At 44.6% G+C, this 70,942-nt stretch overlaps 4 protein-coding genes across 6 annotated transcripts; 2 read left to right on the top strand and 2 right to left on the bottom strand.

Moving 5' to 3' along the window:
- The first annotated feature begins 21,981 nt into the window (after positions 1 to 21,981).
- On the top strand, positions 21,982 to 22,876 carry LOC100280474 (SAUR25 - auxin-responsive SAUR family member). Its single transcript, NM_001153394.2, has one exon. It carries the CDS (start codon positions 22,187 to 22,189, stop codon positions 22,589 to 22,591), a length of 405 nt encoding a protein of 134 aa, NP_001146866.1. The 5' UTR covers positions 21,982 to 22,186; the 3' UTR covers positions 22,592 to 22,876.
- A 16,950-nt stretch (positions 22,877 to 39,826) lies between these two features.
- On the top strand, positions 39,827 to 42,908 carry LOC109940178 (zinc finger BED domain-containing protein RICESLEEPER 1-like). Of its 3 annotated transcripts, XM_020539333.2 has the most exons (6): positions 39,935 to 40,222; positions 40,390 to 40,576; positions 40,660 to 41,165; positions 42,273 to 42,403; positions 42,480 to 42,544; positions 42,640 to 42,901. In XM_020539333.2, coding segments are annotated over exons 3-6 (675 nt in total). In that variant the 5' UTR covers positions 39,935 to 40,222; positions 40,390 to 40,576; positions 40,660 to 40,687; the 3' UTR covers positions 42,641 to 42,901. The 3 variants fall into 3 exon arrangements, with proteins under 3 accessions (XP_020394921.1, XP_020394920.1, XP_020394922.1); XM_020539332.2 differs by having other exon boundaries at positions 39,827 to 40,217; positions 40,660 to 42,403; positions 42,640 to 42,908; XM_020539331.2 differs by having other exon boundaries at positions 39,925 to 40,222; positions 40,660 to 42,403; positions 42,640 to 42,908.
- Positions 42,909 to 45,758: 2,850 nt separating this feature from the next.
- On the bottom strand, positions 45,759 to 52,183 carry LOC100279933 (Potassium transporter 1). The gene is made up of 9 exons (NM_001152883.1): positions 52,014 to 52,183; positions 48,708 to 48,939; positions 48,341 to 48,592; positions 48,161 to 48,211; positions 47,721 to 47,981; positions 47,580 to 47,632; positions 47,335 to 47,449; positions 46,985 to 47,239; positions 45,759 to 46,895 (listed from the first exon to the last, which is right to left on the bottom strand). The coding sequence occupies exons 1-9, from the start codon at positions 52,092 to 52,094 to the stop codon at positions 45,898 to 45,900; spliced, it is 2,298 nt and encodes a 765-aa protein (NP_001146355.1). The 5' UTR covers positions 52,095 to 52,183; the 3' UTR covers positions 45,759 to 45,897.
- Positions 52,184 to 54,437: 2,254 nt separating this feature from the next.
- On the bottom strand, positions 54,438 to 62,033 carry LOC100216940 (peptidyl-prolyl cis-trans isomerase CYP59). Its single transcript, XM_008649233.2, has 14 exons — positions 61,591 to 62,033; positions 60,873 to 60,977; positions 60,515 to 60,632; positions 60,358 to 60,408; positions 60,169 to 60,260; positions 59,772 to 59,871; positions 57,615 to 57,734; positions 57,443 to 57,520; positions 57,198 to 57,244; positions 57,063 to 57,118; positions 56,400 to 56,440; positions 55,560 to 55,665; positions 55,321 to 55,453; positions 54,438 to 55,236 (listed from the first exon to the last, which is right to left on the bottom strand). The coding sequence occupies exons 1-14, from the start codon at positions 61,686 to 61,688 to the stop codon at positions 54,714 to 54,716; spliced, it is 1,668 nt and encodes a 555-aa protein (XP_008647455.1). The 5' UTR covers positions 61,689 to 62,033; the 3' UTR covers positions 54,438 to 54,713.
- Positions 62,034 to 70,942: the final 8,909 nt, after the last annotated feature.

Below are 70,942 nucleotides of genomic sequence, written 5' to 3'. Positions count from 1 at the left end.
GCACCGGACAGTCCGGTGCACACCGGACAGTCCGGTGCCCCTGCCACGTCATCACTGCCGTTGGATTCTAGCCGTTGGAGCTTCTGACTTGTGGGCCCGCCTGGGTGTCCGGTGCACACCGGACATGTACTGTTTAATGTCCGGTGCACCGATATGGGCGATTCTGACTTCTGCGCGCGCTGCGCGCGCATTTAATGCACCGCAGGGAGCCGTTGGCGCCGCAGGGAGCCGTTGGCGCCGCAGGGAGCCGTTGCTCCGCTGGCACACCGGACAGTCCGGTGCACACCGGACAGTCCGGTGAATTTTAGCGGAGCGGCTGCCGCGCGAGCCCGAGACTGGCGAGTTCCGGGGGCTGAGCTTCCTTGGAGCACCGGACATGTCCGGTGCACACCGGACAGTCCGGTGAATTATAGCGCGCCGGCTTCCGAGAAATCCCGAGGGTGAAGGGTTTGAGTCTGAGTCCCCTGGTGCACCGGACAGGTACTGTGCACTGTCCGGTGGCACACCGGACAGTCCGGTGCGCCAGACCAGGGGTGCCCTCGGTTGCCCCTTTGCTCCTTTATTGAATCCAACACTTGGTCTTTTTATTGGCTGAGTGTGAACCTTTTACACCTGTATAATCTATACACTTGGGCAAACTAGTTAGTCCAAAGATTTGTGTTGGGCAATTCAACCACCAAAATTATATAGGAACTAGGTGTAAGCCTAATTCCCTTTCAATCTCCCCCTTTTTGGTGATTGATGCCAACACAAACCAAAGCAAATATAGAAGTGCATAATTGAACTAGTTTGCATAATGTAAGTGTAAAGGTTGCTTGGAATTGAGCCAATAAAACTACTTACAAGATATGCATGGAATGTTTCTTTCTTATTTAACATTTTGGACCACGTTTGCACCACTTGTTTTGTTTTTGCAAAACCTTTTGTAAATCCTTTTCATAGATCTTTTGCAAATAGTCAAAGGTAAATAAATAAGAGTTTGCAAAAGCATTTTCAAGATTTGAAATTTCCTCCCCCTGTTTCAAATGCTTTTCCTTTGACTAAACAAAACTCCCCCTAAAAGAGATCCACCTCTTAGTGTTCAAGAGGGTTTTGATATACCATTTTTGAAATACTACTTTCTCCCCCTTTTGAACACAATAGGATACCAAATGATAAAGACTTTTGGAAAGTACTAAGTTTTTGAATTTGGTGGTGGTGCGGTCCTTTTGCTTTGGGCTCATTTCTCCCCCTTTTTGGCATGAATCGCCAAAAACGGAATCATTAGAGCCCTTGAAGTGCAATCTTCCCCTTTGGTCATAAATAAGTGAGTTAAGATTATACCAAAGACGAAGTCCTTTTGCGTTTGAGCTTTTACTTTCTCCCCCAAGGATGAAGTCCTTTTCCTTGATGCTCATTTCTCCCCCAAAGACGAGAGAGTTGCTCGGAGTGATGGCGAAGTATGAGTTACGGAGTGGAAGCCTTTGTCTTCGCCGAAGACTCCAATTCCCTTTCAATATACCTATGACTTGGTTTGAAATAAACTTGAAAACACATTAGTCATAGCATATAAAAGAGATATGATCAAAGGTATTTAAAAGAGCTATGTGTGCAAGCTTAGCAAAAGAAATTTCTAGAATCAAGAATATTGAGCTCATGCCTAAGTTTGGTAAAAGTTTGTTCATCAAGAGGCTTGGTAAAGATATCGGCTAATTGATCTTTAGTATTAATGTAAGAAATCTCGATATCCCCCTTTTGTTGGTGATCCCTAAGAAAATGATACCGAATGGCTATGTGCTTAGTGCGGCTATGCTCGACGGGATTGTCGGCCATTTTGATTGCACTCTCATTATCACATAGCAAAGGGACTTTGGTTAATTTGTAACCGTAGTCCCGCAGGGTTTGCCTCATCCAAAGCAATTGCGCGCAACAATGTCCTGCGGCAATGTACTCGGCTTCGGCGGTGGAAAGAGCGACCGAATTTTGCTTCTTTGAAGCCCAAGACACCAAGGATCTTCCCAAGAACTGGCAAGTCCCCGATGTGCTCTTCCTATTGATTTTGCACCCTGCCCAATCGGCATCCGAATAACCAATTAAATCAAATGTGGATCCCCTAGGGTACCAAAGCCCAAACTTAGGAGTATAAGCCAAATATCTCAAGATTCGTTTTACGGCCGTAAGGTGGGATTCCTTAGGGTCGGATTGGAATCTTGCACACATGCAAACGGAAAGCATAATGTCCGGTCGAGATGCACATAAATAAAGCAATGAACCAATCATTGACCGGTATACCTTTTGATCCACGGACTTACCTCCCATGTCGAGGTCGAGATGCCCATTAGTTCCCATGGGTGTCTTGATGGGTTTGGCATCCTTCATCCCAAACTTAGCAAGAATGTCTTGAGTGTACTTCGTTTGGCTAATGAAGGTGCCCTCTTGGAGTTGCTTGACTTGGAATCCTAGAAAATACTTCAACTCCCCCATCATCGACATCTCGAATTTCTGTGTCATGATCCTACTAAACTCTTCACATGTAGACTCGTTAGTAGACCCAAATATAATATCATCAACATAAATTTGGCATACAAACAAGTCATTCTCAAGAGTTTTAGTAAAGAGTGTAGGATCGGCCTTGCCGACTTTGAAGCCATTAGCAATAAGGAAATCTCTAAGGCATTCATACCATGCTCTTGGGGCTTGCTTGAGCCCATAAAGCGCCTTAGAGAGCCTATAGACATGATTAGGATACTCACTGTCTTCAAAGCCGGGAGGTTGCTCAACATAGACTTCTTCCTTGATCGGTCCATTGAGGAAGGCACTTTTCACGTCCATTTGATAGAGCTTAAAGCCATGGTAAGTAGCATAGGCCAATAATATGCGAATTGACTCAAGCCTAGCTACGGGTGCATAGGTTTCACCAAAATCCAAACCTTCGACTTGTGAATACCCTTTGGCCACGAGTCGAGCTTTGTTCCTTGTCACCACACCATGCTCATCCTGCTTGTTGCGGAAGACCCATTTGGTTCCTACAACATTTTGGTTAGGACGTGGAACTAAATGCCATACCTCGTTCCTCGTGAAATTGTTGAGCTCCTCTTGCATCGCCACCACCCAATCCGAATCTTGGAGAGCTTCCTCTATCCTGTGTGGCTCAATAGAGGAAACAAAAGAGTAATGTTCACAAAAATGAGCAACCCGAGATCGTGTAGTTACCCCCTTATGAATGTCGCCGAGGATGGTGTCGACGGGGTGATCTCGTTGGATTGCTTGGTGGACTCTTGGGTGTGGCGGTCTTGGTTCTTCCTCATCCTCCTTTTCTTGATCATTTGTATCTCCCCCTTGATCATTGCTATCATCTTGAGGTGGCTCGTCTTCTTGATTTTGCTCTTCATCATTTTGAGCCTCATCCTCATTTTGAGTTGGTGGAGATGCTTGCATGGAGGAGGATGGTTGATCTTGTGTACTTGGAGGCTCTTCGGATTCCTTAGGACACACATCCCCGATGGACATGTTCCTTAGCGCGATACATGGAGCCTGTTCTTCACCTATCTCATCAAGATCAACTTGCTCCACTTGAGAGCCGTTAGTTTCATCAAACACAACGTCACAGGAGACTTCAACTAGTCCAGTGGACTTGTTAAAGACCCTATATGCCCTTGTGTTTGAGTCATAACCAAGTAAAAAGCCTTCTACAGTTTTAGGAGCAAATTTAGATTTTCTACCTCTTTTAATAAGAATGAAGCATTTGCTACCAAAAACTCTAAAATATGAAATGTTGGGCTTTTTACCGGTTAGGAGTTCATATGATGTCTTCTTGAGGATTCGGTGAAGATATAACCGGTTGATGGCGTAGCAGGCGGTGTTGACCGCTTCGGCCCAAAACCGGTCCGGTGTCTTGTATTCATCAAGCATGGTTCTTGCCATGTCCAATAGAGTTCGGTTCTTCCTCTCCACTACACCGTTTTGTTGTGGCGTGTAGGGAGAAGAGAACTCATGCTTGATGCCCTCCTCCTCAAGGAAGCTTTCAATTTGAGAGTTCTTGAACTCCGTTCCATTGTCGCTTCTTATTTTCTTGATCCTTAAGCCGAACTCATTTTGAGCTCGTCTCAAGAATCCCTTTAAGGTCTCTTGGGTTTGAGATTTTTCCTGTAAAAAGAGTACCCAAGTGAAGCGAGAATAATCATCCACAATAACTAGACAGTACTTACTCCCGCCGATGCTTATGTAAGCGATCGGGCCGAATAGATCCATGTGCAGGAGCTCCAGTGGCCTGTCAGTCGTCATTATGTTCTTGTGTGGATGATGAGTGCCAACTTGCTTCCCTGCTTGGCATGCGCTACAAATCCTGTCTTTCTCAAAATGAACATTGGTTAGTCCTAAAATGTGCTCTCCCTTTAGAAGCTTATGAAGATTCTTCATCCCAACATGGGCTAGTCGGCGGTGCCAGAGCCAACCCATGTTAGTCTTAGCAATTAAACATGTGTCGAGCTCAGCTCTATCAAAATCTACTAAGTATAGCTGACCCTCTAACACACCCTTAAATGCTATTGAATCATCACTTCTTCTAAAGACAGTGACACCTATATCAGTAAAAAGACAGTTGTAGCCCATTTGACACAATTGGGAAACAGAAAGCAAGTTGTAATCTAATGAATCAACAAGAAAAACATTGGAAATGGAATGGTCAGGTGAAATAGCAATTTTACCCAAACCTTTGACCAACCCTTGATTTCCATCCCCAAATGTGATAGCTCGTTGGGGATCTTTGTTTTTCTCATATGAGGAGAACATCCTTTTCTCCCCGGTCATGTGGTTTGTGCGCCCGCTGTCGAGTATCCAACTTGAGCCCCCGGATGCATAAACCTACAAAACAAATTTAGTTCTTGACTTTAGGTACCCAAACTGTTTTGGGTCCTTTGGCATTAGATACAAGAACTTTGGGTACCCAAACACAAGTCTTGGAGCCCTTGTGTTTGCCCCCAACAAATTTGGCAACTACTTTGCCGGATTTGCTAGTAAGCACATAAGATGCATCAAAAGTTTTAAATGAAATGGCATGATCATTTGATGCATTAGGAATTTTCTTCTTAGGCAACTTGGCACGGGTTGGTTGCCTAGAACTAGATGTCTCACCCTTATACATGAAAGCATAGTTAGGGCCAGAGTGAGACTTCCTAGAATGAATCTTCCTAATTTTGCTCTCAGGATAGCCTGCAGGGTATAAAATGTAACCCTCGTTATCCTGAGGCATGGGAGCTTTGCCCTTAACAAAGTTAGACAAATTTTTAGGAGGGGCATTAAGTTTGACATTGTCTCCCCTTTGGAAGCCAATGCCATCCTTGATGCCAGGGCGTCTCCCATTATAAAGCATGCTTCTAGCCAATTTAAATTTTTCATCTTCTAAGTCATGCTCTCTAATCTTAGCATTTAGTTGAGCTATGTGATCATTTTGTTTTTTAATTAAGGCTAGGTGATCATGGATAGCATCAACATTAATATCTCTACATCTAGTACAAATGGAAATATGCTCAACATTAGATGTAGAGGGTTTGCAAGATTTTAGTTCAACAACCTTAGCGTGCAACATATCATTTTTAGTTCTAAGGTCGGAAATAGTAGCATTGCAAACATCAAAATCCTTAGCCTTAGCAATCAGTTTCTCATTCTCATTTCTAAGGCTAGCAATGGAAACATTTAACTCATCAATCCTAGCAAGTAAATCAGCATTATCATTTCTAGGATCAATGCAAACATGAGAATCTACCTTAGCAATTAATTTAGCATTTTCACTTCTAAGGTTGGCAATAGTTTCATGGCACATGCTTAGCTCACTAGATAATTTGTTACATTTTTCTACTTCTAGAGCATAAGCATTTTTAACCTTAACATGTTTCTTGTTTTTCTTGATTAGGAAGTCCTCTTGGGAGTCCAAGAGATCATCCTTTTCATGGATAGCACTAATTAGCTCATTTAATTTTTCTTTTTGTTCCATGTTAAGGTTGGCAAAAAGAATACGCAAGTTATCCTCCTCATTTTTATCATCCTCATCACTAGATGTTTCATATTTAGTGGAGGACTTTGATTTTACCTTCTTTTTGCCGTCCTTGGCCATGAGGCACTTGTGGCCGACGTTGGGGAAGAGGAGGCCTTTGGTGACGGCGATGTTGGCGGCGTCCTCGTCGTCGGAGGAGTCGCTTGAGCTTTCGTCGGAGTCCCACTCCCGACAAACATGGGCATCGCCGCCCTTCTTCTTGTAGTACTTCTTCTTCTCCTTCCTCTTGCCCTTCTTGTCGTTGTCCCTGTCACTATCACTTGATAATGGACATTTAGCAATAAAGTGACCGGGCTTACCACACTTGTAGCAAACCTTCTTGGAACGGGATTTGTAGTCCTTCCCCTTCCGTTGCTTGAGGATTTGCCGAAAGCTTTTGATGATTAGGGCCATCTCCTCGTTGTCGAGCTTGGAGGCGTCAATTGGTTGTCTACTTGGTGTAGACTCCTCCTTCTTCTCCTCCGTTGCCTTGAAGGCCACGGGTTGCGCCTCAGATGTGGAAGGCTCATCAAGCTCGTTGATCTTCTTGGAGCCCTTAATCATGCATTCAAAACTAACAAAATTCCCGATGACTTCCTCGGGGGTCATTTGTGTATATCTAGGATTGCCACGAATTAATTGTACTTGAGTAGGGTTAAGGAAAATAAGGGCTCTCAGAATAACCTTAACCACTTCGTGGTCATCCCATTTTGTGCTCCCGAGGTTGCGCACTTGGTTCACCAAGGTCTTGAGCCGGTTGTACATGTCTTGTGGCTCCTCCCCTTGGCGAAGACGGAAGCGACCGAGCTCCCCCTCGATCGTTTCCCGCTTGGTGATCTTGGTGAGTTCATCACCCTCATGCGCCGTCTTGAGTAGGTCCCAAATCTCCTTGGCGTTCTTCAACCCTTGTACTTTGTTGTATTCCTCCTTGCTTAAAGAGGCAAGGAGAATGGTTGTGGCTTGAGAGTTGAAGTGCTCGATTTGGGCCACTTCGTCCGTGTCGTAGTCCTCATCCCCTACGGATGGTACCTGTACACCATACTCAACAACATCCCATAATCTTTTGTGGAGAGAGGCTAGATGAAATTGCATCAAATTACTCCACATAGCATAATCTTCACCATTAAAAGTTGGTGGTTTGCCTAATGGGACGGAAAGTAAAGGTGTATGTTTAGGAACGCGAGGGTAGCGTAGGGGGATCTTACTATACTTCTTACGCTCTTGGCGTTTAGAAGTGACGGACGCCGCGTCGGAGCCGGAGGTGGAGGTTGATGAAGTGTCGGTCTCGTAGAAGACCACCTTCCTCATCCTTTTGTGCTTGTCCCCACTCCGATGCGGCTTGTGAGAAGATTTTTCCTTCTTCTCCTTATGGTGAGAAGAGGAAGATCTTTTCTCCTTCCGCTTGGAGGATTTCTTCTTCTTCTCTCTTCTCTTGGTGCGGGACTCTTCCGATGAAGATGAAGTGCTCCCTTTGCTTGTAGTGGGCTTGTCGTCGCCGGTCTCCATCTCCTTCTTGGCGTGATCTCCCGACATCACTTCGAGCGGTTAGGCTCTAATGAAGCACCGGGCTCTGATACCAATTGATAGTCGCCTAGAGGGGGGGTGAATAGGGCGAAACTGAAATTTACAAAAATAATCACAACTACAAGCCGGGGTTAGCGTTAGTAATAACAAATGAGTCCGCAAGAGAGGGCGCAAAACAAATCGCAAGCAAATAAGGAGAGTGACACGTGGATTTGTTTTACCGAGGTTCGGTTCTTGCAAACCTACTCCCCGTTGAGGAGGCCACAAAGGCCGGGTCTCTTTCAACCCTTCCCTCTCTCAAACGGTCCCTCGGACCGAGTGAGCTTTCCTTCTTCTCAATCAACCGGGAACAAAACTTCCCCGCAAGGGCCACCACACAATCGGTGCCTCTTGCCTTGGTTACAATTGAGTGTTGATCACAAGAGCAAAAGAGAAAGAAAGAATGCGATCCAAGCGCAAGAGCTCAAATGAACACGGCAAATCACTCTCTCTAGTCACTAGGGTTTTGTGTGGAATTGGAGAGGATTTGATCTCTTTGAATGTGTCTAGAATTGAATGCCTAGCTCTTGTAAGTGGTTGAGAAGTGGAAAACTTGGATGGCTATGAATGTGGGGTGGTTGGGGTATTTATAGCCCCAACCACCAAACTTGACCGTTGGCTGGAGGCTTCTGTTCGATGGCGCACCGGACAGTCCGGTGCACACCGGACAGTCCGGTGCCCCTGCCACGTCATCACTGCCGTTGGATTCTAGCCGTTGGAGCTTCTGACTTGTGGGCCCGCCTGGGTGTCCGGTGCACACCGGACATGTACTGTTTAATGTCCGGTGCACCGATATGGGCGATTCTGACTTCTGCGCGCGCTGCGCGCGCATTTAATGCACCGCAGGGAGCCGTTGGCGCCGCAGGGAGCCGTTGCTCCGCTGGCACACCGGACAGTCCGGTGCACACCGGACAGTCCGGTGAATTTTAGCGGAGCGGCTGCCGCGCGAGCCCGAGACTGGCGAGTTCCGGGGGCTGAGCTTCCTTGGAGCACCGGACATGTCCGGTGCACACCGGACAGTCCGGTGAATTATAGCGCGCCGGCTTCCGAGAAATCCCGAGGGTGAAGGGTTTGAGTCTGAGTCCCCTGGTGCACCGGACAGGTACTGTGCACTGTCCGGTGGCACACCGGACAGTCCGGTGCGCCAGACCAGGGGTGCCCTCGGTTGCCCCTTTGCTCCTTTATTGAATCCAACACTTGGTCTTTTTATTGGCTGAGTGTGAACCTTTTACACCTGTATAATCTATACACTTGGGCAAACTAGTTAGTCCAAAGATTTGTGTTGGGCAATTCAACCACCAAAATTATATAGGAACTAGGTGTAAGCCTAATTCCCTTTCAGTCCTGCTTCCGTAAGAGAGCTGGGGGCCGCCGTCGTCATAGAGCTTATGGAGCGCCATCATTGCCCCTCTGGCGGAGCTGGCCGGACGAGACGCCGGTCTTGTTCTCCGTGACCCGAGTCAATTCGGGGTAGGATGATGATGGCGCCTCCTGTTGACGTGGCGGTCTGTGCTCTAGGCAGGGCGACGTGGGGTTTCCTCCGAAGCCGAGGTTGAGTCTGCCTTCTGCTGCCGTGGCCGAGCCCGAGCCAGGGGGTCGGGCGAGGCGGAAGTCGTCCGGCCGAGGCCAGGGCGGAGTCCGAGCCCTGGGGTCGGGCGAGGCGGAGTTTCGTCGTCTTCCGGGTCTTAGCCTGAGTCCGAGCCCTGGGGTCGGGCGGAGCGGAGTTCGCCGTCTTCCGGGTCTTAGCCCGAGTCCGAGCCCTGGGGTCGGGCGGAGTGGAGTTCGCCATCTTCCGGGTCTTAGCCCGAGTCCGAGCCCTGGGGTCGGGCGGAGCGGAGTTCGCCGTCTTCCGGGTCTTAGCCCGAGTCCGAGCCCTGGGGTCGGGCGGAGCGGAGTTCGCCGTCTTCCGGGTCTTAGCCCGAGTCCGAGCCCTGAGGTCGGGCGGAGCGGAGTTCGCCGTCTTCCGTGTCTTAGCCCGAGTCCGAGCCCTGGGGTCGGGCGGAGTGGAGTTCGCCGTCTTCCGGGTCTTAGCCCGAGTCCGAGCCCTGGGGTCGGGCGGAGCGGAGTTCGCCGTGGCGCCTTCGGCAAGGCCTAATTGCCTGTCAGACTCACTCTGTCGAGTGGCACTGCAGTCGGAGTGGCGCAGGCGGCGCTGTCCTTCTGTCAGACTGGCCAGTGGAGTGGTGGAGTGACGGCGGTCACCTCGGCTCTGCCGGGGGCGCGTGTCAGGATAGAGGTGTCAGGCCACCTTTGCGTTAAATGCCCCTGCAATTTTGTCAGTCGGTGCGGTGATTTAGTCAAGGTTGCTTCTGAGCGAAGCCAAGGCCTTGGGCGAGCCGGTGATGTGTCCGCCATAAAAAGGGGGGCCTCGGGCGAGACGGAAGTCTCTTGAGGTCGGCTGCCTTTGGCCGAGGTTAGGCTCGGGTGAAGCGTGATCGAGTCACTCGTGTGGACTGATCCCTGACTTAATCGTGCCCATCAGGCCTTTGCAGCTTTATGCTGATGGGGGTTACCAGCTGAGAATTAGGCGTCTTGAGGGTACCCCTAATTATGGTCCCCGACAGTAACGGTTGCGGATAGCCTAAAACAGCAATGGTGTGTAGAGGAAGGGTGTCAAGAGTCTTAGGCTACCCGCGGCGCATGACTCTTCCCTTCCCCCTCCCTGCTTGTAGAGGCTACAGGAGCCCTCCATATGCTGCAGCGGAGCCCTCTATATAGCTCCCTATGCGCTACAGTACAAGAGTTGTCAATAGGAATCCGCTAGATTAGAAGTGAGCAAACTGGCCCCCTTTCGTCCCCTTGTCTTGAATGTCGTGCACATGCATTATTTGTTAGTTGATAAAAAATGATGTTGGATGATGAATAGGTCTGGAGAATAATATTTTATAGTTTTAGTGGCTTTAAGGGGGAGAATTTAGGGGCAAACGCTACGGGAAGGAAAAATATAGGGGATGAAATCTAAGTGACGTGGCTGCATAGTATGGTATAGAGGGGAAATTTTAGAGGAGTACCTGTTGACACCTTTTTCGGGCGCCAAACACTCAACAAGAACCGGCGGCGGTGCTCTCTGCATAGGCGCGGACGGTCCGCGACCAGGGACCGGACGGTCCGCGACCTGGAGCAGGGGCAAAGGTTCCCTGCCTGACGGCCGGACGGTCCACGCCTACAGGCCGTACGGTCCACGCGTGCGCAGGGGGTGGCGAAGGTCGCCGGCGGCGCCTGGATCTCGCTCCCGGGAGGGACCCCGTCGGGGAGGAGAGATCCTAGGTGTTGTCTAGGCTCGGCAGGCCGACCTAGACTCCTCTAATCGACGTAGAGTCGAAGAGAGGCGAAGAATTTGGAGATTGAGAGGCTAAACTAGAACTAGACTAGAACTATTCCTAATGCGTAAGGTAAAAACGAGAAATAGACTTGATTTGTTCGATTGTTGGGGGTTCAATCGGCCGTAGCCCTTCATCTATATAAAGGGGGAGGTCTGGATCCGCTTCCAACTGATTTCCGAGTTAATCCCGCGGTTTTAGGTAACAAATCCTACGAGAAACTAGGAACCCTAACTGACTCTGCGCACGCGCGGACCGTCCGCGCCATCACCGCGGACTGTCCGCGCTGCTCTTTTTGGTCTCCAACATATGCCCCCCTGCCTTTTGGTGAAGGTTGACGAACCAAAATCATATGAACTAAACCTGATGTAAGTCACCGGCTTTTCAATATGGAGATCATTCAATAAAGCACAAATATAAAGGCCGTTTCGGATTTTATCTTTCTCGGCCATGACCGTTTGATCAATGGATCAAAAGGAATAGAATGGAGGTGCCCCCCAGCCTGGATAGACAAAGGGACTATACATATACCATGGATTCATCATCGTACCATTCCATGTGTGAACAGGATAATATACCGACGATGAGTAAACGGGTGGAAAGTACCTTGGTCTCATAGGATGAATAGGCGATGCTTGTTGTGTCGCCTTTCGAGCCGTTTTGTTTACCTGTTTTGTTTTAGCAGGTGACCGAGGTTTCTTCGTTGACCGATCACGTAGAACGGTCTTCTTGCTAGTATTCTTGGAGAGCAACTGATCAAAAGTAGAGCCAGTTTTGATCAACCGACCATATGTGCTTTGTCGTTGCGTCTCTTTCCCTTTTAAGGCTTTGTGTGGAGGCTGACTTGGCCATAGGCGGATTGTCCGGCAGAGTTAGCCGAACCGTCTGTCTGAGCACCGGACCGTCCGCACGTAGGTGTCATACCGTCTGTGATGCTCAGGCCAGGCTGTCGTGCTTGGCTCATTAATTGTGCCTGCCCCCCGGTGCCTCCGGACCTTTTAGCCTTATCGTCCGGAGCCTTTCGAGCAATCTCCTTTTGCGATATATTTGACGTGTGAGGATCGTCAATGATGATGTCTTTGCTTTTGCCTTTATCGACCATTTCGGGCCGAACTAAGATCTTTTCGCATGCGACAACTATTGTATTAACAGGAAATGGTTGTGTGTCCACTTGCATTTCCTGAAAAGCCAACCGGCCCTCATTTATGGCCGATTGTACCTGTCGACGAAAAACATTACAGTCATTGATGGCATGAGAGAAAGAATTATGCCACTTACAATAAGCACGCCTCTTTAATTCATCTATAGGAGGGATATTATGAGTTAATTTAATGTTGCCATTTTTAAGTAGCTCATCAAATATCTTATCGCATTTGGCAACATTAAAGGTGAATTTAATCTCTTCTTGCCGATTCTTTTGAACCGGCTGTAAGGAAGAACATGCTGAAGATTTGGCCTTTGTTGGCCAAATAAACTCAGCGGTATATACATCTGCGGATTCATCATCTGAACTATCACGCTCTATTAGATGTATAGTACGGGCGGCCGATTTTGATGTCTCTTTAAATCGGCTTTCACAGGCTAAAGCCCGCTGATGTAGCTGGGCTATCGAAAAGAACTAGGTTCCATCTAATTTGTCTCTTAAGTAGGATAGCAACCCATTAAAAGCTAGCCCTACTAGCTCTTTGTCTGCAACATGGATCCGAAAGCATCGGTTTCTAGTGTCCCGGAACCTCTGGATATAATCATTAACCGATTCTTCGCGTCCTTGTCGGACTGAAGCTAAGTCGGCTAATCCTAATTCATATTCCCCGGCAAAGAAATGTTCATGAAATTTATTTTCTAACTCATTCCAGGAATTAATGGAATTAGGAGGCAGGGCGGTGTACCATGCAAAAGCAGTACCAGTAAGCGATAAAGAAAATAACCGAACACGAAATGCTTCTCCATCAGCCAATTCGCCTAGGTGTGCTAGGAACTGGCCTATGTGTTCGTATGTGCTTCTCCCATTCTCACCAGAAAACTTAGAAAATTCCGGTATCCTTGCCCCTTGTGGATATGGGACAGTGTCAAACCGGTGATTATATGGCTTTTGGTATGATTGCCCTACTCTGGCTACATTAACTCCGAACTTATCTCGAAATAGTTCAGTCATCTCTTCCCAAATTTTTTCCATTGCACCCGGTGGTAGACCACCGGATCCTGGGCTGTGGGGCTCATTTGGTCGGGTTATAGTATACCGACCTTCTTGCCGTGACCGATCGATAGTGTTGATCGGTCTGTGATTATATGGTGCATTATGGTTTAAATATGTAGAAGGCGAAATATACTGCTGTTGTGGTATGTAATAATTTGGTGCATGGTGTGCAACAGCAGGTTCCGCATATGTGTATCCGGTTTGTACGGTGGTACATCCGAACTGGCCGGTCGTGTTCACCATTATTGGGGCGCCACGCGGTAGTCCCGGTACGGCCCCGGACTGTCCGTCATAGAAAGCCGGACGGTCCGCGTAAGGGTCGGACGGTCCGGGTAGCATCTCAGACGGTCCGACCGCGTCTAGGGTCGCCGATCTGCCAAACAGGGACGGCAGCGGTCCTAGGGCGGCCCCGGACTGTCCGGCAGAGCAAGCCGGACGGTCTGCGTATGGGCCGGATGGTCCGGGCAGAAGCTCGGACGGTCCGACCGTATTCAGGGGCGCCGATCTACCAAGCAGGGATGGCGGTGGTGGTACTTGCCCTGGATATGAGTTCATCGGCATACCATATAATGGTTGGGTCTGCAAATCCCCATTTGTTGCCGATGTATTAGACATAGATATCCTGTTACTAGTCTCATATGATGGAAAACTAGGAGCAACAGACTTCTCCAACGTATGTGTTAATTTTCTAATTGACTCTTCTAACCCTCCAATCTGTTGTTTCATTTGATTCTGCTGATGATCTACATACTGTTTAATAAATTGGATGTCGTCGGGTTTACTTACGTTGGGGACTTGAAGCGAAGATAGAAGAGATGCGATGTCGGTCTCTCCATGTTTGACAACTTTCTGGTGGCGATCCACCGTATATTGTGATAAGAATTTCTCCCTCGCTTGACGCATGTAGTCCTCGTATTGCTGTTGCTCATCGGCCGTCAGACTTTCAACAGCCGGCTTCAGGATATTGTCCGGGGAGATATCGGTGTGATCTTTAGAACCGGCCATTTGAGGGCCTGATTTTTAGTAGATCTAAACACCTTCCCCAGCGGAGTCGCCAAAAGTATGTTGACACCTTTTTCGGGCGCCAAACACTCAACAAGAACCGGCGGCGGTGCTCTCTGCACAGGCGCGGACGGTCCGTGACCAGGGACCGGACGGTCCGCGACCTGGAGCTGGGGCAAAGGTTCCCTGCCTGACGGCCGGACGGTCCGCGCCTACAGGCCGGACGGTCCGCGCCTACAGGCCGGACGGTCCGCGCGTGCAGAAAGAATTTATGATTGTAGTAGGGTATAAGGAAAAAATTTAGCGGAAATTACTGCAGATAGAAGAAAAATAGGGGTGAAATATAAGTGAGGTGGATGCATAGTATGTTATATAGGAAGAAAAATTTAGTTAACAGTGTTGCGGACAGTCTTAGGGTGGACCAAGCACCATGCTGGTGGCATACTAGTCTATACTACTCCTTAAGAGGGCAAGGAGGGCGTCCACACCTTCACGGCTCCGCCCTCCCCACCCCGCTAATGTCGCTGCCACCGCGCACGCCTCTGTCTTCGTCTCCCCCGCGCTAATCTCGCCGCGGCAGTGCGTCCTCCGCCCCACACCTTCCCGAAAATGCCATCGCCCCAATCACCGCGTGGGCCGACCCCCATCACCGCACGATGATTGTGCCCCCATCTCACGTCTCCCTCCCTCCCTCCCATTCCGCGCAAACCAAGCGACGACATGGCCCGATGCCCTCTTCCCGGCCGCCTTCTTCCCGGGGTGGTGCCTGATGCCCTCGCCCTCTTCCCGATCGCCTTCTTCCCTTGCTCCGCCCTCCACTATTCCTGAGCCCGCCGCCGGTCGCTCGAGCCCATCCCGACCATGGCCTTGTGCCCCCCTCCGCCTCTTCCACGGGTCGCTGGAGCCCAGCCCGCCCACGGCCTGGTGTCCCCCCCCCCCCGCCTCCACCAGGCACCACCATGGCAGGAAGACAAAGACCCCAACGTCGCCGCCTGCCTGTTTGCAAAGGGGCAAAACCCATATGACTTCGATTCGATTTGCCTGCGGTGCTCGCGACGAAGGGAATGGCAAACTCCTCCTTCCCACTGATGAAGCCGGCAGAAATCGTGGAGGCACTGCACAGCTACGGCATCGGCCCCAGCTCCAGCCTCACCGAGGTCCTCACCCTCTTCCTTGCTAGCATCGTCGGGTATGCCTTCGTTGATCCCCTTCCCTAGCTGTCCTGTCTCACCAAGATTTGGCCCCATCCCTGGTTTGCTTCATGGGGGCATTTTGCCCGTTGCAGCGACAATCAACATCTCGCGGGGATCACCTCTACCCTCACCAGCTATGGCCACTCCCCGACATTTAGCATCTGGCATCCTAAACAAACTCAACGCTGGATGTAGTCTTGAAACATGTTAAACACCATAAATGCAAGTTTGGTCTGTGTTTATGTTTCTGCTTCTGGTGTTTTTTTCCTTAAAAAATAATTGTCTTTACTGTGTGGCCAGGGAAGGTGCGATATTGCCTCAATATAAGTGAAGATGAGTACAGGAAGACCATTAAAGTAAATGTGATAAGACCTTGGTTCCTAATGAAGGTGATTGCAAAATAATCTATTGTGTTCTTGACCTAGATTATTGGTGCTGAGAGAGGATTATATCCAGGTGCTACAACATATGGTAACAGCTTGGGAGCCACCAAACCTGTATACACTTAGGTCAGCAGGCAGAAGCTCTTGAAATGTTTGTTGAGAATGAATTCAAGGCAACCTTCCTTGCTCATGTCTTGTTTGTTTCATTCCTCCGTATCATTTGGCTGCTTATTTTAAATATATATGTCTTCCATCCATTCTTACAAAAAATGAATTATATGTTCAGGTTAAAATCATTAATAAGTTGCTTGGGGACAAGACCATTACAGTATACAGGTGTGGTCCTTGAGTTGACCTATGTCGTGGCTGATGGTAATGATTCTTCGATTGTGCACTATTCTTCTGGTTCTCTTTTTAGTGGAACTGACTGTTTCATATGTATACACACATGTAAATATTCATGCTTCATCACCATATTTGAGAGGAAAAGTAGATCTTGAAATCCTATAGAGAATATATGGATTTTCTGTCCCTGATTGTCGACGTCTCACAGTATAGAATGTATTTTTTTCTTATGATGCTATCACCGATGGCACACATACAATTGCAAATTGTTTACTAATATATAAACCCTACCGAACATGTCTGTTATATTTGCACTTTAGATACTAGCATAATTATTTTTTCATGATTCATGTGTTGCACACATAGAAGCTGGAGATATGCAAACAGATGTGATTTTTCCATTAAAGCAAAAAATGCCATCCTCACTGAATATTAGAGGATTAGATCCTCTGCACATCGTGATGTGTTTGCCAAATCATTCATACTCCTATCCTTATTTGGTGTAACTGGATGCTTTTGATAGTTTTTATTTGCATTACCATTCCATTTTGTGTTTAAAAATGTGCAATAGATATTGCAATGCAGCTAAACAAGCCCTTATGTAGCTTAAGTGATTTCAATCATTTAGACGTATGCCTACTTTCTTACGTGTGCGGGTTTCAGCCAGTTATTATTTGATATTTTTTTGTGCAGATTTGCAGCATCCTGATATTCATTCCTTGGAGACCTTGGAATGATTCCCACGGTGGTAATCAAAACAGGATTGTTGTTTTCCGGTGACCTTGGAGTGATTTCAATCCCACCACCATTCTTCAAGCTATAGGTTTCGGATTGTTGTTTTCTGGTGACCGGTTGGTGGATTCGAAACAGGACCTATTTGTAGCCTTCGATTTATTGCTCGTAAATTGGCCTGGTTTTCTACCTAACAATGATACATATTGATTTTGACTTCTCTTATGTATATTTGTTCTATTGAAACCAAAAGATGATAATCTATGGCTTCGCCGTCCTGACACACCGTTTCAGATTGACAGTGATATACCTATGTGACAAATTGAGATCTTATTCTATTTTTGTGCCACCGTAATAACTATTTTCTTCAGTATGGTATGCACAAATCTTACTGCTAGCTGTTTATGTTTGTGTTTGCCTTCATAATAGGTATACAAAATCTCCTCTCTTATCTAAAATAATTCATGCCCAGAAGTAGTTTCTCTCTCTTTTATGCACGTTTGAGATCTAACGTTTGTACATGATGGTCTGAAACTATAAAATGCTATTTTAGTTTTCATGAATTTATTCTTTCATGACTTAGCATTCATATTTTTTTATTTCCAAGTTTTGACCATGTGAGGAAATCTGAATGAATATTCAGGTTCTTTCTTTCTTTAAGAAATTCCCTTTATATACTTAATGGTGAGATATTGTTCTTGTAATCCATTCATGTATACATTACCAGAATGGATCTTGTTCCACCGGAGAAGTAATTTTGGCTGTATTGGTTTGCATTTCAGGCTGACCGCCCTAGATTAAACTTCAAAGACCGGTACCCTCAGCCATACAGAGATTCTCATCCGACTGCCCCTGTTGTTGTGCTATGGATGTCAGGTATCATTACTCCATGAGCTGTCTGCCCACAGGATTTCAATTTGGAGTTTCTTTTTTTTCACTGGTACAAGATGAGCAGTGCTCTTTTACGAATTTGGTCTGTAGTGTTCAACTGGAATATATATTGTTCTGTGCTATAAGACATAATCTGCTCTCATGGTCAAAACTCATCAAAACTTTCTTATAGCACAAGATTTCGATTTTGGTTTGGAGTTTCTTTTTTTTCACTGGTACAAGATGAGCAGTGCTCTTTTACGAATTTGGTCTGTAGTGTTCTCTGTAGTGTTCAACTGGAATATGTATTGTTCTGTGCTATAAGACATAATCTGCTCTCATGGTCAAAACTCATCAAAACTTTCTTATAAGACATTACTGCATGAGCTAGGATTTCGATTTGGAGTTTCTTTTTTTCACTGGTACAAGATGAGCAGTGCTCTTTTACTAATTTGGTCTGTAGTGTTCAACTGGAATATATATTGTTCTGTGCTATAAGACATAATCTGCTCTCATGAAAGCTTAATTGTGAGTAAGCACTATTTAAACATATTTGGATTTTGAGCAGAAGTCGTGAACTGCAACTTTTTTGAAGTGGGGTTATTTTGGCCTTGTTTTGTTGTTAAATGTTGCCAATGCCGAAATTGTGGTCTCGTTTTAATAAACAAATCTATCGGTCCCATTGGTCAGTTGCTATTTTGCCAATTGCAAATCAATTTACTTTTTGGCTCAGTGGGCAGAGGCTTCTAGCCTGGTAGTAAAAAAAATCGCTGCCAGCCTGCCAGGGCCTACGTTGCCAGTTTATTCTGCGACATGGCCAATGCCAGTTTATTCTGTTATGTTCCCAGTGCAGGAACGTTGTGATCTCGTGTTAAAAATTTCAGTCGGCAGCAAAAAATTTTCATGCTATTACTCAACGGTTCTTCGTGCCGTCAGGCCTTTGGTGTGCGAGAAGCAGGGATTGCATGGATTTCTTAAATGGGTTATTGCTTTCTGACTTAATAATGATAACTTCTCAAGCTTGTAACTACTTTGTTCATTTCATTGGCATGCATGTAATACATGAACCCTAGCACAGTTTAGCAACTTCCTCTTTCAGGTGTGGCTCAATATTATCCAACATTTACTTTGTTCATTTCATTGGCATTGCAATGATTTTGAAGCCTGCTTTCTAACTAGATGTCAATGTATACTAGCTTGTTGTTTCTCCACATTCTTCCGATGTAGTAGTTGTTCCCTTGCCTGTAGACATGCAATTGTAAAATTGTCTTTATATGTTTACGATGATCAGATCAGTATTTAACATTTGGATGAGGAACTGGGTCTGCACTTTCATGTGTCTATTCTGTTACTTTCATGTATCTACTATGTTACAATTTTTGTCCATTCAGTTGTTCTTTCAGATGGTGTCTTCTCAAATATATGGTCAGCTGGTTCTTTCACAGAGGAATTTACTGTGGTTTACTCCAATAGGCCATCGACGTCGACTCCTAATCAAATGATCGCTACAACGACGACGCGCGTAGCAGCAGCTGCTGGTACTTTGTGGATTGTAGTGTAGAACTTCTGTGATAATTCGTGGATTTTCAGTTTCGGCATTGCTCCTTTTGAGTTTTTGGGAGATGGGTATGTTAGTGTCACCCAATGTTGTTACTGTTATATACATCACTCGAGGAAAGTTGCCACTACAGTACTACGAATTTAAATATATTATCTTCGGAGAAATACCGAACAGCTTAACTGCTTAAGTTTCGTAGTTCACATCGAACTTGTGTCTATGATTTTCCCCTGACAGTCCTTTTTGTAAGAAGTCAAGGTGGCTAAAATTATGTCTGAGAAACGAGAACTTCATTAAACTTGTAATTTCCCTGTTTCCAAATAGATGTTTTTTTCCTGTTTTCAAATGGATGGTAACATAGAGTGCCTGTAATCAAACATTTTAAACCGGTTGTCATATGCACAATGCACTAAAGTATTTAGATCATGTCAATTTAGCCGACATACTACTAAGGAAGATATTGGTCCAGGCTGCATATTGGAATCCATGCTAATAATATACCTTGCCATTTTTGGAAATTTGAAATTAAGTAGGAGTCTGGTTAATATAATTACCAAAATGTTTGATTACTCATTACTCATGCTCTTAAATTTCAATATGGTGATGGTCGAGATACAATTTTTCTATCCCAAGCACTCCAGATTTATAAGTTCAAATGCATCAGACTTAGACATTCATGTTGGTTCCTTGTGAAACACCATGTCAATATGAAACATTTGACAGTAGTGACAAACTAACCACATAACAATAAAAGTGTGCTTATTATTCTGCTATCTGATTGGATCCTTGTGGTTCATATACGCATACCTTTCATGAACCCAGACCTCCCCTGCTGTAAGAGGAATTAGAGGCTTCTGAAGCTCTCGCAATAGTTCCTTGTGATACATTGCCAACTGACGTTCATTGTTGAGAGCTTCACATGTCCTAACCCAGTCCTTTGACTCCAACCTTTTAGCTAAGGTACTGAGAGCTGCATCGACATCTGGGAGATTTAGTAGATTTTCAGAATCAATATACTCTGCATCTGCTGACTGAGAAACATTGAGGTGGTGTTTGTTTCATTCAAGGGAGCGCCAACGATGCTGCAATCAGCTCCCGGTGGTTTTTCACTATTAACTTATCCCAATCTCAAATTTTGTTTTACAATATATAAAGATTAAAGGACTCCAAAGACAAATTGATATGATATCTCAACGTAAGGAGTTAAAAGACCACATGTGGCCAGACCTCCAAGTTGCTTCTTAGCCGCTCAGAGAAATAGACATGGGATATGCAAAGCAGACATATAGGTTCGCCCTAAAATCTTTTTTACCTATTTCTTCATTCATACTAATCTTTATGTTGAGATTTATTCGGTTACGTTGCAACGCACGGGCACTCACCTAGTAGTGTCATTAAAGTAGTTCTGTACCAGTACAGTTTTAGTTTTGGAAAGTGGACCGTGTCAACCGCTACCAGCTTGTCTGTACTATAAAAAAAACCCCACCGCCGCTCAACGCACCGCGCGTACGGACGCGCACTCTCCTCTGCTCACTGCTGACCTGTGTGATGAGTGAGGGAAGAAACAAACAAACAGGAGAGTGAGAGGCACAAGCGCGCGCGGGTCACCCCGGCCCACACGCTTCTCTGATGCTCCCTTTGTCTCTCTCCTCCATGTGCCAGGTCAGTGGGCGGGCCCTGCGACAGCGACGCCGCGCATTCCAATCCAAAGCCCTCGTCACCTGGCCGGCGCTGGGACGCGCGGCGGACGGGACGGGACGGAACCGTACGAGCGGACTACGGAAGCTGGCCGGCCTGGCCACCGGTCGCGGTCCGTGCCCACAAAGCCATCGGACGGACCGGAAAGGATCTGCTTGCAACTGGCAAACGGGGATAAAAATAATCACAGAATGAAAAAAAGGTACCTTGTTGGCAAGCAACCCAATAACTTCCGTCTGCTGCTCCACCGGTCCGGATACGCATAAAAACGGATTAGAATGTCACTATTTACCATGTTTTAATCTAAATATGGATACGAATACGAATACTATCGGATACGAATACAAAACGGATAGTTCGAATTCGGATTACATTCGGATACTTACTTGATTTAGAACATAGCATCATAACAAGTATTAATTTGTTTTATCGATGAATTTATAGTTGATAAAAATCACATTACAAGTAAATTATGAACAATAGTACATATACATTATTTAGTTGAAACTTAGTTGAATATCATATTTTTAAATAAAATATTTATACATGTTATATTTATATTTTGGACTCTAATTATAATCTTTTTGTATATTAAGTATATTTGTATTTTGGACTCAAACTCCAATAACCTAATGTATTCAAAATTAGACTTTTTAATATTATTAAAATTTATCATTGTATATCACTGGTACTGTACGATTAACACAGTCATTTGTTTTTGATATAAATATTTTTAACATTTTAAATGGTGTACTTCAGTTTTTAGTATACTATTTAATGTTTAAAATCACTTGTAATTAGTAATAAAAGTAAGTTTAAATTGATTTTATTGAGTACTTTTTTCTTTCGGATACGAATAGTATCGGATATTTCACGGTTTTGTCGAATATTGTCGAATACGAATTTTAAATCGGATAGAGAAGAAACGAATCCAAATATGTTTATTTAACATACATATTAAAATCGAATACGAATACGAATATCTATATTAGCGCTTTATCCGAATACGAATACGAATATTTCGGATCCCCAAACATCCGAATCCATCCCTACGACCCGGCCGCCCGCCCCTCATATAAAGCAGACAAGGAGGAGGCACATGGCCACTCCCCCAGCCCACAGGACAACTACAAACGCAAACGCACTGTGTGCTGCTGCCTGCTGCTCCGTGCTGTGCCGTGGTGTCCTCCTCTCACCTGCTCCAACCAAGCACCGCCGTCCCAGCGTCCCTCACCGGCCATCCAGCCAGCCGCCGCACGGCCCGTCGACCCCACCGCAGGGCTCCCTCCCGCGCTGTCCTCTCCAGTCTCCAGCGATGAAGCGCCTGCTGCGGCGCCTCTCCCGCGTGGCCGCGGCCGACGCCTGCGCCTGCGCCGCCGCCGCGGCGTACCAGCCGCTCCGGCCGGGCGCCAAGGCGGCCGCGCTCTCCGGCGCGCGGCGGCTGGGCGGCGGCGCGCGCGCGCCGGGTGGCCACGTGCCCGTCTGCGTCGGCGAGGAGGGCGGGCCCCTGGAGCGGTACGCCGTGCGCGCCGAGCTCCTCGCCCGCCCCGCCTTCGCCGCGCTGCTCCGCCGCGCCGCGCAGGAGTACGGCTACGCCCGCCCCGGCGCGCTCCGCATCCCCTGCCCCGTCGCCGACTTCCGCGACCTCCTCGTCCAGCTCTCCTCCACCTCCGCGGACCAGCCCGACGACGACGCGGCGCTCTGCTGCCACTACTGCTAGGCGATTCTCTGGCGCCACCGCTCTCATTCCACCCATCCAATCCGGCGGAAAGGACAAAAAAAAAAGAAAGAAAGAAAGAAACATTCGCCGCAGTTGCCGCGGAGGGCGTAATTGCGATTTGCCCTTGCCCCCTCGGTGACTGCAGCGCCAAGTGCTGCTTTGCTTGTACATACGGGAGGGTTAGTTAAGTTAACTGTGCCGTGGATCCTTGGATGGATGTGGGCACGGCAGGGATTTTCTCCTGCAGCTCAACAACAGTTTTTTGCGCCTGCTGTCTGTCTGATAGGACTTTTTTTTTTGCTCCTCCCGTGTTTTTGAGTCTTCGTCTCGATCTAGCTATGGCAGTCTTGCTCTTGCTCAAGCTCCAGCTCCAGTGGTTGTTGTAATGGAGTAGTAGTGACTGAACACTTCGTTCGCCTAGGGGTTTTGAGATCTTAACAATACTCCGATGTACTTACTAAGGGGGTGTTTGGTTTCCCATGCTAAAATTTAGCCCCTATTATATCGAATGTTTCAACCTCCGTTCGGTGTATTAAATGTAGTCGGATTATAAAACTAATTTCTCAGTCGAAGATTAAAAAGTGAGACGAATCTAGTACAGTTGGTTGGGTCTATATTTCATACTCCTACTTGAAAGTCAAACGCTTGATGTGACCCGTGTTGAGTAATTAGACAAATTCCAAATTAAATTCCGAATATAAATCATGACCAAATTAGAAGAACTAAAATAAAAGCCAAATCAGATGATGCGTACTGATTAGACTTACTGATTGTTGGCGCGCGCCAGGATCAGCTCGGTCGACGATGTCAGAAGATCACGAGCAGTCGCGTGAAGACGCTTCCCAAAAACCTTATTCGCCCTCTCCCGGTGCAGGATCTAGAAGACGAAGGGTTCCGGAGACCTGCTCTCCTGATCGCAGATGCACCTCTGCGGTCGGGACGAAGGGAACTAAAAGGCGGCTCAGCTATGAAGAGAGGCGAAGGCGAACTGGGATCTGGGATGATTTGGAGGCTGGCTGCCGGGCTCCTTTTATAGGGCCAAGTCCGCAGTCCGCGACCCCCGTGCTTATCCGCCCACGAAAATCTCGCAATCAGTTGAGATTTTATAGCGATCGGTTAGGATAAGCGTAACAGCCAAGAAACCAAAAAATCAAACGGCAAAAGGTAGCCAGCCGCGCCCCCGCAAGGCGAGGGGCCGGATTTCGGCGGACCATTCACGCGCATGTCGTGCGCCCGCGTCCTTCGCCCCGGCCAGGCCAGGCGAGGCGAGGCGAGCGAGCGCGCGCGCGTGTGGCTCTCCACACTCTCTCCTCTCATCCATGACTTGGTGAGTGAGTGTGGCTTCCATATTTAAGTTAGTTCTACTCCACAAGAGCTAGCAATATGGTGCTATTGGTTCCACCTATCCCTTTGTCATCCACTTATATGGGCTTTTGAGATTTTCCTGGGATTTATTAGAAATTCTTAATTGGGCCAAGCCCATAAATCCTAACAATCCCCCACCAGATCTCAAATGCCCATCTGCAGTTTTCGCCACTGTTCACCACTGTTTAATATACTAGTTTTTCAGCAGAGACTGTTAAGTTGAACTTCCGCCTAGAACTCCAAGCTACACCAACCCACAACTTGGACAATGGACTATGCCTTGAATTGCAAGTTTTGCGTGAATGGGTTTCACTTGAAGTCATGACCAGTACTTGGCTACCAGTAGTCCCCTTCTCGGGTGGAGCATATACGTCGTACTCCAAGGTCTCTTCATGAGTTTACTAGAGATCACCCAAATCTCATAGACTGCGACGTTAGACAGTCTAACTCATATAGGTGTGTTCTTTCAAAGAATGTTCTGCAGGACAACATCTTCGCTAATACAAGCCAACAGAACACATTAAGGCACAAAGCCAACCTGCCTTACAGCATTTGAGAGTATTGCATCTTTACTTAGAGAGGGTCAAAGGTTACTCTCCTCAGTTCACCAATGGCTTGTTCTTCCCAGGACCTAATTCACGGGATCTCCGATCACATAGACTGGGTTTCCACCATGGCAACTTTATTCGGGTCTCATACCCATCTCTCTCGATGCGATTTCTATCACATTACGTGGTAGTCCCTTGGTAAAAGGATCTGCCAGATTTTTATCTGTTGAAATATAAGTCACACTTATAACTCCGGAGTTTCTCAACTTTCTGACAGACTTCAATCGTCTTTTGACATGTCTTGATGACTTTCCATTATCCTTAGAACTCGTCACTTTAGCAATCACTGTCTGATTGTCACAGTTCATAAGGATAGCTGGTATTGGTTTCTCAACCACCGGCAAGTCCATCAAGAGTTCACGCAACCATTCTGCCTCAACGGTTGCTGTGTCAAGTGCAGCTAGCTCGGCTTCCATGGTTGACCTCGTCAAAATGGTCTGCTTGCATGACCTCCATGATACCTGATAGTCGCCTAGAGGGGGGGTGAATAGGGCGAAACTGAAATTTATAAATATAAACACAACTACAAGCCGGGTTAGCGTTAGAAATATAAACGAGTCCGCGAGAGAGGGCGCAAAACAAATCCCAAGCGAATAAGCAAGTGAGACACGGAGATTTGTTTTACCGAGGTTCGGTTCTTGCAAACCTACTCCCCGTTGAGGAGGCCACAAAGGCCGGGTCTCTTTCAACCCTTCCCTCTCTCAAACGGTCCCACGGACCGAGTGAGCTTCTCTTCTCTAATCAAAGCCGGGAACAAAACTTCCCCGCAAGGGCCACCACACAATTGGTGCCTCTTGCCTTGATTACAATGGAGTTGAGATCTCAAGAACAAGTGAGAAAGAAAAGAAGCAATCCAAGCGCAAGAGCTCAAATGAACACGGCAAATCACTCTCTCTAGTCACTAGGGTTTTGTGTGGAATTGGAGAGGATTTGATCTCTTTGAATGTGTCTAGAATTGAATGCCTAGAGCTCTTGTAGTAGTTGAGAAGTGGAAAACTTGGATAGCAATGAATGTGGGGTGGTTGGGGTATTTATAGCCCCAACCACCAAATGTGGCCGTTGCTGGGAGCTCTCTGTTCGATGGCGCACCGGACAGTCCGGTGCACACCGGACAGTCCGGTGCCCCCTGCCACGTCATCGTTGCCGTTGGATTCTGACCGTTGGAGCTCTGACATGTGGACCCGCCTGGGTGTCCGGTGCACACCGGACATGTACTGTTTGATGTCCGGTGCACCGGTATGGGCAAGTCTGACGTCTGCGCGCGCTGCGCGCGCATTAAATGCACCGCAGAGAGCCGTTGGCGCCGAAGAGAGCCGTTGCTCCGCTGGCACACCGGACAGTCCGGTGCACACCGGACAGTCCGGTGAATTATAGCGGAGCGGCTGTCGTGAAAACCCGAGGCTGACGAGTTCCGGAGGCCGCGGTTCGTTGGCGCACCGGACATGTCCGGTGCACACCGGACAGTCCGGTGAATTATAGCGCGCCGGCCTCCGCGAATTCCCGAGGGCGAAGGGTTGAAGTCGAAGTCCTCTGGCGAAGGGTAGAAAACGAAGTCTACGGGTGCACCGGACACTGTCCGGTGCACACCGGACAGTCCGGTGCCTCCAGCCAGAGGTGCCCTCGGTTGCCTTATTGTTCCTTTGTTGAATCCAACACTTGGTCTTTTTATTGGCTAGATGTGAACCTTTTGCACCTGTATAACTTATACACTAGAGCAAACTAGTCAGTCCAATATTTGTGTTGGGCAATTCAACCACCAAAATTATTTAGGAACTAGGTGTAAGCCTAATTCCCTTTCAATCTCCCCCTTTTTGGTGATTGATGCCAACACAAACCAAAGCAAATATAGAAGTGCATAATTGAACTAGTTTACATAATGTAAGTGCAAAGGTTACTTGGAATTGAGCCAATATAACTACTTACAAGATATGCAAGGAATGTTTCTTTCTTATATAACATTTTGGACCACGTTTGCACCACATGTTTTGTTTTTGCAAATTCTTTTTGTAAATCCATTTCAAAGATCTTTTGCAAATAGTCAAAGGTACATGAATAAGAGTTTGCAAAGCATTTTCAAGATTTGAAATTGTCTCCCCCTATTTCAAATGCTTTTCCTTTGACTAAACAAAACTCCCCCTAAAAGAGATCCACCTCTTAGTGTTCAAGAGGGTTTTGATATACCATTTTTGAAATACTACTTTCTCCCCCTTTTGAACACAATAGGATACCAAATGATAAAGACTTTTGGAAAGCACTAAGTTTTCAAATTTGGTGGTGGTGGTGCGGTCCTTTTGCTTTGGGCTCATTTCTCCCCCTTTTTGGCATGAATCGCCAAAAACGGAATCATTAGAGCCCTCAAAGTAATTTCTTCCCCTTTGGTCAAAAAGTAAATGAGTTAAGATTATACCAAAGATGAAGTCCGGTCCTTTTGCTTTTGAGCTTTTACTCTCTCCCCCAAGGATGAAATCCTTTTCTTTGATGCTCATTTCTCCCCAAGGAATAGAGAGTTGCTCGGAGTGATGGCGAAGCATGAGTTACGGAGTGGAAGCTTTTGTCTTCGCCGAAGACTCCAATTCCCTTTCAATATACCTATGACTTGGTTTGAAATAGACTTGAAAACATATTAGTCATAGCATATAAAAGAGATATGATCAAAGGTATTTAAATGAGCTATGTGTGCAAGCTAGCAAAAGAAATTTCTAGAATCAAGAATATTGAGCTCATGCCTAAGTCTGGTAAAAGATTGTTCATCAAGTGGCTTGGTAAAGATATCGGCTAATTGATCTTTAGTATTAATGTAAGAAATCTCGATATCCCCCTTTTGTTGGTGATCCCTAAGAAAATGATACCGAATGGCTATGTGCTTAGTGCGGCTATGCTCGACGGGATTGTCGGCCATTTTAATTGCACTCTCATTATCACATAGCAAAGGGACTTTGGTTAATTTGTAACCGTAGTCCCGCAGGGTTTGCCTCATCCAAAGCAATTGCGCGCAACAATGTCCTGCGGCAATGTACTCGGCTTCGGCGGTGGAAAGAGCGACCGAATTTTGCTTCTTTGAAGCCCAAGACACCAAGGATCTTCCCAAGAAGTGGCAAGTCCCCGATGTGCTCTTCCTATTGATTTTGCACCCCGCCCAATCGGCATCCGAATAACCAAGTAAATCAAATGTGGATCCCCGAGGGTACCAAAGCCCAAACTTAGGGGTATAAGCCAAATATCTCAAGATTCGTTTTACGGCCGTAAGGTGGGATTCCTTAGGGTCGGATTGGAATCTTGCACACATGCAAACGGAAAGCATAATGTCCGGTCGAGATGCACATAAATAAAGCAATGAACCAATCATCGACCGGTATACCTTTTGATCCACGGACTTACCTCCCGTGTCGAGGTCGAGATGCCCATTAGTTCCCATGGGTGTCTTGATGGGTTTGGCATCCTTCATCCCAAACTTAGCAAGAATGTCTTGAGTGTACTTCGTTTGGCTAATGAAGGTGCCCTCTTGGAGTTGCTTGACTTGGAATCCTAGAAAATACTTCAACTCCCCCATCATCGACATCTCGAATTTCTGTGTCATGATCCTACTAAACTCTTCACATGTAGACTCGTTAGTAGACCCAAATATAATATCATCAACATAAATTTGGCATACAAACAAGTCATTCTCAAGAGTTTTAGTAAAGAGTGTAGGATCGGCCTTGCCAACTTTGAAGCCATTAGCAATAAGGAAATCTCTTAGGCATTCATACCATGCTCTTGGGGCTTGCTTGAGCCCATAAAGCGCCTTAGAGAGCCTATAGACATGGTTAGGATACTCACTGTCTTCAAAGCCGGGAGGTTGCTCAACATAGACCTCTTCCTTGATTGGTCCGTTGAGGAAGGCACTTTTCACGTCCATTTGATAGAGCTTAAAGCCATGGTAAGTAGCATAGGCCAATAATATGCGAATTGACTCAAGCCTAGCTACGGGTGCATAGGTTTCACCAAAATCCAAACCTTCGACTTGTGAATACCCTTTGGCCACGAGTCGAGCTTTGTTCCTTGTCACCACACCATGCTCATCTTGCTTGTTGCGGAAGACCCATTTGGTTCCTACAACATTTTGGTTAGGACGTGGAACTAAATGCCAGACCTCATTCCTCATGAAATTGTTGAGCTCCTCTTGCATCGCCACTACCCAATCCGAATCTTGGAGTGCTTCCTCTATCCTGTGTGGCTCAATAGAGGAAACAAACGAGTAATGTTCACAAAAATGTGCAACCCGAGATCGAGTAGTTACCCCCTTATGAATGTCGCCGAGGATGGTGTCGACGGGGTGATCTCGTTGTATTGCTTGGTGGACTCTTGGGTGTGGCGGTCTTGGTTCTTCCTCATCCTCCTTTTCTTGATCATTTGCATCTCCCCCTTGATCATTGCCATTATCTTGAGGTGGCTCATCTTCTTGATTTTGCCCTTCATCAACTTGAGCCTCATCCTCATTTTGAGTTGGTGGAGATGCTTGCATGGAGGAGGATGGTTGATCTTGTGTACTTGGAGGCTCTTCGGATTCCTTAGGACACACATCCCCGATGGACATGTTCCTTAGCGCGATGCATGGAGCCTGTTCTTCACCTATCTCATCAAGATCAACTTGCTCTACTTGAGAGCCGTTAGTTTCATCAAACACAACGTCACAAGAGACTTCAACTAGTCCAGTGGACTTGTTAAAGACCCTATATGCCCTTGTGTTTGAGTCATAACCAAGTAAAAAGCCTTCTACAGTTTTAGGAGCAAATTTAGATTTTCTACCTCTTTTAATAAGAATGAAGCATTTGCTACCAAAAACTCTAAAATATGAAATGTTGGGCTTTTTACCGGTTAGGAGTTCATATGATGTCTTCTTGAGGATTCGGTGAAGATATAACCGGTTGATGGCGTAGCAGGCGGTGTTGACTGCTTCGGCCCAAAACCGGTCCGGTGTCTTGTACTCATCAAGCATGGTTCTTGCCATGTCCAATAGAGTTCGATTCTTCCTCTCCACTACACCATTTTGTTGTGGCGTGTAGGGAGAGGAGAACTCATGCTTGATGCCCTCCTCCTCAAGGAAGCCTTCAATTTGAGAGTTCTTGAACTCCGTCCCGTTGTCGCTTCTTATTTTCTTGATCCTTAAGCCGAACTCATTTTGAGCTCGTCTCAAGAATCCCTTTAAGGTCTCTTGGGTTTGAGATTTTTCCTGTAAAAAGAATACCCAAGTGAAGCGAGAATAATCATCCACAATAACAAGACAATACTTACTCCCGCCGATGCTTATGTAAGCAATCGGGCCGAATAAATCCATGTGGAGTAGCTCAAGCGGCCTGTCGGTCGTCATGATGTTCTTGTGTGGATGATGGGCTCCAACTTGCTTTCCTGCCTGACATGCGCTACAAATCCTGTCTTTCTCAAAATGAACATTGGTTAGTCCTAAAATGTGTTCACCCTTTAGAAGCTTATGAAGATTCTTCATTCCAACATGAGCTAGTCGGCGATGCCAGAGCCAACCCATGTTAGTCTTAGCAATTAAGCAAGTGTCGAGTTCAGCTCTATCAAAATCTACCAAGTATAGCTGACCCTCTAACACTCCCTTAAATGCTATTGAATCATCACTTCTTCTAAAGACAGTGACATTTACATCAGTGAATAGACAGTTGTAGCCCATTTGACATAATTGAGAAACAGAAAGCAAGTTGTAATCTAAGGAATCTACGAGAAAAACATTAGAAATGGAATGGTCAGGGGATATAGCAATTTTACCCAAACCTTTGACCAAACCTTGGTTTCCGTCCCCGAATGTAATCGCTCGTTGGGGATCTTTGTTTTTCTCATAGGAGGAGAACATCCTTTTCTCCCCTGTCATATGGTTTGTGCACCCGCTGTCGAGTATCCAACTTGAGCCCCCGGATGCATAAACCTACAAAACAAGTTTAGTTCTTTGTTTTAGGTACCCAAACGGTTTTGGGTCCTTTCGCATTAGATACAAGAACTTTGGGTACCCAAACACAAGTCTTGGAGCCCTTGTGTTTGCCCCCAACAATTTTGGCAACTACTTTGCCGGATTTGCTAGTTAAAACATAAGATGCATCAAAAGTTTTAAATGAAACAATATGATCATTTGATGCATTAGGAATTTTCTTCTTAGGCAACTTAGCATGGGTTGGTTGCCTAGAACTAGATGTCTCACCCTTATACATAAAAGCATGATTAGGGCCAGAGTGAGACTTCCTAGAATGAATCTTCCTAATTTTGCTCTCAGGATAGCCGGCAGGGTATAAAATGTAACCCTCGTTATCCTGAGGCATGGGAGCTTTGCCCTTAACAAAGTTAGACAAGTTCTTAGGAGGGGCATTAAGTTTGACATTGTCTCCCCTTTGGAAGCCAATGCCATCCTTGATGCCAGGGCGTCTCCCATTATAAAGCATGCTACGAGCAAATTTAAATTTCTCATTTTCTAAGTTGTGCTCGGCAATTTTAGCATCTAGTTTAGCTATATGATCATTTTGTTGCTTAATTAAAATCATGTGATCATGAATAGCATCAATATCAACATTTCTACATCTAGTACAAATAGATACATGCTCAACAATAGATGTAGAGGGTTTGCAAGATTTTAATTCTACAACCTTAGCATGCAGCATATCATTTTTAGTTCTAAGGTCAGAAATTGTAACATTGCAAGCATCTAGTTCTTTAGCCTTAGTAATCAACTTTTCATTTTCTACTCTAAGGCTAGCAAGAGAAATGTTCAATTCTTCAATCCTAGCAAGCAAATCATCATTATTATCTCTAGGAGTGGAAAATGAAACATCACAAACATGAGAATCAACCTTAGCATTTAAAATAGCATTTTCATTCCTAAGGTTGTCAATTATTTCACGGCAAGTGCTTAGCTCACTAGATAATTTTTCACATTTTTCTACTTCTAGAGCATAAGCCTTTTTAACCTTAACATGTTTCTTGTTTTCTTTAATTAGACAATCCTCTTGGGAGTCCAAAAGGTCATCCTTTTCATGAATAGCACTAACTAATTCATTTAATTTTTCTTTTTGAGCTATGTTGAGGTTGGCAAAAAGGGAACGCAAATTATTCTCCTCATCACTAGCATTATCATCACTAGAAGATTCATATTTAGTGGAGGAGTTGGATTTAACCTTCTTCTTTTTGCCGTCCTTTGCCATGAGGCACTTGTGGCCGACGTTGGGGAAGAGGAGTCCCTTGGTGACGGCGATGTTGGCGGCGTCCTCGTCGTCGGAGGAGTCGCTTGAGCTTTCGTCGGAATCCCATTCCCGACAAACATGGGCATCGCCGCCCTTCTTCTTGTAGTATCTTTTCTTTTCCTTTCTTCTCCCCTTCTTGTCGTCGCCTCGGTCACTGTCACTAGATATAGGACATTTAGCAATAAAATGACCGGGCTTACCACACTTGTAGCAAACCTTCTTGGAGCGGGACTTGTAGTCTTTCCCCCTCCTTTGTTTGAGGATTTGGCGGAAGCTCTTGATGACGAGCGCCATTTCCTCATTGTCGAGCTTGGAGGCGTCGATTGGTTGTCGACTTGGTGTAGCCTCCTCCTTCTTCTCCTCAGTTGCCTTGAATGCAACGGGTTGGGCTTCGGATGAGTCGCCAAGCTCGTTGATTTTCCTCGAGCCTTCTATCATGCACTCAAAACTTACAAAATGCCCGATAACTTCCTCGGGGGTCATTTTAGTATATCTAGGATTACCACGAATCAATTGAACTTGAGTGGGATTAAGAAAAATGAGAGATCTTAAAATAACATTTACCACTTCGTGATCGTCCCACTTCTTGCTCCCGAGGTTGCGCACTTGGTTCACCAAAGTTTTGAGCCGGTTGTACATGTGTTGCGGCTCCTCTCCTTTGTGAAGCCGGAACCGACCGAGTTCCCCCTCGATCGTTTCCCGCTTGGTGATCTTGGTGAGCTCGTCTCCCTCGTGCGCGGTTTTGAGTACATCCCAAATCTCCTTGGCGCTCTTCAACCCTTGTACTTTGTTATACTCCTCTTTGCTTAAAGAGGCGAGGAGTATCGTCGTTGCTTGAGAGTTGAAGTGCTCGATTTGGGCCACCTCATCCTCATCATAGTTCTCATCCCCTACCGATGGTACCTGTGCACCAAACTCAACAACATCCCATATACTTTTGTGGAGCGAGATTAGATGAAATCGCATTAAATCGCTCCACCTAGCGTAATCTTCACCATCAAAAGTTGGTGGTTTGCCTAATGGGACGGAAAGTAAAGGTGTATGTTTGGAAATGCGAGGGTAGCGTAGGGGGATCTTACTATACTTCTTGCGCTCTTGGCGCTTAGAAGTGACGGAGGGCGCATCGGAGTCGGAGGTAGAAGTTGATGAAGTGTCGGTCTCGTAGTAGACCACCTTCCTCATCCTCTTGTGCTTGTCGCCTTTCCGATGTGGCTTGTGGGAAGAAGATTTCTCCTTCTTCTCTTTGTGGTGAGAAGAAGATTTCTTCTCCTTCCCTTTGTTGGAGGAGCTCTTCTTCTTCTCCCTCCTTTTGGTGCGGGACTCTTCCGATGAAGTGCTCCCGTAGCTTGTAGTGGGCTTTTCGCCGGTCTCCATCTCCTTCTTGGCGTAATCTCCCGACATCACTTCGAGCGGTTAGGCTCTAATGAAGCACCGGGCTCTGATACCAATTGATAGTCGCCTAGAGGGGGGGTGAATAGGGCGAAACTGAAATTTATAAATATAAACACAACTACAAGCCGGGTTAGCGTTAGAAATATAAACGAGTCCGCGAGAGAGGGCGCAAAACAAATCCCAAGCGAATAAGCAAGTGAGACACGGAGATTTGTTTTACCGAGGTTCGGTTCTTGCAAACCTACTCCCCGTTGAGGAGGCCACAAAGGCCGGGTCTCTTTCAACCCTTCCCTCTCTCAAACGGTCCCACGGACCGAGTGAGCTTCTCTTCTCTAATCAAAGCCGGGAACAAAACTTCCCCGCAAGGGCCACCACACAATTGGTGCCTCTTGCCTTGATTACAATGGAGTTGAGATCTCAAGAACAAGTGAGAAAGAAAAGAAGCAATCCAAGCGCAAGAGCTCAAATGAACACGGCAAATCACTCTCTCTAGTCACTAGGGTTTTGTGTGGAATTGGAGAGGATTTGATCTCTTTGAATGTGTCTAGAATTGAATGCCTAGAGCTCTTGTAGTAGTTGAGAAGTGGAAAACTTGGATAGCAATGAATGTGGGGTGGTTGGGGTATTTATAGCCCCAACCACCAAATGTGGTCGTTGCTGGGAGCTCTCTGTTCGATGGCGCACCGGACAGTCCGGTGCACACCGGACAGTCCGGTGCCCCCTGCCACGTCATCGTTGCCGTTGGATTCTGACCGTTGGAGCTCTGACATGTGGACCCGCCTGGGTGTCCGGTGCACACCGGACATGTACTGTTTGATGTCCGGTGCACCGGTATGGGCAAGTCTGACGTCTGCGCGCGCTGCGCGCGCATTAAATGCACCGCAGAGAGCCGTTGGCGCCGAAGAGAGCCGTTGCTCCGCTGGCACACCGGACAGTCCGGTGCACACCGGACAGTCCGGTGAATTATAGCGGAGCGGCTGTCGTGAAAACCCGAGGCTGACGAGTTCCGGAGGCCGCGGTTCGTTGGCGCACCGGACATGTCCGGTGCACACCGGACAGTCCGGTGAATTATAGCGCGCCGGCCTCCGCGAATTCCCGAGGGCGAAGGGTTGAAGTCGAAGTCCTCTGGCGAAGGGTAGAAAACGAAGTCTACGGGTGCACCGGACACTGTCCGGTGCACACCGGACAGTCCGGTGCCTCCAGCCAGAGGTGCCCTCGGTTGCCTTATTGTTCCTTTGTTGAATCCAACACTTGGTCTTTTTATTGGCTAGATGTGAACCTTTTGCACCTGTATAACTTATACACTAGAGCAAACTAGTCAGTCCAATATTTGTGTTGGGCAATTCAACCACCAAAATTATTTAGGAACTAGGTGTAAGCCTAATTCCCTTTCAATACCGCACCTCCACCAATAGTAAAGACATAACCACTGGTGGCATAAAGCTCGTCTGCATCAGATATCCAGTTCGAATCACTATATCCTTCAAGTACTGCATGCTGACCAGAATAGTGAATTCCATAACTCATTGTACCTTGCAGGTAGCGCATAACCCGCTCAAGTGCATGCCAATGATCAGTCCCGGGGTTTGACATGAACCTACTCAATTTGCTCACAGCAAACGAGATATCGGGCCTTGTTGCACCAGCAAGATACATGAGTGAACCGACAATCTGAGAGTATCTCAATTGGTCTAAACCAATTCTCTTGTTCTTTCGCAGTGTCACACTGGGATCATAAGGTGTTGGAGAAGGTTTGCACTCAGAGAAGCCGAATCGCTTCAAAACCTTTTCAACATAGTGAGATTGCGAGAGAGTAATCCCACCATCTGCCTTAATCAGCTTGATGTTTAGAATCACATCAGCTTCTCCCAGATCTTTCATATCAAAACTCTTTGATAGAAAAGACTTGACTTCATTGATCACATCAATGTTTGTGCCAAATATCAATATATCATCAACATATAAGCACAATATAACTCCTTCGCCCCCACCACAGCGATAATATACACACATGTCTGCCTCATTAATGGCAAAGCCTGCAGACGTTAGAGTCGTGTCAAACTTCTCATGCCACTGCTTTGGTGCTTGCTTCAGACCATACAAAGATTTCAATAACTTGCACACCTTGCTTTCTTGACCCATTACTACAAATCCATCAGGCTGTTCCATATATATTTCCTCGTCCAGCTCTCCATTAAGAAAAGCTGTCTTTACATCCATCTGATGAACAAGGAGACCATACGAGGCAGCCAAAGAAAGTAGTACTCGAATAGTGGTCATTCTAGCAACAGGTGAGTAAGTATCAAAGAAGTCTTCTCCTTCTTTCTGAGTATAGCCTTTAGCCACAAGCCTAGCCTTGTACTTTTCAATTGTACCATCAGGCTTGAGCTTCTTTTTAAACACCCACTTACAACCCACGGGTTTGCATCCATAGGGTCGATCAGTGACTTCCCACGTACCATTTGAAATAATGGAGTCCATCTCATTATGAACTGCTTCTTTCCAATCATCTGCATCTGGAGATGCAAATGCTTCTGCAATGGTAGTAGGAGTATCGTCCACAAGGTACACAATGAAATCATTACCAAAGGATTTTTCAACCCTTTGTCTCTTGCTCCTTTTAGGAGCATCATTGTCATCCTCCTCTAGGACAATTTCATGTGGCTGTTCAAAACTCTCAATAGGTGTATTATGTTCAGGAATTATCTCAGAAGAGTATCTAGAATTGCTATGAATGTCTTTCATTGGAAATATATGCTCAAAGAAAGTAGCATCACGTGATTCCATAATAGTATCAACATACACATCAGGAACTTCAGATTTAACTACTAAAAATCTATAAGCTATGCTACACGAAGCATATCCAAGAAAGACCCAATCCACTGTCCTTGGACCAAGCTTGCGCTTTTTATTAATTGGTACATTGACTTTCGCCATGCACCCCAAGTGCGCAAGTATGAAAGTGATGGTTTTCTCCCAACCCACTTCTCATAAGGGGTTTTCTCTTCTTTGCCCATAGGAATTCTATTCAGAACATGACATGAAGTCAGGACTGCCTCCCCCCACCATGCCTTAGATAAACCACAAGTGTCTAACATGGCATTCACCAGGTCAGTCAACGTACGGTTTTTCCTTTCAGCAATCCCGTTTGACTCGGGTGAATAGGGAGGAGTCCTCTCATGAATAATGCCATGTTCTACACAGAAATCGTCAAAGACTTTGGGAAAGAACTCGCCACCACGATCTGATCTAAGACGTTTGATCTTTCTCTCTAGTTGGTTTTCAACCTCAGCCTTATAGATTTTAAAGTAGTCTAAAGCCTCATCTTTAGTTTTAAGCAAGTATACATAGCAAAATCTAGACGCATCATTAATCAATGTCATGAAGTATCTCTTACCACCTTTTGTCAACACACCATTCATCTCACAAAGATCAGAATGTATGAGTTCTAGCGGTGCCAAGTGTCTCTCCTCAGCAGCCTTATGAGGCTTTCGAGGTTGCTTCGACTGCACACAACTATGGCACTTAGAACCTTTGACTATGGTGATATTCGGAATTAAACTCATGGTTGCAAGCCGAGACATAGATCCAAAATTAATATGACACAAACGAGAATGCCAAATACTCGCAAGATCATCAACATTAGCACAAATATGGTTCACAGACTTATTATTGAAATCTAACAAAGAAAAGCGGAACAAGCCTCCACAATCATAGCCTTTACCAATAAATTGTCCAGACTTGGACACAACTAATTTATTGGACTCCAAAACTACCTTGAACCCATCTCTACATAGAAGGGTTCCGCTAACGAGATTCTTGTGTATAGAAGGGACATGATGCACGTTCTTCAGCTGCACGATCTTTCCCGAAGTAAACTTCAGATCCACCGTGCCAGTGCCATGAACAGAAGCATGTGACCCATTCCCCATTAGCACGGAAGAATCCCGGGCGCCCTGATAAGAAGAGAACAAATTAATGTCAGAACACACATGAACATTAGCACCAGTATCAAGCCACCAGCTAGGTGATTGAAATACTGAGAAGATGAAAGGTAAATTATCATACCCTTTGTCTTCCTCATTGCTAGCAACCACTGTGTTGACATTGCCCTTTTTGCCACGGCGATCCGCTCGATCGGGACAATCCTTGGCAAAATGACCCGCCTCGCCACATGCGAAACATGTCAATTCAGCCTTGTTCTTCTTCTTCTTGAAGTTGGTAGTTTTGTTGGGCTTGTTAGATTTTGGCTTTCCTTTGCCCTTGTTGTGGTTCTTCTGAACCATGTTGGCGCTGGAGTGGCCCTCGCCTCCTTTAGATCCCGTGTCCTTTGCCCGAGCTTTCTCCTCAACATCCAGAGACGCTATCAGATTTTCAACTGATATCTCTTGTCTCTTATGTTTCAGAGCTGTGGCGAAGTTCCTCCATGTAGAAGGCAACTTTGCAATAATGCACCCAGCCACAAATCGGTCAGGAAGGACTATCTTAAGGTGGTCGAGCTCCTTGGCTATACACTGTATTTCATGAGCTTGCTCTACAATAGAGCGATTATCAACCATCTTATAATCATGAAAGCTCTCCATGATATACAGGTCACTGCCAGCATCTGATGCACCATACTTAGTAGTAAGTGCATCCCACAACTCTTTCCCGTCTGTGTACTGCATATTCGCATCAACCAGACGGTCAACAAGGGCGCTAAGAACGGCTCCCGTGAACATAGTATTGGCATGGTCGTACTCTTTCTCCTGTTCAGGAGTCAGTGGACCCTCAGGTCTGCCTTTACTAACATGGAAGACATTCATAGCAGTAAGCCAGAGCGTGGCCTTGACTTGCCATCTCTTAAAGTGCATACCATTGAACTTTTCTGGCTTGAGCGCATCGGCAAAAGCAGCCATAGAAAAACTAGAAAATTGTCTACAATAAGGTTTTTGGATTGTTGAATAATTAGACAAATTCCAAATTAAATTCCGAATATAAATCATGACCAAATCAGAAGAACTGAAATAAAAGCCAAATCAGATGATGCGTACTGATTAGACTTACTGATTGTTGGCGCGCGCCAGGATCAGCTGGGTCGACGATGTCAGAAGATCACGAGCAGTCGCGTGAAGACGCTTCCCAAAAACCTTATTCGCCCTCTCCCGGTGCAGGATCTAGAAGACGAAGGGTTCCGGAGACCTGCTCTCCTGATCGCAGATGCACCTCTGCGGTCGGGACAAAGGGAACTAAAAGGCGGCTCAGCTATGAAGAGAGGCGAAGGCGAACTGGGATCTGGGATGATTTGGAGGCTGGCTGCCGGGCTCCTTTTATAGGGCCAAGTCCGCAGTCCGCGAGCCCCGTGCTTATCCGCCCACGAAAATCTCGCAATCAGTTGAGATTTTATAGCGATCGGTTAGGATAAGCGTAACAGCCAAGAAACCAAAAAATCAAACGGCAAAAGGTAGCCGCGCCCCCGCAAGGCGAGGGGCCGGATTTCGGCGGACCATTCACGCGCATGTCGTGCGCCCGCGCCCTTCGCCCCGGCCCGGACAGGCCAGGCGAGCGAGCGCGCGCGTGCGTGTGGCTCTCCACACTCTCTCCTCTCATCCATGACTTGGTGAGTGAGTGTGGCTTCCATATTTAAGTTAGCTCTACTCCACAAGAGCTAGCAATATGGTGCTATTGGTTCCACCTATCCCTTTGTCATCCACTTATATGGGCTTTTGAGATTTTCCTGGGATTTATTAGAAATTCTTAATTGGGCCAAGCCCATAAATCCTAACAACCCGGGCTAAACTTTAGTCCACAGAACCAAATGTTACACCCCGCTAAAATTTAGCCCCTGTCCTATCGAATGTTTGAACCTCCGTTCCGGGTATTAAATGTAGTCGGATTATAAAACTAATTTGTCAGCCGAAAATTAAAAGACGAGACAAATCTAGTCCAGTTGGTTGGGTCTATATTTCATATTTCTATTTAAAAGTCAAACGCTTGATGTGACTCGGGCTAAACTTTAGCAGGAGCAACCAAACACCCCCTAAGCCGCAAGGCTGGTGCCCTGGTGATCTCGTGAGTCGTGACTGAGACCGAGCAAACCCGGTGCAAAACGCCAAAAATCCTCTTCTCGTGTTCCGAGATCCGGATATGCAATGTGATGCGATGCGCTGACTTTTTTATTTTTCCCAGTAACCTTACTCTCTTCGTGTGCTGCGTTCCCGATGACCATTTCGAGCGAGCGTGCAAGAGCAAGACTCTTCGGAGTTACTGTTGGCTGCCGAGATTGCGAAGAAGCAGGTGCTTTGGTCGTGAACGGTGGCGCCGCCGAGCAGCGGAAAGCACCGGCACCGAAACGCCATCTGCGCGCTGTAGCTGTACAGCAGCGATCACCGGCCCTGCCGCCGGGCAATGCACGCGACCAACCCGACGGCCTCGCCGCGTGCGCCGACGCCGGCGGCTTTGCGAGCTGACGGTGGGCAGCGGCGTCAGGTTCACGAGCCGACGAGCGGTCACCGGTTCGTGGGAGTGGCACTGGCATGGTCCAGACTAGGGCTGGAAAAAAAGCTCGAGGCTCGTGAGCCGGCTCGGGCTCGTTAAGGCTCGGCTCGGCTCGGAGAGGCTCGAGACTCTAAACGAGCCCGAGCCGAGCCTGATTCCACGGCTCGCTATAGTACCGAGCCGAGCCGAGCCGGCTCGTCAAGGCTCGCGAGCCGGCTCGAGGCTCGGCCCAAATCTGAACAGCTGAAGGCCCAACTCTGTCGCTGACCTAGGGTATCAAACTTACCATTTTGTTCGGTTGTTCCTAATTCCTATCATCCGTCGGCCGCCGCCCCGCTCTGCTCACCGCTCACGCGACGCGCCGAGCCGCCGACGACCGCGGCCGTGACCCGCCCATCCCGCCGTGCGGCCGTGAGGCCGAGTCTGTGACCGTGATTCCATTCCCTCCAGGCAGGCTGCTGGCTGCCAAGCTGCCATCCGCCGACCGCCGCCCATCCCTCCAGGCTCCAGCGATGGCATAGGCTGTCAGGCATCACCGCGTCAGCTACTCAGGTCAGGTTAGTGAGCTCGTCATTCCAATCCCTCAGCCCTCTGGCTCCAGCGTTAGCACTTGGCACTTGGCAGTTTGGAATTTGCCACCGTTAGCAGTTTGGACTCTAGCGTTAGCTCATTATTCTAATCCTCCTATTATCCCTCTTCCTCCACGTGAATACGTGATGTACAGGCTAGGGCGTTGGGCTGCCATCCTGCTGGTTTAACTCCACGCCGCCTGCACCTGCCAGGCAGGGGCGCTAGGTTGTCATCCCTCCAGGAACCGATCAGCCGAGTAGTTGCTGCCTCGCTGGTCAGGTTAGTGATCTGAAAATCTGAAGTTCATCCTCCAAGCTTCAGTCCGCCTGTCAGGTACTCAGGTAAAGTGATCTGAAATTCTGAAGTCCAATGCTTAGAATGGTTGCTGTCTGGCTATTTACTTTTATTGTATCAATGACTATAGGTTGCTGTCTGGCTATTTACTTTTATTGATGGAATCGGCTGTGGAAGGAAAGGGGAGGACTGCAAGTGATGGAACTGATTCAGAAAGTAATTCGTTTGACAAGAGGGATGATATGTCTGAAGATGAACTGGTAGTGCTTGGTGGAAAAATTGATGATTCAGTGGACAATGTCAATATTGATGAATCTGAGGACAACAGAAGTAAACAAGGGGTCAAGAGAAGGCGCAAAAGGGTGAAGATGAAGGCTACAACTGAAACTGAAAGGAGCAAAAAGGCAAAATCTAAAGTTTGGGATGCCTTTACTAAGGTGACTGTGCCGGATACGACAGAGAAGGGGAAGATGATATCAAAGGCAAAATGTAACTATTGTAAGAAGCTATATTCTTACATACAAGGATCAACAACATCTCATTTGTCAAGGCACATGAGAATTTGTGCCGTGTATTTGAAGCATGTGGCAAAGCAGCAGGATCAATCTCTTCTAAATTTTGCTCCATCAACAGCAGGTGAATCTGGATCTGGCCTTCCTACTATCACTTCTCCAAAAGATTATAACCATGAGCAAGTAAAAAAACTAATTGCTAAGATGATAATAGTTCATGAGTATCCATTTAGGATGGTTGAGCATACTTGGTTTAACATTGTCATGAGGTATTTGAATCCTTCATATGAGTTTATTGGTAGGAAGACTATAAGAGCTGAATGTTTAAAGATCTATGAGTCTGAAAAAGAATCACTAGCAAAAGTCCTTAAAGGTGTTGAGTATATTTCCCTAACCACTGATTTGTGGACATCCAATCAAACATTATCCTATATGTGTTTGGTTGCACACTACATAGATAGTGATTGGAAGATGCAATGTCGTTTCCTGAATTTTTTTGAATTGGACCCCCCACACAAAGGGCCTGTTATAGGACAAGCAGTATATGAATGTGTTGCTGGCTGGAAAATAGAGGATAAAATTGTTTCCATGACTTTAGATAATGCCTCAAACAATGATGGTGCTATTCGAGGTTTGAGGGCCAGATTTTCAGCTAGACAAGGAAGTGCTTTTGTTGCAAAATATTTCCATATCAGATGTTGTGCACACATAATTAATTTGGTTGTTAAGGATGGGACTGCTGCATTGGATTCTTTAATAAGCAATCTAAGATCAACTGTCAAGTATGTTATGGTGATTGCTACTATTCTTGATCCAAGGTATAAAATGAGATTTATTGAGTGGTGCTTCAATAAGATATTTGATGAACATCAAGTTGTGTTTGAATTAGAAGATGTTCGTAGTGAGTTAGAAAAACTTTATGGGGATTTTGAGGTGCAGCATAGAGAGAGAAAAGAGTCTCAAAGCAAATCTAATGCTTCCTCATCTTTGAGTGTTGAAAGATCATGTAGTTTGCCATCCGCTTCATGTCAATTTCAGTCTTTCTTGTCATCAACTCAGTCTAACCCATCAAAGAGCGAGTTGCTTATCTATTTGGAGGAGACTAATGTGTGTTTATCAGACAAAGAGTTTGATTTGCTGAATTGGTGGAAGGTTAATTCACATAGATTTCCAGTGGTGTCGAGAATGGCAAAGAAATTCCTAACTATTCCGGCGACATCTGTGTCTTCAGAGTCTACTTTTAGCACGGGAGGTAGAACTCTAGATGATTATCGTAGTTCTCTAAGGCCTTCAATGGTGGAGGCATTGGTATGCTCTTCTAGCTGGATCCGAGGAACACATGATGGAAGCATGATATATGTGGTATGCTGATCTTGTACATTTCTTAAAGTTGTATTATTTCACGCATTAATTGAACTTTGTAATTGTATTTTATCAGGAAGAAGATGATGAGGACAATGTTGAGAACATTATGTTCCCAAAAAGCTTGGTGGAAAGCAACTAGTAAGAGATCTGAATTCTAATACTCTTTATTAGAATATAGGGGAAACATGAATTATTTAGTGTTATTTGTAAACTAATTAGAATTGCCTTCACAGAATTTGGAAGAATTGGATGGAGACAAGACAAGCTAAGCTAAGGAGACGTCAAGAGTCAAGACTCAAGAGAAGATGCATCATACTACTGCTGGCTGCTGCTGCTTGAGAATATACTGCTTTATTGAGAACATTATGTTGAGAACATTATGTTTTGAGAACATTATGTTTTGAGCTGAATATACTGCTACTGATTTCTAGTGCTGAACTGCTGAATATATACTACTCTTTGTTGAATATATATAATTATATACTACTCTTTCTAGTGCTGATTTCTAATACTCTTTGTTGAGAACATTATGCTTTGAGCTGAATATACTGCTGCTGATTTCCAGTGCTAAATATATACTACTGCAGTACTGCTGCTGGTTGAGAATTGAATTGAAGGGTGGGCTCGTGTATCTTCTTGTATGTTTTGAGCTGAATATACTGCTGCTTATTTCCAGTGATGAATATATACTACTGCTGCTGGTTGAGAATTGAACTGAAGGGTGGGCTCGCGAGCCGGCTCGCGAGCCTGTACCGAGCCGAGCCGAGCCTGATTACAGAGCTCGTCAGACAACCGAGCCGAGCCTGGCTCAGCTCGCTCTTTTACCGAGCCGCACCGAGCCGAGCCGAGCCTGGCTCGGCTCGGCTCGTTTCCAGCCCTAGTCCAGACTCCAGAGCTGCGCGCATTCTGGGGAAAAAAATGTGCGACTCTCTGGTCTTTTTCCTTTTTTATGTCTAGTTTGAGAATTCTATTTTTTTAAAAAAAAACTTTTTCCAAATAAAAATGAAATATTTTTTTTATAAAAAATGAAAATCACTTAGAAAAATGAGTTTCTCAAACAAGCCCCTTACATAATTTTTTTAAAGTGTCTTTCATAGTAGCCTAATTAAGATTTCAACGGATGCTATGCTGGAAGTTGTGCCGCCTAAATTGAATTGTTGAAGAGATAATTACTCGGGACTTGTTCGATTAGAAGTGTATTGAGAGGCCACTTATTCAATTAATCCCCTCTAATCCGTATCAAACCAAACATGCCCGTCAAGCAGTCGTGACACTTGCACCTTGGATTGGAACTTGCACTCCGGTGTTTGCAGATCTTTCATCCTTCTCCGTCATGAGCAGATCAACCTGATTCCTGCCTGCATCTGTGCCTGAGCTCACGGAGCCGAAAGAGGAGGGTTCAGGCCTCGGACATCGGAGGAGCACCGCGAAGCTTTCCTTGCGCTCCAATCAGAGCAACTACTAATATCCCGGCATTACCACCACCGCATTATCCTAGTGCCAGAACGGAAACCAGCTGACGCATCCCGTATCTTTGCATGATATCGAGAACGGTTATGCAAATATATCCGGCGTAGGTCATAATAATAATAATAATAATAATAATAATAATAATAATAATAATAATAATAATAATAATAATAATAATAATAATAATAATAATAATAATAATAATAATAATAATAATAATAATAATAATAATAATAATAATAATAATAATAATAATAATAATAATAATAATAATAATAATAATAATAATAATAATAATAATAATAATAATAATAATAATAATAATAATAATAATAATAATAATAATAATAATAATAATAATAATAATAATAATAATAATAATAATAATAATAATAATAATAATAATAATAATAATAATAATAATAATAATAATAATAATAATAATAATAATAATAATAATAATAATAATAATAATAATAATAATAATAATAATAATAATAATAATAATAATAATAATAATAATAATAATAATAATAATAATAATAATAATAATAATAATAATAATAATAATAATAATAATAATAATAATAATAATAATAATAATAATAATAATAATAATAATAATAATAATAATAATAATAATAATAATAATAATAATAATAATAATAATAATAATAATAATAATAATAATAATAATAATAATAATAATAATAATAATAATAATAATAATAATAATAATAATAATAATAATAATAATAATAATAATAATAATAATAATAATAATAATAATAATAATAATAATAATAATAATAATAATAATAATAATAATAATAATAATAATAATAATAATAATAATAATAATAATAATAATAATAATAATAATAATAATAATAATAATAATAATAATAATAATAATAATAATAATAATAATAATAATAATAATAATAATAATAATAATAATAATAATAATAATAATAATAATAATAATAATAATAATAATAATAATAATAATAATAATAATAATAATAATAATAATAATACTAATAATAATACTAATAATAATACTAATAATAATACTAATAATAATAATAATAATAATAATAATAATAATAATAATAATACTAATAATAATACTAATAATAATAATAATAATAATAATAATACTAATAATAATACTAATAATAATACTAATAATAATAATAATAATAATAATAATAATAATAATAATAATAATAATAATAATACTAATAATAATACTAATAATAATAATAATAATAATAATAATAATAATAATAATAATAATAATAATAATAATAATAATAATAATAATAATAATAATAATAATAATAATACTAATAATAATAATAATAATAATAATAATAATAATAATAATAATAATAATAATAATAATAATAATACTAATAATAATACTAATAATAATACTAATAATAATAATAATAATAATAATAATACTAATAATAATAATAATAATAATACTAATAATAATACTAATAATAATAATAATAATAATAATAATAATAATAATAATAATAATAATAATAATAATAATAATAATAATAATAATAATAATAATAATAATAATAATAATAATAATAATAATAATAATAATAATAATAATAATAATAATAATAATAATAATAATAATAATAATAATAATAATAATAATAATAATAATAATAATAATAATAATAATAATAATAATAATATATGCATGTGCTGCCTAATCCTCACATCTGAAGCCCCTGGCCGGTCCCAACGGTGGTCTCGCTGAATGTCATGTTGCATGTCTGAACGTGAGCTGAATGAAAGGTGGGAGCAGAAAGCGAATGACAACTGACCAGCAAATGCCGCCTGATTCTCTGACAAAAAAAAGGGGGCCCTGTGACTCTGAATTCTGAAATAGCAATTCCCCTACAGTAGCCTGCAGCTTCGTCGGTGTTTTCAGCCCCAGCTAGCGTGCTCGTCCTCACCGGCGAGGTGCCACTAGACACTAGTCGGACTCAGATCTTGTACGTCATGCCCACCTCGATGAGGGAGGTGTTGGGGATGCCGAGCTCCACGGCGGGCCGCCGCGAGTTGCGCCGGAGGAACCCGTACACCACGTTGATGGCGAACTTCTTCACGGCGGGCGACGACTCGTGGGCCTGCACGCACGTGTGCCCGATCATGTACGACACGCCGGACTCCAGCTCCTCCAGCAGCGTCTTCACCTCCTCCTCGCTGCCGGCGGCGGCCCCGCTCGGCTCCTCGAACCGGACCCTCCTGCCGGCGTCGATCTCGCTGCACGACGGCGGCGCCGAGCCCGCGTCCACGTGCGCCGGGATCACCGACAGCTCCCCGGACCCGGACACGCATCCTCCCGCCTTGGCGGCGGCGGCGGCGTCCTGCAGCTGCAGGAACTCCACCACCTTCATCAGCAGCTGGTTCTCGAAGTTGAAGTGGTCCCGCCGCCCTTCCTTGTACCCGTAGCGCACGACGCAGCGGAACATCCGGTGCGCCGGCGCGCCGACCCGCCCCACCAGGAACCGCTCGCCGGGGGGCACACGGGGCACCGCCAGCGTCTGCAGGGACACGAAGACCAGCACCCGGTGGAACGCCGGGAAGTTGGTGACGAAGTGCGCGAACACGGGGGGCACGCCGCCAGCGGCGGCGCTGGCGGCGTAGACGAAGCCCACCCCCGGGACGCGCACCAGGCCCATGCCGGCGCTCAGGCCCAGGAACCGGTCCAGGCGCACCTTGCTCTGCGCCTCGTGCTCCCGCTTCCTCTTCGTGCCGTAGTGCCACGTCGACATGGCCAGCAGCGTGCCCAGCGACAGCAGCAGCGGCAGCCACCCGCCGTGCGGCACCTTGGCGAGGCACGCCGACAGGTACGTCAGCTCCACGGACCCGAACCCCGCCGTGAAGAGCGCCGCCAGCGCCACGCTCCGGCTCCACACGACCGTGATGACGAGGAACATCAGGCATGTGGTCGCGAACATCACCAGGATCACGGCGAGCCCTGGTGGGACAAGGGATCAGTAGAAATGTTGCAGATTTTGCAGCAGTTCTGCGTCGCAGGAGAACCTACGAATGGAAATTGGTACGTACCGTAGGCGTTTCCGATCATTTCGGTGTCGCGGAAGCCGACGGTGACGGCCAGGCACAGGAACATGAGGGCCCAGTTCACCTCCGGTATGTAGATCTGGCCGTGGACGTGGCTGGATGTGTGCACGATCTTTATCCGCGGGAAGCACCCCAAAGCCCTGGACTGGCTTATGATCGAGAACGTAGCTGAGATGATGGCCTGGCTCCCAACGACTGTGGCTAGTGTTGCGATGATCAGGACAGGCCAGAACACTCTGTCTGAGAAAAGAAGAGAAGAACAGAAAGAGATTGAGGAAAATTACAAGAATAATTTTAGGTACTTCCATTCAGCTACATAAGCATTGCCACCTCACCTGGGAGAGCTTTGTAAAAGCTGCTCTGTAGGTCCTCTCTATGTTTAGATAGATAAGCAGCCTCACCCATGTAAGCCAGGACTAAGCATGGATACACAACTATTGTGAATCCAAGCTGCCATTGCAAAGCAAAAAAAAAAAGGATTCAGTGAAGTTTTTGACACAGTTAAAGACAGAAGATTGGCACATCCAGTCCAGCAAGTAAAGCAAAGATATCATCTATCATAAAAAAAGAAGGTATTTACCCTCAGTGAAAGTTTGGAGAAATGCCCAAGATCAGCGAACATTGCTTCAGCACCTGAAATTTTACAAGTCTTAGAAATTCTCAAGTACAGCTTTAACTGAACCTTAATTGAAAACAGAAATAGATAGAGGAAGATGCGAACCTGTGATGCATAGAACAATCCCTCCTAGCGAGCTCCAGCCATCCTTGCCGGCCTTCCTGAAGAAGTTGTATATGTAGTACGGGGACAGAGCACGGACGACACTAGGGTTCCACCTGAATATGTTGTATATGCCGATGCCGCCGATGCAGCCAAGCCAGGCAAGCAGAATAGGAGCGAACAGGAACCCAACGCGGTGGGTTCCGTAGTGTTGCAGCGCGAAAAGGACAACCAAAATGAAACAGGCGAGAAGCACAGTGTAATCTATACACACACACACACAAAAAAACAAACAAACAAACAAACAAAAAGATTCAATCATCTGTAGTTAGCAGTGCAATGCCAAAGATTAACAAGTAACTAACCAGGGAAATATTGACTAGCATCTGCTCCTAACAGAAGTAAATCATTGTGAGCAATATGTATAATAAACAGCTTCTTACTTTCATGTAGCTCTGGAAACTTGATTCTGAGTCCAGAAACTGCTGATAGAACTGCGCAAAAGAGTATATAGTGTTTGTCAGTTACAGTAATATTTCATGGGCTTAGGTTACATTTAAACTGATAGTTCCAGGCAGAAAACTAAACCATCTCAATGAACACGAGAACCCAAGGTTGTTTACCTGACATAGTTGGGGTGAAGACGCCATCCCCAATAACCATGCTAGTACCCATCAGGACGAAGAGCAGCAGCAGGACACGGAGCGAGTAATGCCTCTCGATGAAAGACTTTATCGCCAGACTACTCTTCAGCTCCTCCTCGCGAGGTTCCTCCTCCTGGCTGTACACCGATAAACACCCGTCGTTTATACTGTTCATCAGGAGGCCCATCCTTGAGCGCCTGCACATCAACGAGTACAACGCAAATGTGCCACCTGCATTACACAACACAACACAACACAACACATTGCCATTGAACTCAAGACAGTTTGAAGGAACAACAATGAGCTAGAAGAACTGGACACAGACATGAGTATGTGTGCGTATTACCTTCTCCATCGTCATCTGCTCCAAGAACAAGGATGATGTATTTGAGAAGCGGTATGAGCGTCAGGCTCCAGAAGACGAGGGACAGCACCCCGAGGATCTCCTCGTCCTCCTCGTGCAGCCGCAGCTTCCCGGAAAAGGTGTTCTTGTACACGTAGACGGGCGAAATGCAGAGATCGCCATACACGACGCCGAAGCTCTGGTACGCCAGTAAAAGCGTCGCCTTCCGAAGTCCCTGCACGCCGACCAACACGAACGGTAATATAGTGAGTTTGCAGTGTTGTTTCTATGTTTCACTACTATCTGTAACTATTATCTGCAGACTAAAGGAACAAGGAGTGCTGGGTGTATATTCTTGATTTCGAAATCCAGAATGAATGTTTGCTAGCTACAAGTTAAACAATGGAACTGTAGATGCAGTTTTGAGGTAAAAAAGAACAAGAGACTACATATGTAGATACATAGTTCAGGCCGGTGCCTGAGCTAGAAGGAAAGGAACTCACGCATACATTGCAGAACCGTACCTTCCAAAAAAACATTGCTTTCGGTTTGAGAATGCTTGGCTTCATGATCCCTCCTTCCTCCCTGCTATAGAACCGGTCTGGTCTGCGGTCACTAATCTTGCAGGTGGTGCCACAGGTGCGTTCGTTGCAAGGCTAAAGGGCACACGTCGTGTACCGTGGCCTCCCAAAGGTTAATCCTGTGCCTCTGATATGGAAAGAATTAATAGAGCATACATTGTGTTGATCCCAAAAATTGTTGGTGCAGTTGCGTCTGGATCCTTTCGTCCGATTTCACTCCAAGGTTGTCCAGTAAAGATTGTGGGTAAAATTTTGACATCTCGCCTCCAACAGCAAGTCACATCGCTTGTTGATTTGGACCAGACTGGGTTCTTGAAAGGACGCTCAATTTCTGAAAATTTTGTCTATGCTACTGAGCTTGTCCAATGCTGTTACAAAAGGAAAGCTCCAACTGTTGTTCTGAAACTTGACTTTGCCAAAGCTTTTGATAGTGTAAGCTGGGATGCTCTACTCACTGTTCTACAGGCACGTGGCTTCCCTCCTCTTTGGTGTGACTGGATTAAGCTACTGCAAGTCTCTGCTAAGTCGGCTGTCCTTTTGAATGGTGTTCCGGGCAGATGGATTTCTTGCAAGAAAGGCCTTCGTCAAGGTGACCCGCTGTCACCCTACATGTTCATACTAGTTGCTGATGTCTTACAGCAGCTGCTGGCCAGAGATAGCACCATTCGACACCCCCTTACAGCTGACCGTTCATGCACAATTCTCCAGTATGCAGACGATACACTGATTGTGGCAAGAGCTGATGAGCTGGCTATGCTGCAGCTAAAGTCGATTCTTCAAAGCTTCACCCGTGCAACAGGTCTGGATATAAACTACAACAAAAGTACACTGGTTCCAATGCATGTGCCTGCTCCTGATGTCACTCGATTCGTTAACATTCTTGGGTGTGCAGAAGGTGCGTTCCCGCAGACCTACCTTGGTCTCCCTCTCTCTAATGAGAAATTGAACCTTGCAGCCTTTGCTCCCATCATTGCTAGCGCTAACCGTTATTTATCTGGATGGTGGGCGAGTCTTCTTAATCACCATGGCAGACTTACTCTTGTTAATGCAGTCTTGGACAGCTTGCCTGTTTATGCAATGGGGGCTCTCGCCCTCCCTCCAGGCGTGATTGAGGCCATCGACTCTAGACGTCGGGCTTTCCTATGGGCCGGGGAAGAAACAGTCTCTGGTGCGAAGTGTCTTGTGAATTGGGAACGGGCATGTCTCCCGAGAAAAGATGGCGGACTGGGTGTTCGTGATCTCCGCTTGCAGAATACCTGTCTGCTACTGAAGCTCCTCCATCGTGGACACAACTCACGTGACTCAGCTTGGGCCCGCTGGTTAGAAGTGGAATTTGGAGGCCCCATGTCTGCTCCAGACAACACGGCAGCTGGTACTCATTGGGCTGCCCTCCGACGCCTTCTGCCTGACTATCGCTTACTTACCACGGTGGAGGTGGGCGATGGTCGCTCTACAGCCTTTTGGCACGACTGCTGGTTGTCTACGGGGCCTCTTGTGGATGCCATGCCGGCGCTCTACTCGCACGCCCGACGCAAGGAAACCTCGGTCTGCAATGTCCTGTCTACAGCCCTTCGCATTGCATTTGTCCCTCGCCTCTCCACCGTGGCTGCTAGAGAATTGGAGCAGCTGGAGGCGCTCCTTGCTGGTGTATCCTTGTCTGCGACTCCTGATCTCCGGTTGTGCCCGTGGGAAGACATGGCACATAAACTCAATTCATCGACTGTCTACCAAGCTGTTGTGACTAATGGCCAGGGATGCGAGTACTACAAGTTTATCTGGGAAAACCGTGCTCCCCCTAAAGTTAAGTTCTTTGGCTGGCTATTGGTGCAAAACAGGATTCAAACCAAAGATAATCTTCTCAAAAAACACTGCGTGGAGAATGATATCTGTGAACTTTGCTTGTCGGCCGTGGAGAGCTCGGTGCATCTGATTTCGGGCTGCCCTTTTGCTGTTGGCTTCTGGGCGCGACTAGGAATATCTCTCACAGACGAAGACGCGTCACATCTTTGGTGCGTTCGATCCCCAGGTCACTTGCCTGCTGCACACTTTAATGTTTTTCTCCTCTTGTGTTGCTGGCGTCTCTGGAAGCACCGCCACGATGTTGTTTTTCGCGCTCTCTCTCTCCGAGCTATGAGCGTCTTATGGCTGGTTGTCGTGATGATGCAGAATTGTGGTCTTGTAGGCTCCCCTCTAATGATCGTTATGTAACCCTTGCATGGGTTTCGATATTCTCTTCGTTAATCCCCTCTGTAACAACTTAACCGACATATAACTAACTCATGTATGAGCTTTTATGTTGGCAATGAAAAGGTGGGGTATCTCGCCCCCCCCCCCCCCCCCCCCCCCGAATTTCTCAAAAAAAAAAGAAACCTACCGGCCCCTAACTACGACGGAGACCAAACGCACTGTTCCTCTGTTTGATCTTGTTGTATTTCCTCCACAGCAGAGACGACCTTGAACTGAAGGTCTGTGATGCAAAAAGGGACACCAAGGTCTGTGATGCAGCTTGCTTTCTCAGCAAGAATTTCCAGCTTCTCAGAACTGAAGGGGAAGGCCTCCCACCATGCGTCAAAACCATGGTCGTGGATTATTTATTTCCGCAACATTGTTGAACTAGTGTTGGAAGCGTCATAATAAGCTCAAAGTGACGAACCAGACTCACACACTTGTTGTCTGTCACTTCCAGGAATTGCAAAGAAAGTATAGTCTCGTATGTAACTGAGCTTACCCACGGCGAGCTCGCAGCCCGCTTCGTCGTGTACTGCAGCTGCACCGCCGGCCGGCCAACACCCTCCTCCACGTCGTCCATCTCTCCGACGACAACTGCACCCGATCGATCGGTGGCCCCTCACCTTCGGCCGGGCGTTTCTTTGGCTGCGTTGCGTGCAACCACCCGGGGAGCGGCTGAGTGGTGATCAGTGAGGAAGGAGCGAAGCAGTTAAGGGGGAGGGAAAACGTGGTGACTCCACGAAAAGAAGACGCGGGCGCATGCGGCATGCACAAGCCTGCCTGTGTGTGTCTATTGTTCAAGGGGACGCCCACCATGGCCAACCAACCATGGTTTTTTTTTTGCTGAAAATTGGGAGCTGCTATCTTTTTCTTCTTCTTTTGTGGTCGCTCTAGCTAGCTAACACCTGCCTGCCTTCCTTATCAGCCTTTCCCATCTGAGTTTTGGTGAAGTTCACCTATGTCATATAAGGTGAAATCACCTTAGTTAGACTAGATTACTCCTATATATTTTAGTAATATTTCTCTTAGGGTACTCAAATCCTCTCCGATAATGAAGGGGATTCATGGTAAAATTAGTTCATTTCTCCATCAATTTCCTCCAATCCCGTAGGGGATTTGAGTTTCCAAACTAGTCCTTAGAGTTTGTTTGGTTAAAAGGGAGTCGGAGATCATTTCTCCTTCATCCCCTTCTAACCAAATAAGCTCTTAGGTTCGTTTGGATCCATTCATTTTAGAGGAATTGGAATTCACCTAATATAGTAGGTTATTTGAATTGGAATTTGATATTTAACTATTTTTCTAAAGTTCAAATACAAACATTTCTCAATAGGATGGGGGACGTAAATTGATTTCATGTATCTCTGATATATGTTTCTACTCTGCAATTTATAACACGCTCTTCGGCTCGCTCCCTTATAGTAGAAATGTAGCACATAAATGTCTCTCTCATATGATCAATAGTAGTATACACATATATTTCGTGTAAAACCATCTTAGCTTAATTTATATGTGTCTAAATTAGGATTGTTAGAATATAATTCAATTATTCAAAGGATCCAAACGGAGTCTCATGACAATTGCGGCTTTCTCTAGCCATGCATGCTTTTCATGGACATAGGTCCCGAGATTTCCTGCACATAATCAAGCCTAATGATATGGTGCTATACTATACCTTGTTACACTATTACATTATTATGTTATTGCTTTATTTTCGTATTCTTTATGGACTCGATACTAGATATAGTTTAGGATATGCTACTAGATTATTCCTACATATTTTTAATTTTATATATAATGGAATATATAATTTAGGCTCTAAATGAGATTTAGAGTGGAGTCTGAACGAGATCGAGTCAAGCTATATCTCACAGCTCGCAATGCGTCCGAGCCGAGGCAACCGGCTCGTTTCTGGCCCTAGTCTAGTAGTAACAATCTATATGATCTTATGCTTACAATATATTTCTGTTGAACGCGTTATTTTTTTTTTTTTTTTTTTTGTTCTAGCGTAGCATGTTACCGTACACTCCGGTACATCTTCTCATAGTAGCCTATAAACTTGCATGGGTTATGGCTCCACACCTACAAATCCTTATAGTTCATTTGAGAAGTTCTTGGGTCGTCCCAATGACCCAAAGTAACTAAAACCTGCATCCCTAGCTACTCAGGATCGGAGACTATCAGACTAGTCAATTACTCAGTGGTTTCAGGCTTTCAGCATTCCATCCGGCCAGGTACTGCCTCTGCAATGGTGTTAGAGAAAAGGAGGGGCCGTTCTCTCCTGCTAGAAAGCCATCTCTATACTCCTGCACCAACAATGCATGGAAGCAACCGAACTACCTTTCTTGGTGTCGTTCATCACTCGGGACTTTTGTTTCCAAGAACAGATAGATCATTTGTGCTTGTGCAACGAGTTCTGTTGATACTGTGCCTCCGAATCGGCTGTTGGTTTCATCTACGTAGGTTCAAACGTCGCGTCTCTGAAGGGAGGGCAACAGGGATCTAGAAGGAAAACAAGCACCTCACTGTCACAGGTGCATATTTTTAGGCACTGTCTTTCTATGTCATTTTACCTTGTTTACTACTTCAAGGGAAAATTAAAGCAGCAAACAGAACATGACGCATGCCTTTTTCGAGAACACTACATGTTAATCTCATTTTCAAGCAAGAAAGCACGGTTGAAATTAACGTGACACTCCCTATGGCCTCTGAAATTGAAGAAACCATTAATGATATTGCGTCATCAGCAACTGCTCCCCAATGCCAGTGAAGTGAACCGGTTGTTGGTGACGGGGGCGTATCCACTGCTGCAACCAGTTCAGCAATGGAAGGTCGACAAGATCATGGTACACACTTTGTATCACTTCACAGTCGACGGATAGGTCACCCTCAGCAGTTGAAGAATTATTTATGAAGTAACTGAGGGTTTATGAAGCTTACAATAGAATTATTTATGGGCCCATGCCAATCCTTACAATAGAATAAGCGCAAACAGTCTAAGTCAGCAATTTTTTGATTGCAATAAATTATCCAGCAAAAACTGTAAACACACAAAAAAAGATTCAGATCTGGACACTACAACAATTCAACATATTCCAGGCAGTTACATTGACTTACAAAAAAAAAAGTTGAGCTAAGAATACCAGCTTATAGAGACATCAGTGGAAAGCAGGCAAGAAAACCGAGTCGTGCAGAAACTTTCTTATCTACCATCTCTGTGCCTTCTCTCCTTGTAGGACCTATCATCAGACTGCTGGTTTCTCACATGGTGCCCTCCGTCTTCTCTTCTATGTTTACTATCTGGGCTCCTTTTCCTGTGGCTGTCTTCATCTCTCCTGCGGCGATCGTAGCCATCGTCTCTATGGTGCCGCTCACCATCAGACTTATCCCTTCGTCTGTAGCCCTTCTCTTCCTCCCCACTTCTGCTTCTGTCGTGGCGCTTGCTATAATCACGATCATCGTTTCTACCAGAGCTTCTGTCACCGGATCTACTGTAACTGTGGTAGTCATCATGTTTCCGATCCCCTCGGTTCCTATCATCTTTCCCATGCTTGCTTCCTTTCTCATCACTGTGTGTTCTCTCATGGCTATTTCTATCACGACCACCACGAGGTGGTAGCTCTGATTTTCGATCATCTATTCTTCGATTCTTTCTTCTGTGGCCATTTTCATGATCTCTCTCTTCAGAACAATCAGCTTCGTCTTCGTCAAATACTAGATCATAGCTGCAAAAGAGTGGAGTATCACAGTATGAAAGTGTTCAATGTTTTGTACAACAAAAGAAAGGACCAAAGAGGGTAGAGACTGACCTTCTACGGTGATTTCCACCACGTTGTGTATTTTCATCTTTTAGAACATAACTTGGGCCTTTGTTTTTCTGCTCACCGTCTTGATCGCAGTCTCTGGCTAGGTGATCAGGGGCGCCACACTTAAAACACCCATCTGCAGTGAGAAACAATGGTTGAATGTGAGACTAAAGATGGCAAAACTTTCAATACATATAAAGTGGAAAACAGGCTTATGGACAATAGAGTTTCGAATGTTTTACCTTTCTTTGCATTTCTTTTGCTTTGTCTGAATTGACCCCACAGCTTCGAAACACTCTGACTAAAATCAACATGGATCCTTCTATCGTCAATCAGACAATTGTCCATCTACAAGCATAACAGCGTGTAAATAATCCTCTCTTAGGGCTAGTTTGGGAACCCTATTTTTTCAAGGAATTTTCATTTCCCAAAGGAAATTAGTTCATTTTCTCTTGGAAAATAGAAATCCCTTGGAAAAATGGTGTTCCCAAACTAGCCCTTAAGATTATTTCATAAGGTTGTCTACAGCAGTTCCTCTATCTCATCCCCTATTTCAAACTTCACTCTGCAAACAGTATCAAACAGTGTCATCTATAGTGTCGTGCCCCCTATTTTACGTGATCCGCTGAAGACAGCCTAATGGAACACCACATGAGAACCAATATGACCAATGTGTTAGATGCAAAACTTACTCTCCGCTGGGCAAACAAGTTGACTAAGCAGTTTTTTAAGATATTTGTTTCATTTTCTTCTTTATTTCAACTCACAGTCCTTACCATTTTCATTTTAGTTTTTCCCTTCTATCAGGTAGCTTTAGGCTTTAGCTTTGTTCAGCCTTTTTTTTTGTTCTTGGTCTTCTGCACTGCTTGCATGTTGCATGGCTAATTAAAATCAATGGAACTATAAGGTTGGTTCTACCCTATCCTTAAAAAGGAATATAGTTATTGTTGGGCACATCCTAAGTAGGGCAGGACTCTCTTATGGAGAAAATAAACATGCAATGAGTAATCAATAAACTATGCGTGAAAAGATATATTGTACCACTGTAAATACACATCCACATGGTAATCTGAGGTACTGACCTTGAAATATGCACGCTCACAAGCCTCCTTTGTATCGAATTCTGACAGATCAAGATAAATTGTTAGCATGTCATACACTCAGCTAAGAGCTAAGCATCATGAATCTAGGACAATTCACAAATACTGTCAGCGCATAAAAAGAACTGAACCTAGCTATATTGGTGAGAATCTGAGGTGTGGGTGTCCTACTACCACCTAGGTTCAAGTCCTCTTTGGCTCAAACTTGGGTGTATATTTATTCTTTACAACACCTACTTCCTCCTAGGTTGGTTGAGTTTTTTAAGTATCAGCACATAAACGGCCCCTGACTGTACCAAAAGGAACTTTGAAGAGACAAAGGGAAGTTTTCTACTTTTCAATAGAGTGCAGCTCTTAGATTATGATAATAGTTAGGAAATAAAAAAGACAGACAGACAACACTACTTTAGTAGATGAGGATTGTTTCTTTTCATGTATATTACTCGCTCATCTTTCGATCTCTAACTAGTCACCATACAAAAAAACATGTGTAAGGCTAATGCAGCTGAAAAAATAGATCACAGTTGCCTCGGGCAGGTACATAAGCTAATGTAATAGTGCAATGAACAAAATGGAACTAGGGATCTAGCCAAATAGCAAATAGTACTTGTCAACGCATTAAGAGTTTTCAGGGACAAAACATACCAATAAAAGCATAGCATAAACTATCTCCAGTCTTGTAGTCACGAATTATTTCAGCTCTGCAAGCAAAAATTAAGAAATTGAAAGACGAGAATAAACAAGCAAATGCACACAATTAGTAATAAGAAAGGCACTAACGATGTCACAGTTCCAAAACGAGAAAAGATTGTGTATAAATCTTCATCCTGCAAAATGATTGAAGTTAATCAGCAAAAGATGTTCAAATTTCAGGCCTAAAATAACCAGCAATGTTGCCACAGCAGTAGAAAACCAGGTACTTCTATGAACAGAGGTTGAAGAACAAGTACATCTTAAAAAATCCAATGAAGTGGAAAAAACCCGGAAAGAAGACAAGCTGCAAGCAATCAGGAACTAACACTAACCTGTGTTACTGGGTTGAGCTTACAAACAAATAAGACATTATCTGGCGGTTTAACCTCAGCATCTGGAATATCTGCCAGCTGCACAAAAAAGGTATTAACCAGTCGTTAAAAATAATACAAATACTAAATTAGAAAAATAAGTTGATGGCTTTCATAAGGAACCATGACTTACACTCTCAAGTATTACTGCATTTGTGTGTGCCTCTTTAGAGCGGATCATTTCCTCAAGTTCTTCAGGAGCAACTGTTTGGTCCAAAGGAACCCAAGTATCCTCTAAGCGCTCTTCTGCAACCTGTAAGTTTGAAACAAAAAAGGGGAAAATATCACAGCATACTCATGTTGCCAGATTACTATTGGATTCAAGATACAATCTCTTTTTATTTATATGGTTGAAACATGTCCAACTTGTAGCACAAGTTCATACAGATGGTAGTCATGGTACAGGGGGGAAGATTTCAATGCTAAATGAAATGATGCACACTCAATAACTACCATGGCCAACCTTTAGGTACAGTGCCAATAAAATAAAATAGGGGGCGCACACTGCAGTCTGCCCTCGACAGTAGCTTGGAACCAAAATAGAAGAACCGGTACATGGAAAAAGAAACAGAATCCTTGATATCTAACAATTCTTAACGATTGCTAAATCAGGAAAAGAAACAAAAAAAAGAGAATGAATGAGCCATGGTGTCTTCGGTCCATGGGGATAGCTGTCTTCTCCGGCGAGGTTATACCCCTCTGCCGCAGGCTTGGTTCTAGGGTAGCAGCCCTAGACGCTTGAGAGGGTCATTGCAAGGGAGAGAGATTGGTTTGTTAATGATCTTGCTTGATTTATTCCTTGCTGCCATGCGGCTTATAAATAGCCCTATGGCTAACCAACTTCTCCTACAAACTCTCAACTAACTCCTACTTTCTTGGACTTATCTGATGCTAACCCACTCTCCACAATTCTCTCATCTCAATCTTATTCTCTAGCCTTATCCCAGCTCATCTCAATCTTATTCTCTAACCTTATCCCAGCCTGGCTGTTGCCTCTCGCTCCCTATGATGCCCATGACATCTCCCCCTCCCTTGAGGACCAGCTCGTCCTCGAGCTGCCATAGACTTACCTGACACGACTTAAGGTTAAGCCTTTTACATCTCAGCTTACCTTTATTATTTAAGACGAAAATACAAAATAATTGTGGAACTAAAATCTAAATTTGAACTGCAGCTATGTCCTCCTGTCCTCCTGGATCCCAAGGAAAGAGCTGAAATGCGGACTTCACGTTGGATGAAAGGTGAAGGAGGAACCAGCCCGTTCTTATGTTGGGTCTGTCCAGCACCAAGGCAGTTGCCCGAATGAAGGGGACGACCCTCTTTGGCCGTGCAGGGGGGCTGCATACCCAGATCTCGACTTCTGCAGGGGGTTCAAAAAGTATAGACGAGACCTGGTGGTTGGGCGCGCAGGCTGCGAGTTGGTGCAGCGATGAGCTGATCAGCAAGTGCAGCTTCCCCACCGCCCGCCTAACAAGGAAGCCGCGCACTGCGGCTTGCAAGCGCACCACGGCCTGCTCATGTGATGACGGCCATGGGGTGGCCCTGGAGGCCACAACAAGGTGCTTCTCCCCACGAAGGGACTGTACCTGGCGGCGTGCCAGGAACCCTCGCGCTGCCGCCTGAAGCCGCACCGCTGCTTGGAGTTCCTTCTCTGTCTTCTCCTTGTAGCGGTGGAACATCACAACGAATTGATCCCACTTCTCTTCGAGCCGAGCGAATGCATCTGGAGTTGGAGAGGGTGGGTGGGAGGGCGTTGCGGCGGCAGATGGCGCGGCGGCTGGTGGTGGTGAGGGATGGGCGGCTGGTGGTGGTGAGGATAACCTGGAGCTGATACCAGGTGTCACGGTCCATGGGGATAGCTGTCTTCTCCGGCGAGGTTATACCCCTCTGCCGCAGGCTTGGTTCTAGGGTAGCAGCCCTAGGCGCTTGAGAGGGTCATTGCAAGGGAGAGAGATTGGTTTGTTAATGATCTTGCTTGATTTATTCCTTGCTGCCATGCGGCTTATAAATAGCCCTATGGCTAACTAACTTCTACAAACTCTCAACTAACTCCTACTTTCTTGGACTTATCTGATGCTAACCCACTCTCCACAATTCTCTCATCTCAATCTTATTCTCTAGCCTTATCCCAGCTCATCTCAATCTTATTCTCTAACCTTATCCCAGCCTGGTTGTTGCCTCTCGCTCCCTATGATGCCCATGACACATGGCCTGTGGTAAAGATTGATTGATGCATTTCGACTCATCCTCTCTTATTACTGAAACGAACATGATTAGGATACTCAAGTACCTCATCACGTGGCTTTCCTGTAGGAGAATTCTCAGGAATAAGTTCAGCAAGTTGAGGAGGATCATCGAAAGGATCATCCAAGACATATGTATGCTTAATTCTGCAAATAATTAAGTTGTATGCGGTCAGCAAACAGGAATTAAAATGACAAAGGAAACTAATGCTGGAGAAGAAGTGAAACATTCATAGGGGTGGTAATGAATCACGATCCAAATGTTTCTTCACAATAAGTTAGGGTCCTTAATAAATTTAGTTCAAAAATGAATAGGAGTAGAGCCGGATTTTAATCCGATTCAATCCTTAAATTTTATAGTGTAAAAATTTAGAGCCCATTACCACCCCTAAACATTCGTTTAATGGTGTAACTAAGACATTAATAAAAAATTCAAAACTCCACCTTATGTCCTTGAATGGTCTTCCATTATCATCAACATAAGCTTCATTTATTTTTGTCAGCGTATCAAAACCTTCGGCAACCATCCCAAACACCTATGGTCAACAGAACAAACACAAGAATTGTTCAAATAAGGGAATTTTGTACATAAGAAGAAGAAAAAACCAGTTAACAGAATCAAGTGCTGCTCACAGTGTGTTTATCATCAAGGTAATCCACGTCATCCCGCAAGGTAATGTAGAACTAAAAACATTAAAAAGCACATAAATCGTAGGCCAAAACAAGCAACGAAGTACTGAAAAATGGAACATCCAATACTATCAATTAAGACACTGGGGCAGCACTGCACCTGCGAGGCATTGCAGTTTTCACCAGCACTGGCCATAGCAACGGTTCCAGTTTTAGAATGCCTCAACTCTGGACGGATTTCATCATCAAAAAATCGAGCTTGATCACCATAGAGAAATCTGAGGAAATAAGATATAGTTTTCAGGCATACATTTAACAGTATGTAATAATAAGATACCTCAATAATAACAACTGTATACATATGGAGACTAGCAAACATATTTGTACTATCAAAAACTATATTTGTACTGTATCCATTGAAGACACTAGTTATATCTAGATGCAGGATACCACATTATATGGTTCAGAGATGAAAATTTGGAGACATTTCAGAAGTTCAAACCAAAAGGATCACTTACTTGTATACGGAATCACCACCGGTGCCAGTTCCAGTTGGATCGCCAGTTTGTGCCAAGAAATCCTTCTCCACCTTGTGGAACAGACACCCATTGTAGTACTTCATTCTGATCGGTCAAAGAAGAAAACCAGAGAATAAGTACCCTAATTATCTGAAACGATAATCTGAAACTCGTGAGATAGTATTTTCCATAATTTAGTGATAACAAAAGAGCAGGCAGTCATAATCTCCAATGGTGAAAATTCAAGACTGTGCAAGAAATTGAGTGCAGGAGCCACAGTAGAAGCTAAATCCAGTTCCCATAATGTCATAAAAATCAACAACGAGAAACCTAAGAAACAGAATAGAATCCTTTGATGGCGCCTAAGACTGTGGCTCTATCAACGCTATAAAGGTCCAGTACCCGCAACGCAATTGTTTCGAAATTTCTGGTAGCATACCTACGAGCCTAGAAATCAGTAATCAGCTAAATACATTTGGGACTAGGAATCCCACGAAACTGATGTGGAAACTACGGATAGATGCAGGATCACCAACTTGTACCTATTGCAACTGCAACCCAAAAAATACAATCAAACCAATAGTGACACTACTATGCCGAATTGGCCAACTGAAGAGCTTGACACAGGGCAGTACATAAATCATCCGCAGTGCTGGTTGTCAGAAATTATAGACGAACCCCAGAGAGATCGAACAAGCCCTAGACGCGAGAAACTCACTTGCAGAGCTTGAGGAAGTTCTTGGTGGTGAGCGCGCACCGGTCGGTGTGGAGATCCACCTCGATGTCGCCCACGCTGGTGACGATGAGCACCGACATCTCCTATACTTGCCCGCCTCTGCCCTCAGCTATCGAACGGCGGCGAAACAACGCTTGGGGGAGGAGGAGGCTAGCGCGGGCGCCGGATGCTTCTGCGGTTTCGTCAAAGACTCAAACCAGGCCCAGGCAGCAGCCGTACAAGGTGGCGCGTTGGATGTCCTGCCCTAGCCTGGGTGCAGGCGTAAACAACCAAGCGGACGGGAGAGGGAGCGGGGAGGGCGGCGGCCGGCGAACGTGTGGAAACCGGCGAAGAGGAGGACGACGGGCCACTAGAGCCGCGGTCAGATGGGCTCCCGTGCTCTTGGACCGATTGGAAGGCCCAAACCAAAAAGCCTTGTCCATCATGGTCGGTGAACGTGTGGAGTATCCATTTACGTAGAGAAAATTTGGTACAGTTATTGCATTAGACAGAAGTACTGCCAAGTGCCAAGGTAATAAAAAATTAAAAAATGTGAGCTGCTCATAGCATGCTGCTGAAACTATGAAATTTGCTAATAGCAGAAATAAATTTCTTTCAGTGCTAAGATGACACACTGCCAGAGATGGCAATAGGTAGCCGAAAACTGACTACCTGACAGGATTTTACCCGATATAAGGCAGATACGTGACGATTTTTTTTACCCGTAGGTATGTTAATAGGAAATAACCTCTACCCGTTGGGTAGACGGATACAGGTACATGTTGGTACTTTTTTTATGAAGGGGCGAAGCCCTCTATTTCATTAAGAAATAGGAAAGATTGAAACAACCGCCACCCCGCGGTAAAACATCCCAAAAGATCGAACACGGCCAATACTCTATCTAGACTCTAACCACTATCACGAGATCAGTGAAGAGCCTACGATAACAGGAGAAGTTTTGGCCTACGATGAACTACATAAGACTTTCTTATTTACAGCCCAACAAGACAGGCAGAAGCCACAAAAGGAACTGAACAGTCTAGCCAACGGGTACATGTTGGTACTATCCATGGATAAAATATACCCTCATCAATACCACTATAACCATCTAATAGAACCTATCTTAGCTAAAATAATACACTTAGCTATCATTTGTTTAGCTACCGAGTTATGTAATCATATGATTTGTTATATATGAAGTTGAACTTTTTTTATATGTGTATTTATTGGTATATTTGAATTTAACACTTTCCTAACGGGTACGGGTTACTCGACACGTAAAATTATCCGTACGAGTATATATATGGGTAAGATTTTATACCCACGAGTATATATGGGTAACTCAATAGATAAATTTTTTTTCCATCCCAACGCACTCCACAATGAACCATGACACATGCACACATGTAGCGCTGGCGCACATGCACGCGCGTCACAGTTGCCTCGCCAAGATGGCCCGCCACACGCATGCGCGCCGCCACCTGCCACCGCTGACTATTCTTCACTTCGTGTCCCCTTCCTGACTCCTGAGCTCTTGTCGCTCTTTCTTATCTCGCCATCTTGCGGACCTTGCGCGACACCTGCTCGGATGTACGGACGATCGAGTTTTTACGGAGCTTCGTCGTGACCGCTCAGTGCCCACCGATCAGAAGATCACCTTCTTCCTCTTATCCTTGTCGAGCACACGAGGAACAATACTGCGAATATATGCATACACCGACTATGATATACTACTTTGAACAACTCACGATACCGACTTGTGCGAATGAAGCCACCAACACCTTAAGTTTGGGTTCCTCCCGCATGATATAAATTTATTGTTGAATTTGTGAAATGCAGTATGTGATATAAATTTATTGTTGAATTTGTGAAATGCAGTATGTGTTTTTTTACTAAATCGGTATATTTCATGTGTGTATACGTGTCGTCGCAGCCATGACGTTGTAATTTTTTTAAAAAAACTAAGATTAACAAGAAAAAAATGTCTAAATAAGCATGAACGCTATTTAAGCTTGTAAACTTACTTGTAATATATTATATATATTAGTGGGACCGAAACGTCGGTGGGTCTTAATCCTTGTTTTTTCTTCTTCTTCGTAGAAACAGAGAACTCGTGAAGCGGTCGTACGTGTTGTTTCATGGCTGGCACTTGGCAGCACAAGTGGATTAGACGACGGCGATCGGTGGATTAGACGACCCCACGACCTGCCTCCATGATCCGTGACGCGACGACCCCGCCCTCTGGCAGCCTGGCTCTGCTAGCACTGTCTCCGTCTTCCCCGGCCAAACTCCACTACAGACTGGGGCAGGGCAGGGCGGGCTGGACCTGGGGTGGTCGAGCAGGGCGATCGCCCAGGCCCTAAAATGTTGGGCCCCCTTGATATATATTTAAGTATAGTATTAACCTAAATAGTACTCTCTCAGTTTCGTTTTAGTTGTCGCTAGATAGTACAAAATTAAACTATCCAGATTTACTTTATTAGCTTGTAGGAAACAAGTAACGCCTAAGAGAGGGGTGAATTAAGACTTCTAAAACTTTTACTAAACTAGGCCACAAATAATTATTTATAGCAAAATCTATATAAATAATTAAACAAGAATGTGCAAATTATGTTTTGTCTAATTGTTGCTATCTCTACCACAATAGCTAAGTTTTAATCTACACTATATAAGTATGAATACAAAATTGAAACTTAAATGCTTAATATAAATGCAGAAACTTAAAGAGTAATGTAGAGATGCAAACTCTCGTAGATGACGCTGGTATTTTTACCGAGGTATCCGAAATCACGCAAGGTCCCGACTAATCCTCGTTGGTGCCCCAACGCAAAGGGAAGCTCACGCAAGGGCCAAGCACCTCGGTCGAGTAACTCCGTAGAGAGTCGCGGGCCTTCTCAACGCGCAAGTGTTGCTCCGCTTCCGGCTCCTCTCGGACACTCCCTGCCGTCTCCACTATCGAGCTTCCGGCTGAAAACGCCGCGGACCTCGTTCCCTCCGGTACACGGTGGCGGCCATGACACAAACACGGTCGTCACGGTCTCACAAGACTCTCGCCCCACTCAGTACAAATAATGGCTCGCGCAAGAGCCGAGGTTTTGTGTGGTTTATCTAAACTCACTCAACTAACTAGGATTCACCTAGAGCAAGCGCTAGAGTGGTCTAACTAACCTAAGCACTTCGCAAAGCACCTACGCTAATCACCGAGTGATTCTATTAAGCACTTGGGTGTAAGAGCACTTGGAAATGTCTACTATATGTCTTGGTATGTCTCTTGGGTTCCCACACATGGAAATGGTCGGTTGGGTTGTATTTATAGCCCACAACACAAAACTAGCCGAGAGGAAAGTTGATGCTTTCTATGGTGCACTGGGCCGTCCTGTGGGGTCACCGGACCGTCAATGGCGAACCAATTGAAGACCAATGGCAGGCTTGTAAGATATGAAAGTTCTTGGAGATTTTGCAGTGGAAGCTTGTTGTCTTTCTCCGTGGACTTCATTTTCCTTACAATGATACTACTACATAAAATAGACTCGAAAAAGGTATTAGTCTCAAAGTCTTAGATTATAGATTAACCTCCCCCTGAAGGTGTGCATACAAGTTTTGAACACTTGTAGGAGACATGCACTTTGATTTGATATGAAGAGGGGCAAACTATCTATAATCCGAGCTTTGGCACATACAAGTTAAATGATACCGATTGTAGGATATAAGCTTTTAAAGCATTAGTGTCATTTACTTAGGGATGTTAAATAAGCTATGCGCCATGCTTAATTAAACAATTTTAAACCATGTAGGTTTGCTCAAGAATATGAAATGAGAACGAGAAATCCTACCATGTAATTTACCTAGTATGCATGCATTGTTAATCTAAAATAAGTACAAAATGAAATACTAGGCATGGAAGGTAAAACTAGATACAAGGAAATATATACGCATATCTAAAAATAAGGAATACAATAAATCTAGTTACCTTAGTCATGGTTTGGGAAATTTGGGTCCAAAATATTCACTAATCCACTTGGCAATAAACTTGATCCAATATGATGTATATCATGATATACATCCCAAATTTGCCAAGTCTCCAAATTTCCCGTAGTCCTTCGGACTACTCACTTCCCTTTCGGGATCCAAACCTTTTTGGTGCTTTTCATGGTTGAAATTATTTCTTTTGGCACCCAGATGCGTTTGACCCCCTTTCCTTTGTTGGCTTGTTTGTTAGCCTTGATTGCTATCGCCTTTCCATTCATTTTCTTCTTGATCAAATATGGTGTAGCAGCCTTTTTGTTTACCTTGTCGATGTAGGTGTTGGAGATTTTGCTTGATGGCTTTTGCTTATCCCCGGTCATCGCCTTGCATTAGAAAGACTTATGGCCTTCCTTGTGGCATAACCTACAAATCACAATTTTGCCCTCCACAGGCTTGTTCACTCCCACAGTGGTGTTATCCTATAGAGGTTGGATTTGTTTAGGTTTGTCTTTCTTACTGTACAAAGCCTTGCCAAGGCGAGCCACTTCTTGCCTTAATTGGTCATTCTCCTTTGCAACCTTATTCGAACATGTTTCTACAACAATACTCTTAACAAGAACTTGGTTGTAGGGGTTAGAATTATCAATTAAATCAAAGCAAGAAGTAGAAGCATCCTTTTTAATAATTTCAGGAATCTCAACTAAAGATGTTCTTGGGGTGCTACCAATGTTTTCTAGCTTAGTAGTTAGCTCATTGTTGTGTATGCTAAGAATTCTCATTTTCTCTAGCAAATTTTCTATAGTTTCTTGAGAGCTAGCTAACTTAGCCTTAAGTTTTTCATTCTTTTTAATAAGGCCATCATCAGTAGTTGTGGATGTAGCACTAGACTCTAATTTCTCAATTTTAGTTGATATCTCATAATTCAAATTTGCAAAAGCTTCAAATTTTTCTAGCAAACCTTTATAGTCATTTTGAGAGCTAATCAACTTATTTTTTAAAGTTTTAAGTTGAGCCTTTTGTTTAGTGCATACATCTTGAAAAATTTTAACGGCTTCCGCAAGCTCATCTACGGAGGGCTTTCCCTCACCTTCATCATCACTACTACTTTCATCACTAGAGGATGGAATACTTATTTTATCTCTTGCCATAAGGCACTTGTGTGATGACCGTGATGAGGATCGGTGGCTACGCGTCCTTGGAGGTTCATCTTTGCTTGAAGAATCGTCCCAAGTTTTGACACTTGTTAGCGCCTTGCCTTTGCTCCTCTCCTTTTTGGGTTCGGCCATAGTTGGACAGTTGTCCTTGAAGTGACCCTTCTCCCCGCATGTGAAGCATCCTCTCTTTCTTTGCTTTTTCTTATCAATGTTAAAAAGAAGATCCTCTACTTGTAGGGGCACACCCATTAGATTAATCTTACGGATCATCCCCATTACCTTTCCGACGCGTCGGATTGTTTCTTCGTCTCCGGAGGATGATGTTGATGGTTGATTATATCCTTCATCATCACTTTCTTCTTCTTCCTCTTCTTCACTTGAGGAACTTGGAGTGGGAGCCTTCGTTTTACCCTTCCTTTCATCACATGCAAAAGCATATGGCCTTGAGAAAGTTGGCTCCTCTCCCCGACACATTTTTCGCGATATCTCAAAAGCCGCAATTTTCCCAATCACAATAGTCGGGTCGTTGTACTCAAGTCCTCCATGTTGTGAAAAATAGTGATGATGCTCCCATACCTTTGTTGTGGTAGCAGGGAGATAATCTTCCTTAAAATGTCTGCATCAACTAACTTATTTATGCCAATAGAATTGAGCTCATTGATGATTAGATTCAACCAAGAATACATATATCTAACAAGCTCATCATCTTTCATAGCAAAAAATTATACTCATTTAAGACTAGGCAATGTTTTTGCTCATAGACATTTGATGTGTCGTCATGGAGATCATGCAATTTTAGCCAAATCTCATTAGCAGTTTTCGGTGTAAATACTTGATTAAAAATATCCATGCTAAGAGATTCATACAAGCAATTTTTGGCTCTAGCATTTAAATGAATTTCTTTTTCCTCACTCGTGGTGGGTTTCTTGGGATTCTTGGGAGGTTTCATCCCGTCACGAGTGACTCTCCAAACACCTAAATCAATTGCCTCTAGGTAACAAGCCATTCTAGCACTATAATATGGGAAGTTAGTGCCGTCGAAGTGTGGTGGCCTATGGGTATCCATCACTTCCTCTAAAAAGCGTCGGCTCTTTTAGCGGTGAGGCTAAAACATTTCAAATGAAACCAAACTAGCCTCTGATACCACTTGTAAGAAACGAGTAACGCCTAAGAGGAGGGTGAATTAGGACTTCTAAAAGTTCCACTAAACTAGGCCACAAATAATTCCTTAGAGCAAAACCTATGTAAATAATCAAACTAGAATGTACAAACTAGGTTTTGTTTAAGTGTTGCTATCTCTACCGCAATAGCTAAGTTTCAATCTACACTATATAAGTATGAATACAAGATTGAAACTTAAATGCTTAATATAAATGTGGAAACTTAAAGAGTAAGGTAGAGATGCAAACTCTCGTGGATGACGCCGGTATTTTTACCGAGGTATCCGAAACCACGCAAGGTCCCGACTTATCCTCGTTGGTGTCCCTACGCAAAGGGAAGCCCACACGAGGGCCAAGCACCTCGGTCGAGTAACTCCGTAGAGAGTCGCGGGCCTTCTCCGCGCGCAAGTGGTGCTCCGCTTCCGGCTCCTCTCTGACGCTCCCCACCGTCTCCACTATCAAGCTTCCGGCTGAAAACACCGCGGGTCTCGTTCCCTCCGGTACACGGTGGCGGCCGTGACACAAACGCGGTTGTCACGGTCTCGCAAGACTCTCGCCCCACTCGGTACAAATACAACGGCTCGCGCAAGAGCAGAGGGTTTATGTGGTTTATCTAAACTCACTCAACTAAGTAGGATTCACCTAGAGCAAGCGCTAGAGTGGTCTAACTAACCTAATATAAGCACTTCGCAAAGCACCTACGCTAATCATCGAGTGATTCTATTAAGCACTTGGGTGTAAGAGCACTTGGGAATGTCTATTATATGCCTTGGTATGTCTCTTGGGCTCCCACACATGGAAATGGTCGGTTGGGGTGTATTTATAGCCCCCAACACAAAACTAGCCGTTGGAGGAAAGCTACTGCTTTCTGTGGTGCACCAGACGGTCCGGTGGGGTCACCGGACCGTCCGGTGCCCCTGTTCGGTGCGCCTAGCCGTTAGGTCTATCAGAGCGGGTGACCACTGGCGTGCAGGCTTTACGCACCGGACAGTCCGGACTTCACACCGGATAGTCCGGTGGTCTTCCCTCCACGGTGCCACCTGGAACTAGTCGTTAGGGCTACTATTCCTGGTGCACCGGACAGTCTGGCGTGTGGCACCGGACAGTCCGGTGTGTCACCGGAAAGTCTGGTGCTCCTCGCACAGACAGTCCGCAGGCAACACTCCTTTTCTTCTTGGACTTTACTTGATCTTCTTAATGTCTTATTTTGAGGTGTTGCTTTCCTCAATGCCTTGGTCCAAGTAACTTTAGCATCCTGTAAACTACAAACACAAACACTAACAAACACATTAGTTCATAGGTTATGTTGATCATCAAACACCAAAACCTATTAAGCCAAATGGCCCGGGGTCCATTTTCCTTACATAGCTGACCAACCCAATTATCCAAACACGCAGCTCAGTATCTGCTATATTTTCTACAATTTATTAACTTATTATTGTTAACCTAATTTCTACCGGCTGCTGTGAGTGCGAGACGGTGAACCAGAACGACGATCGGTCTTCTCATCTTCGTCAAGCAGCCAACAGGTACGTTGTGGATGACGGCTACGGGCTGCTCTCTAAACTACTGAAGAAATTTGGTCCAATCCCTCTGTGGTCCGTCTCTTTGGCCGTCCGTCTGCCCATCTCCACTGGACGTTAGGACCACCAGTCCATCCCATCTGCATGTCTGATGTCTCACCCAGTCGCACTCTCGTTCTTCAATCATGAATCATCAATTCATCATTTGATTTATTTTATTATTTATTCTTTAGTACGTCTCGTTCTTCATCTTCAGTTAATCAATGGAACACAATGAGGAGCTTTAGACAATTAAACTGCAGACGTGAGAGTGAGACATCGTACGCCTGCGGCGTGCCCCTGCCGGTTGCTGCCTGCTCTCTGACTCCACGAGATCTGCACATATTCAGTTGTTCTACATATTCAGGTAATCAGGTTTGTATATTAAATATTCTAATAAATATTTTTTACTCTTTAGTAATATAGTAATTATCTGTTATATTTACTGTTGTTTTAATTTATAGTGGTTTGTTATATTATGTCATCAAGATTGAGAAAGTATCCATCAGGTAGTGAGAAGAGAAAAAGGAAAAAACGGTCCAATGAATTCACCGGAACACAACGAGGAGCTTTGGATTAATTTTTGAAGACTAATAATTCTACTACTTCGAGTAATGAATTGACAATTGTTGCTATGGAGGAAGAGGAGCCTGCCATTGGGAATTCAGTAAAATACTTTTTGGTTTTGGTTGACTGACAATCACCTCTTTGAGAACAAGATTCGAAGAACTGTTGATATTTAAAGGTGTATTCGGATTTCTATTGAGTTCAAGCACCTTGAAGTCATTAAATGATAGTGAACTTGAAGAGTGTTGCATTAAATTTGCAGATACTTTCTCTCATGATGGTTCATATGATGTTGAGGTACTTGATCTGATTTCTGAATTAAAGATTTTAAAATTCACTTTTCCAGATCGCACATTATGTGCTATGGAGATTTTTGAGCATATCAGAGATGTGGTTGTTATCCTAATGTATGTATTGCTTATCGAATCTTATTCACTGTGCATGTTAATGTTGCATCTGCCGAAAGAAGTTTTTCTCAATTGAAACTACTGAAGAATAATTTAAGATCAACAATGAGTCAAGAGAGGTTGAATGATCTAGCGACATTATGCATTGAGAAGAAGTTATTGGACGATATTGATATTGATAGCATACTCGATGCCTTTGTATCAAAGAATTTTCAAAAAAACTTTATAAGATGATCCAATATGCCAAGTAAGTTTTTATATCATTCTAGTTAATAGTACTTTTATATCATTTAACATTATTGTTATATATGCAAAATATTATATATATATAAGTTTTCGTCCACAGAAATCTCAGGAACGGCCCTAGGGTGGGGTCGCTGGATGCCTGCTGGATCTATCTCCGACAGGCCGTCAGCCCGTCACAGATCACCTGAAAGTTCCTTGTTTAGGGGAAGCAAGTAAATCTATCTGCAAGGGCCGGGTTTGAATGATTGAATAGTCATCATCGCAGCCGGCCGGGCCAGGGAACCAATCAAATG

Source organism: Zea mays, chromosome 6, assembly GCF_902167145.1.
Source record: "Zea mays cultivar B73 chromosome 6, Zm-B73-REFERENCE-NAM-5.0, whole genome shotgun sequence".
Lineage (NCBI taxonomy): Eukaryota > Viridiplantae > Streptophyta > Magnoliopsida > Poales > Poaceae > Zea > Zea mays.
The sequence above is the reverse complement of the archived record's forward strand: the minus strand, read 5'-3'. Positions and strand labels throughout refer to the sequence as shown.

Bases quoted from the DNA above. Each gene is read 5' to 3' on its own strand.
- LOC100216940 (XM_008649233.2), bottom strand. From the start codon at position 61,688: ATGTCGGTGCTCATCGTCACCAGCGTGGGCGACATCGAGGTGGATCTC. The intron at 60,633-60,872 runs GTAAGTGATCCT...TTATTTCCTCAG, and splicing joins GGTGGTGATTCCGTATACAA to ATTTCTCTATGGTGATCAAG. The intron at 57,245-57,442 runs GTTAGTGTTAGT...ATCATTTTGCAG, and splicing joins AGCTCAACCCAGTAACACAG to GATGAAGATTTATACACAAT.
- LOC100279933 (NM_001152883.1), bottom strand. From the start codon at position 52,094: ATGGACGACGTGGAGGAGGGTGTTGGCCGGCCGGCGGTGCAGCTGCAG. The intron at 48,593-48,707 runs GTAATACGCACA...TGTGTAATGCAG, and splicing joins AGCAGATGACGATGGAGAAG to GTGGCACATTTGCGTTGTAC. The intron at 47,240-47,334 runs GTGAGGTGGCAA...TTCTTTTCTCAG, and splicing joins CTTTTACAAAGCTCTCCCAG to ACAGAGTGTTCTGGCCTGTC.
- LOC109940178 (XM_020539332.2), top strand. From the start codon at position 40,688: ATGGAATCGGCTGTGGAAGGAAAGGGGAGGACTGCAAGTGATGGAACT. The intron at 42,404-42,479 runs GTATGCTGATCT...GTATTTTATCAG, and splicing joins ATGGAAGCATGATATATGTG to GAAGAAGATGATGAGGACAA.
- LOC100280474 (NM_001153394.2), top strand. From the start codon at position 22,187: ATGAAGCGCCTGCTGCGGCGCCTCTCCCGCGTGGCCGCGGCCGACGCC.